This window comes from Sceloporus occidentalis, unplaced genomic scaffold (genome assembly GCF_023333645.1).
Source record: "Sceloporus occidentalis isolate IW3139 unplaced genomic scaffold, rSceOcc1.0.p SCAF_85, whole genome shotgun sequence".
In the NCBI taxonomy this organism is placed as follows: domain Eukaryota; kingdom Metazoa; phylum Chordata; class Lepidosauria; order Squamata; family Phrynosomatidae; genus Sceloporus; species Sceloporus occidentalis.
The window spans coordinates 4088380-4160468 of record NW_028317065.1 but is presented as its reverse complement, the minus strand read 5'-3'; positions in this window follow the sequence as shown (position 1 = coordinate 4160468).

Here is a 72089-nt window from a genome sequence, read left to right as displayed (position 1 = left end):
AGTCATTTTCCAACAGAAATTGTGATACAATTGTTAAAATGCGTTAAAGGAATCTTTCACTCCACTTCCAGAAAGGTATGCAGAGCTGATTTTGTGCAATGATAACATCATGCATTAAACTATCATTAAATATGCTTAAAGTCTTAAAATACCATAAGCTACATTTCGGTATGTTCCAGTTGGTTGCTGATTTGTAACTATTTTGGGTTGTAATGAAGGGGTTTTCCATCTGCACATCTTAAAATTGAAGGCTAAATACAAAGTTTTTAAAAAATCCGATGCTTCCTACTTTTAAAACATATGTCTAGCAAATTAGTGGAATGGGAACATCCTAATTGTCATTGTGAATAATAATTAAAATAGGTAAAATATTTCCAAGCATCAGTGAATGAAACTGTAAAACGTTAAGTTTTCCAGCAGCTGCTTCCATCTACTGCGCTAATGTTCCAATGACCTGAAAGGGCTGTGGCAAGTACCCATTGTACCTTATTAAGGTTTGTTTGCTTAGTTGAAGAACTACTCACGTCTGCATCTACTGTTGTAGAATTTGTGAAATGCATTTTTATAATTTTACAGTACGATGGATGTATTTCATCTGTTCATGACCCATTGCACTCTAAAGCAAACCATCTCTGTTTCTAAACAACTGTAAACCAACACATAATATCAAACTTAAGTGAAGCTGGATACTGCAGTGATAGTAGTAAAAATGGGATGTCCCCTTTGTCAGTGTCTCCCCTGTCCAGTTCATTATGAGAGTCTAGAACATCAGTGGTCCTTATAGGGTCAGTTTATCAATGTCTTGGTCCTTAAAGTCTTGGTTTCTCTAGAAACACCAGGGATGGAATGCCAGACAAGATTACTCCCTGGTTTCACATTCCTTTTTTTTATATTAACTATATGCAGGAACATGTTGCATTTAAAAACATTTATTTTCCACCATGAATGATGTCCTTTATACACATATGTCGTGTATTACGCATATGGTTTCAGAGGAAGGCACTACTTGTCCTAGAAGAACAATGCAATTTGGGTGTGTACAGTAATCATGGGAACAGGCAAATGGGATTGAACCCATAGCACTCACAGCTCACAGCACTCGAGGAACTGCTAGGTAATCTCACAAGAACATAGAGCCCATAGAACTCACTGCCCTCACAGACATACTGGTACAGGAGGGAAGAGGGTCTTGTACAAGCTTACATTCTATTTATTGAAATCTAAAGCAACAAAAAGATCACCTTAAAGTGTGCATAAGTATCCATATAATTTGAGAAAAAATAAACCATTGTCAAAGCTGCACAATGTATATTGAGGTATACATGTTGGTTCATCGCTCCTGACTTCCCTTGCCTCTTGTACTGCGGATGTGGCACTTTGTGTATTAAATGGGTATTAAAACTCATTGCACCCCAAAATAATACAGTATACAGAGTTAAGTATTAAGCATTTTGTATTGTTATTATTGACAATACCAAAACTGCATTGTCCATAGTTCTTTTGCAGCTGTTTTAACCTCCTACAAGCAGGTGGCGATCGCTATGTTCTCAGCCTCAGTAACTGTAATTGGTACCATGGGAACACCTCAGTGGTTCAGTACTACAGAGGCCAGCACTGAATGCAGTTAAGAGAGATAGCAACAGAGCGCCCAGAGTAAAGCAGAGTCATTTATCTGTTTTCAGATGAGAATCACAAAATAAATGGGTTGCACCTGAACAAGCTCCATCTTTTTGTTCTAAAAATGCAACACGGACATTTAGGATTGAGCCCCTCTAAGATCCCTAAAATGCCCAAGCTTGCTGTAAAAAGTAATTAACATATAAACTAGCAGACATCGATGTCTTAGTCTTCAACAATAGTTCATTATATAAATCATGAATGGAAAACTCAATGCAGGAGCTGTGGTTCATCGTGTTAAAAGTTCATAGAAAAAGAAAGCGATCAGAAACTTCCGGTGCAAAATGTCTCTATAGTCCAACCTTGCACAATAATCTGTGCTTAGTTGTTAGGCTTCATCACTGATTGCATGGAGTTCATTTGGATTCAAAAATGTTGTCTTAGGCTATAATTTAGTATTTACAGTAACCACAAGAACAAGTGGACATTTGGTAACTATATGTCTGAACATTCTTTATGGGACATTTAATTTGTATATAACATCCATTTTGTTTACTTGAGACCTACAATAAAACATGCTTATTTTGTTATGAAATGCCAAAAACTTTGGACAATGGATTCTTGCTGTTTCAGACAAGAACAAACAATAAATCATAAATTCTGAGAGTAAAAGCCTTCTGAACCTCCTTAAAACCAGGTTTACTTTAACCTTTTCCATACTAATTATTTCTAGTACCTTATGTACCGTAGGCTTTTTTCCATTTTTACCAAATGTTGGTTTAATCAAGATTTCCCTTTTCTATGTTTGATTTACCCACACAAATTATACAGTGAAGGAAAAAAATATTTGAACCCCTGCTGATTTTGTACGTTTGCCCACTGACATGATCAGTCTATAATTTTAATGGTAGGTTTATTCCAACAGTGAGAGACAGAATAACAACCAAAAAAATCCAGAATAACGCATTTCAAATGAGGTATAAATTGATTTGCATTTTTCTCAGTGAAATTAGTATTTGATCCCCTATCAATCAGCAAGATGTCTGGCTCCCAGGTGTCTTTTATACAGGTAAGGAGCTGAGATTAGGAGCACTCTCTTAAAGGGAGTAAAATGCAAATCAAGTTATAATATATTTGAAATGCGTTATTCTGGAGTTTTTGTTGTTATTCTGTCTCTCACTGTTCAAATAAAATGAATTAAAATTATAGACTGATCATGTCTTTGTCAGGGGGCAAACGTACAAAATCAGCAGGGGATCAAATAATGTTTCCTTCACTGTACGTTTTTTTTTCAGAATCAAATAGGGCTTTCATTAGAAGCCAAAGGAACATGCAAAAAAATGTGAATGCTAGTATGTCAATACTAAAATATACTAACATTTTAGTTAGAATTTCTTCTACAAAGTAGGTGCCACTGATAAACAATGACCAAATGTATGTTCTGCAACACCCCATTGTTACAGACACATATTTTTATTTTTAAGAGTGCCACATTCATCCTTTACATCATGGGCATCCAACATGCGGCCTGCCAGACATCAAGGTATGGCCCGCATGAGATCGCCACACCTGGGCACTCTCAATATCAGGTGCACAGTGAGAGGGAGGGAGTCTGTGCCGGCTGAGTCTCCCCACCTTCTCCGCCTACTGCTTCCATGTTCCTGTCTCCTCTCCCGCAGCTCCACTTCTTCTCTCTCTCTCTATTTTTTAAGACTTTACAAACTCGAGGTTTTGCAGGACAAGAAGGTAGCATTGGTCAGGGCTGCCATCTGTAATATGGTCTCCCCCTGTTTGGCTGCAGGGGTGAGGCTAAGCACTTGCATAACATGACCCCATGGTAGAAGACAGGCAGTGGCGCGGCAGGTCTCTACCACATCAGTGGGAGGGAAGGTAGTGTGTATACTATAGTGTCAGAGTCAGTGTGTATGTGTGTATGTATAGTGGTATATTTAGTGTGTGTATACAGTAGTATCAGTGTATCTGTGTATATGTATAGTGCTAGAGTCAGTGTGTGTATACTTTAGTGCTAGAATCAATATGTGTGTGCAGGGGCGTACCTAGAGTATTTGGCACCTGGGGCGGATCCTGTATGTGGCACCCCCCCCCACTTTAAAACTGCATAGCTTCTACCGTTATATACCGGCGCAGACACTGAAGTTGGTACAGCATAACACTTACTGTTATCATTATATACTGAGGCAGATATTGACGGTGGTACAGCATAACACTTATCACTATATACTGAGGCAGAAATTGATGGTGGTACAGCATAACACCTATCACTATATACTGAGGCAGACATTGACGGTTGTACAGCATAACACCTACCACTATATACTGAGGCAGACAATGAGGGTGGTACAACATAACACCTATCACTATATACTGAGGCACACATTGACGGCGGTACAGCGTAATCCCTATCAATATACATTGAGCCAGACATTGACAATAGTGCAGCATAACTCCTATCACTATATACTAAGCCAAACATTGATGTGGTGTAGGCCTACCACTTTATTAGTAGTAGGGATGCACCGAAACGAATTCTGGACTGAAACCGAAAATGCAGCATTTACCTGGCTGAAACCGAATATGGGCCCCCCCACACCATAAAAAAAAATCTAACACTTTTATTTCAAGTAAGTAACACACCAAAATAGGAAAAAACAATTAAATAACAATATTAATATATATATATATATGATTGTTAACAGCAATCACATTTCTATCATGCCCAGGCATACCTAGATTCCAGGATGTACTCACAGACTTGGCATGATAGGAGTATGATTGCCCTATCTACCCCTTCTGTCCTACCTACCCCTTCTCACTCCCTTCTCCCTATCTACCCCCTATCCCCCCGTCTCACTCCCTTCTCCCTATCTACCCCCTCCTAACTATCTACCCTCTCCCACTTTGAAGTTCACTTACCTTTCAGGAGTCCTGCGGTGGGGGTGCAAGGCCTCTGTCTCCCAGCTCTGCCACTGTATGGAACAGTATAGAGTGATGGGAGTTATGATGTACTAGAGCATAATTATATAATGAAAAATACATTGGAAATGGTACAGCATAACACCCATCACTCTCACACACTTACCAATCCGCACATATACCAATCCACACACACCAATCCACACATACCAATCCACACACACACCAATCCACATATATACCAATCCACATATACCAATCCACACGCATACCAACCCACACGCGTACCAATCCACACACATACCAATCCACACATATACCAATCCAGACATATACCAATCCACACATATACCAATCCACACATATACTAATCCACACACATACACCAATCCATACATATACCAATCCACACATATACCAATCCACACACATACCAATCCACACACATACCAATCCACACACATACCAATCAACTCTCACTCACTGAATGCTCTCCTACCTTTCCTCTTTTCTCCTTACAGCTTGTTTTCCTCCTCTTCGCTCCTCTTCTTCAGTTCTTCTGTCTTCTTTCGGGTCAGAGGTCACGGACAGCAGTGGGCGCGGCTTCAGTGTTGTGCGCCGGGATCTGACAACAAATCCTGGCGCACAGCAGCTGTTGCCGCGCGGATCGCGAAGGAGCGGTATCGGAGGTCTTTAACAGACCTCCGGCTCCCTTGAGTGGTTTTAAGCCGGGTTCAAGGGTTGAACCCGGCTTAAAATCACTCAAGGGAGCCGGAGGTCTGCTAAAGACCTCCGATACCGCTCCCTTGCGAGCCTGCTCCTCCAGCGGCGGACATTGCTCTCCGTCTCTGGAGGGGTGCCGGCAAGTTGGCACCCCCCTGATGAGCGGCACCCGGTGCGGACAGCCCCCCCGCCCCCCGCTAGGTACGCTACTGTGTGTGTGTTTAAATTACAGTACTAGAGTCTATGTGTCTGCTGTATTGTAGTGCCAGATTCAGTGTGTATTCATATATAGTGTGCATATTTTATATAAGTATAGTATGTGTGTGTTGGATAGTGTGTGCATGTGTATAAGTGTGGTGTTAGCATGTGTGTGTGTTACTATATGGCATTAGTGTGAGTTTGTATGTTGGCATATAGTGTGTGTTAGTGTATGGTGTTAGCATACGTGTATATGAGTGTATGGCATTAGCCTGTATGCACTACTGTAAAGTGTTAGTATTTGTGAGCAAATGATGTTAGTGTGTGTCACTGTATAGCATTAGAGTATAGAAGTGACAGGCACAGTGATCTCCATTCCAGGTATATTCATGTTGCTTCATTTATGATTAATAATGTACTAATGCATTTATCAACTTTATTTAATGAACGTTGAATTGAGTTTTCTCCAATTTAATATATTTATCAATTTATTTACCAATGTAATATTTATCAATTATTAACCTGAGTTACCAATAATTTGATGTATTAGTTTATCAGCTTATTAAATGGATTCATATTTTCACCTATTCATTTAGCATTTCGTTATCAAGGAACCAAATTTGTCAATCTCTCGCTCTCTCTTTCTCTCTCTAAATAGACTGTAAGACTGTAAGCTTGCGAGCAGGGCCTCCCTAGCTAATGTATCAGTTTGTCTTAGTCTGCCAGTTCTAGTCTGCTAGTTTTGTCATACCTTTTGAATGTATGTATTGTAAGAGGTGCTAAGTTAATTGTTGGAGCTATTTAAGTAAAAGTTTATAATAATAATAATAACAAATATAAAAACAGTGGAGGCCCATATAATACATTGTTGACCAAAACAAGATCACCTCTTATAGCCACTTAGATAGACTAGGATTAGTTTAACACTTTCCTGAAGTAGTTAACTATACACAACACACCACTTTTGAGTGCAAATTATATTGTGCACATTTGCCATTATTCTGGAATGACAGTTGAACAGATATGTCAGCAGAGATTATTTTATGACTGTCTTTAATATTGTTCAAAGTTACTTGGAGAACATTTTAGCTAAGGTAATGAGTTGAAATGTCCTGGAAGTAATTGCTGGAAGCGCTGGAGAGATGAGAATTTAACTACAGCTGACAGTGGGAATTCTCTGTGGACTGAACTTGTCAATTGCTTTCTAAAATAAAATAAAAAGAAAAAAACTGAAAACATTTTGGGAAATGATGATGGTCTCCTGCAGGAGAATGAAAATCTTTGTATACTCTCTCACTTAGCCTGTTGCCTTTCTTCTGTCAGTTGTCCCTGGGGCAGATCTTTTGTTCCTTGCCTTTACACATCGTGGATTTATTCTGTAGCATTGATTAATGAATATTCATGTTGACGGAATTGTGATGACTGCAATGAATGCCTGCAAGGAGTGGAATAGTAGATTCATTTGTATTTCCAGTTTCAATAGAAAATTCATTTAATTAGCTAGAATTAATACAGTCACACTCATATGTATGAGATGAATCCACCCATGTACTCCAATTGTCTTGTTTGACTTTGATGCAGTTCTGTGTGAAATCAAACAAAACTACATGGATGAATATCCTGTTTGAAAGAAAACATAATAAGGAAAAATTAAATTGTCTTATACATAATAGAAAATGGATGCAATTGTAAGGGGAAAGACATATTAATTTAAAGGGGACACTTAGCTATGATGTGCATTAAAGTGATATTATATTGGAGTTTATTGCACAGGAAAATTGGTGAGAACTGCTGGGTTATTATATGACACTAGCATAAAAATATATATTTTTTATCAAAATCTTTAAAAATAATGTAACATAAAGAGCATCTGTCATTAAAGAATGACAGTGTTACTTTATAGAGGGTAACAATGAAATAGGACTCGCCAAATGTGGGGTACTTTGGCATAGTGGTGGGTTAAGCAATATATGGTGATGTAGTGTGATGGAATCCCCAATACTTATGCCATAGATAGGTCTTTTGAATGGTATTCACTAGGCATGTGCTGAATTTCTTGCTTTGCTTTGTGTACTTATTGGTCATTTTTATTCTACCAGTGACCCAGGAATGCCTTTTTATGCTTTTACGGTTGTGCACTCCTCTATTTTTGATTTCCAGAGAATGCTTTAAATTGCATGAAAGCCTTATTGGGTGAAAATAAGCAGCCTTTCAAAAAAAAGGGTGGATACCTTTCTAGGTTTTCAGGGTTCTAATTATTTAATTGTGTTTGTCATGTTGATCAAGATATGAAACACTGGCGTAACTACAGGTGTGACATGACCTTCCAGTGCTCCGTCAAAGCCCCGGCAGCAGCGGAGACTGTCTTAGCTCATCGTGCAGAAGTTCACCGACTGCCAGTGCCAGTGCCTGCTGCTGGCGGGGCTTTGACGGAGCATTGGAAGGTTATGTCAAGCCTGTAGTTACACCAGTGTGGGATACGCGCAGATAACCGCCGCTGCTGCAGGCAGAGAAGCAGCAGAAGTTGTCTACGCGCAGATGTTCACCGGCTGCCCCGCAAGACACCATGGAGTCTGAGGATGCATTGGTAAGTCTGGGGGAGGGAGGCAGAGAGGCATATCAGGGTGGTATTAAGCATATCTGGAGGGCAGAGTGGCATATCAGGGGTTATAAAGCATATCTGGGGGCAGAGGGGCATATCTGGGGAGCAGAGGGGCACATCTATAAGTAAGGTGCATTATGAATTAAGGGGGAGGACCTTAAAATGGCTATTGGCTTTCCAAATTTCTGTTTGTATAACCAATGCTGACTAACTGTATAATAGATACCAAAAATTTTAAAATACATGTATTCCAGTTCATTAGATAAAATGCTGCTTTACCATTCCACTCATTCTCTCAAAATTTTTCTCTAGTTATGCCCCTGGTATGAATGGTAATTTTTTTTTTTACTAAAACATGACGTAAAGTCATGATTTTATGAAAGACACGGAGGCGAATATTGTGCATTAACCCTTTCTTTACTCCAAACAGCAGCAAAGAAAAAATAACATTGATAGGAAAAAACCAATAAACAAGAGAGGATACATAACCCCTCCCACATAATAATCATAACCATAACAATATATAAAGAGCAGTACAGCCCACAATCTTCCTCTTTCTTTGTCCGTTACACGACTCGATCCACAAAGCAGGAAAAGGCGACTGAACAAAATCTGGAAAAGTTCAACACAACTGTAGAAACGCAAACTCTTGAAGAAAGAGAAAACTTCCTCAAACCAGAATCCAAGACCAAGAGGAGGTCAGAAAACTCAACCTGGAAGAACAAAAAAGGGGGGACAGAGAATGTGGAATTGATTAGTCCAAGAAATTGACACTGAAAACATTCCATATCCACACACATATGAAAAAGGCGATGCAATGAACCAGAGACGCTCGAAATGGCAAGTCAAACAAAGTACATCCTGCAAAAGGAATAACATCATACAATGGACACATCCAAGAAAAGAAAAACAATTAAACATCAAACCTGTCAACTATGGGCCCACAGAGCCTGTTGAAGAAGACAGTAAAACACCAAAGAGTAACCAAAGGGAGGGACAAAAATAATTTAGAAGTAGGAGAGGGAAGAAATAGTTGTAAGTGGAGGGACAATATTCGCCTCCGTGTCTTTCATAAAATCATGACTTTACGTCATGTTTTAGTAAAATCTAATAATTTTATTTCAAGACACGGAGGCTCATATTGTGCAAGTTTAAAGCTGAGAGATAACAGAAGAAAACACATGTTCGATGGGTTTAAAGTAAAACTCTTTAAAAGTGGATTCCCGAGACCAATCCGCTGAACGCAGGAGATCTTCCAGGCGGCCCCCCAACGCCATAGATTTGGATGCTGCCTTGCTCCTGGTGGAATGAGCACCAAATTTGGAGACGTTGATGCCAGCTAGAATCATAACCCATTTAATCCAGCGAGATAACGTAGGCGATGAAATAGGAAGGTGAGGATGCCTGAAAGACAAAAATAATTGCGGGGAATCCACGGTCCTGAACTGAGAGGTACGGTCCTCATACTCCCTAAGACACTGAACCGGACACAAAGCAGCATTAGCCGTGAACGCCTGGTAAATGACAGATTTAATTACAGTCTTAGTGCGGCGTGAAATGTCAAACCTAACCCCCTCCGGAACAAAAGATCTGGCGTTCCAGTCCAGAGCCCGGACATCAGAAACCCGCTTATACGAGATGAGACAAAATAACATGGCCAATTTTGCCGACAGCTGTCTTAGAGAAAGATCAGAATTTGGAGGCCACGATAAGAACAGGTTCAACACCACGTCCACGTCCCAGGTGGAAGAATATTTAGGTTTAGGAGGTCTGTATTCCTTTAAGGAGGCGACAGATTACCGCGTGCCTACCAACCGGGACACCGTCAAAACCCAAATGTGTCGCGGAGATGGCTGAGCGGTAGAGATTAATAGTCCTGTAAGCTCTCCCCTCGTCGAAAAGGGATGAAAGAAAATGAATAACCCAGGTTACAGGGGCTGAAAAGGGATCCAAACCCCGTTCCAAGCACCAAGCAGCCCAAGTTTGCCAGGCTGCACGGTAAGATCTGTGAGTGCCTGGTGCCCAAGCTCTTGCCAATAGCTGCTGAGCTGATTGCGAAATGCCAGGGAGCTGCCAGGAACTCCGGAAACCAAACACGCCTGAAGTGAAAGGCTGCCCTCCTGAACCAGAGGGTGAGGGGATCCGTAAGGATCCTGAAGCAGTGGGAATGGCGAGTGCAACACCCGAGGTGCCACCACAATCAGGTCCAGGAGACTGGGAAACCATGGCTGCAACGTCCAGAATGGTACCACGATCACCACTGTCACCTGTTGCCGACGGATCTGGAGAAGCGCTCTGGAAATCATTGCAAAGGGGGGAAAGGCGTAATGACGACTTCCGGACCAGTCCTGAAGGAAAGCGTCTACAGCGAGAGCTTCTGGGTCTGGTCGCCAGCTGTAGAAAACTGGGAGCCGTGAATTCAGCCAAGAAGCGAACAAGTCTATGTGGACCGGACCCCACAGATCCATAATAGATGAGAAAACTGGTTCCGACAGGGTTCCTCCGCATCTCGCACCCCAACCGTGAAGGCTGGCATCCGACTCTATGGACAGCTCTGGTTGGAGACCAAATATCGCTTTGCTATTCCACACCGTCATGTTGGCTAACCACCAACGAAGTTCGTCCATAGTCTGAGAGTCCAGGTCGATGAAATCCGCATAGGAAGCACCCTGGCAGAGATGACAGATCTTGAGGGGCTGTAACACCCTCTAATGGAGTGGGGCAGGAAAGATCGCTTGGATGGAAGCCGACAATAATCCAATTATCCGGGCCAGATGACGTATGGAGATGGTACATAGGCGTAGGACCCTGCGGATCTCCTTCTTGATGGAATGCATCTTGGAGGTTGGAAGGCTGAGGAAGCCCTTCGTGGAATCTATGACGAATCCTAGAAACTCCAACCGTCTGGTAGGAACGAGATGGGATTTCTCCTTGTTGATAAGGAATCTGAGGTTCTGTAGTAACTCCATCGTCCATCGTCCATTGGACATGCAATCTCAACACTTTTATATCCTGCGCCATAATGAGCATGTCATCTAGATATATAATCAGACGAACCCCCCGGGAACGAAGAAGGGCTATGACTGGCTTGAGCAACTTGGTGAAACACCAAGGAGCCGAAGAGAGCCCGAAAAGCAGGCAAGTAAAACGCCAAGACACCTCGCGCCAAGTGAAGTGGAGGAGATTTCTGGACTCCTCTGTCACCGGAACCGTGAGGTAAGCGTCCATGAGGTCTATCTTGACCATCCAATCGTTTATGGAAAGGAGGTCTCTCAACAGGTGGGTACCCTCCATTTTGAAATGTCGGTAGCGTACGTGGCAATTGAGACGACGGAGGTTGATAACGGGTCTTAGACCACCACCCTTTTTGCGGACCAGGAAGATATTGCTGATGAAACCTGGGGTGTTTGAAGGGACACGTTCTATCGCCCATTTTTCCGCCAGGTTGGAAATTTCCTCATCTACCAATTTGGCGTCTTGTTGAGAGAAACGGAAAGGCTGCGGAGGGGGATTTAGAGGTGGTAACCCAACTAACTCGATGACATAACCCTGCACTGTGTGCAGGATGCAGGCGTCGGACATTATTGACTGCCAGACCTGTAAAAAATGGGTGGGTCTGCCCCCTACAGGACATAGGAAAGAACGGGGAACATAAATACAACTTACCTGTTGGTCGGCGCGTGAATTGCGATCCACGTTGACCTCTTGCCCTCCAAGGACGTCCGCGTTGCGGGAAGAAGGGGGCCCGGACACTTTAGGAGTCTTGGTAGGCGGGGCGGTGCAAGGAGTAATAGGAATAGGAGCCTCGGTTTGTGCGAGACGAGCCTTGGGAAGAACGGCCGGACAGACGGCCCCTGCCTCTGCCAGCCCTGGGAGAAACCTGCTGGTTAAACACTTTGCGCATGGATGTCTGTGCCTTATCCAGAGCGGTAAAAGCTCCCACATAACGGCCTAGGTCCTTAATAAAGGAATCTCCGAAAAGCATGCCCTGAGTTTCACTGCCCATCTCTGTTAAAGCCAGGTTGGCCAATTTAGGTTCAATCTTAAATAGAATGGCCTTGCGCGTTCTATAGAGAGGGAGGTGTTCGTGTTTCCAGCTATGCAGATAGCCCTCTGCATCCATCCTCTAAGCACCATAGGGTCAGGAGGAGAGCCGGACTCAACCCAATCCTCAATAATTTGAAACATCTTGGTAAGAGGCCCAAAGACGTCTAGGTGTTTATCTTGCGTGGCCCTTAGGGCGGACTCTAGCCCTTTACGGGGATTCCAGCCTGATTTTGATAGGAATTGGATCACTTTGGGATCCACCACTGGTGTCTCGCACACTTTTCCCCGGAAAATTTGCTGCGAGAATTCTTACTTAGCGGTTTACGGACTCTGGCCTGTAAATAACGGGACACATGCTCAGACGGTAGGCATTCGGCGGACCGGGGGTGATGTAACCCCTCAGGCTCGAAAAAGGGCTCCCCAAATTGGTCCAGAACCAAAGATTCAGAGGACTTAGAAGGGGGGATAGGCTGAACACCATCCGTATGTGCGCTCTGCCATATTGGAATCAGAGTCAGACGTATTCCAAGCCTCCTCTATAGATCTCACATCTGAATCAGAGGTACTGGAAGATTGTGTCCTAGCACACTTCCATTTCCTCGCCCGTTCTGCCCGGCGAGTGAGCTCTTTTGCCTTTTGCTTTAACGCTTTCATGGATGGGTTTATCACCATCAGTCATGTTGGTTCTGGAGGTTGTCACACGTGTATGGCGTGATTTAAATGCCGCCTTCCTACCCCCGGAAGTCTTAGTGACAGAGCCGGTAGGATGTTCTGCAGCAGGTAGGGCATGAGGCATAGACTTCTGGAAGGCTTGGGCTAAAGATACAGATAAAGCTGATGTCATGGAGTCCATGGCTGAGGCAATAGCCTGAGACACAGAATTATTCTTTAATAGGGTCAAAACCAGGGCATCCAAAATTTTTATCCACTCTGACAGAGGGATCATGGTCAGATAGTTCCAAAGGAGGGGAATTATGCCCAGCCATAACAAACTAAAATAAGAAAGGAGTGCAAAATAGGGATATACCCCTGTTATTGCACTTGGACTAGAAGAAAATATAAATAGAGAAAAATAACTGGGATGAAGCAGTAGCAGTTACAAAAATAACTGGCACCACTAAGAGGAAAAGGGCCCAATAGAGGAAGAAAAAATATCAATATTAGAAGAGGTGGGGATGTAAATCCTATTCAGTAACTATGAATGTGTTTGACATTGTAGTTTGCCTGCAAGCTGCAGTAGTGAAGGACAACTGAATAATCTCACCAGCAGGCACAGATTTTTCCCAAGGCTCCGGCTCGCTCGCGTAACAAAGAAAATGGCGTTTGCAAACGCGAGCGGGAGGAGCCTGGGCAGGAAGCGCGCGAACACACTGACGTCAGCGTCCCATGATATGTGAGGCGCGGTGACGGCAGGAGTAGAGGAAGGAGGGCTGGAATGCCGACTTAGGCGTCTCACAGAGTGAGACGCAGTCACGGAGGAAAAATCAGAGCGGTGCCGTAAGAGGACGCAGACGCGAGGGAAGAAAGAGATCGAACAGGGCGGTCGCGTACCACCGTAACCAAATGAGAAGAATAAAGTAAATCTCGGCGGACACCTAGATGTCCCGAAAGATACATAAGGGGAACGGTAAAAAGCAAGTGCAGGCACCTGATAACATCAAAATTTGAAAGAAAACTTCTTACTGACTAGAATAAAACAATAATGCAACAATTGAGATGGTGACAAAATGAGTATACTTCTGCTGTCTGAAGCAGCAAAGAAAGAGGAAGATTGTGGGCTGTTCTGCTCTTTATATATTGTTATGGTTATGATTATTATGTGGGAGGGGTTATGTATCCTCTCTTGTTTATTGGTTTTTTCCTATCAATGTTATTTTTTCTTTGCTGCTGTTTGGAGTAAAGAAAGGGTTAATGCACAATATGAGCCTCCGTGTCTTGAAATAAAATCTGGAACTGACGTGGAGTGGGGTTCTACTTTCAGTTGAGTCAAGTGGTTATGAGAGATTGCTATTGAGGCATGACGACCCAAAGCTTATGGGTGCCAGTGTAACAGAGTTGGAATGCACATGGGCTGTGGAACATGTATGCAGTGTCATATCTACAGGGGTAGTCCTAAAGTGGTGTGACTATTAGATTAGAAACACTAAGGTCAACATACCTTTTCCTAAACTTTTCACAACTGTCTTAACATGTTCCATAATATATTTTGATGAGCCTTTGTATTGTGTCTACCCAGGCTTCTTGATACCACATTATTCTACTGTTCTCATAGTCTTTCCTTTTTCATCTACCATTGTCCTTTCCCCTCCTATCCATGTATCCCTTATCCTCCCCTTTGACTTCTCATGTCATTCATTGAGAATTAACTATCAATTCACTAACACACACTCAATCTCACCCCATTGTATGAAATATCTAGTTCTTTAACTGTTACAGGAATGTCAATACATGTACTATATGAAGTACACTTACATTGTAAGTTTTTCCTAAAGGAAAATACACTGTACCACTGCCCATGTAGTAATTAAAGATAATTACAAGATACTGTGATAAACTAAAATTAAAACCCATTGTACAGATCTGCGGAATATGATGCCACTATATCAAACAATATATAATAATAATTTAAACTTCCTACAAAGCAGTCACACTTTTCTATTGTTTAGAAGCTCATATTTCCATTCCATTCAAATATTATGTTTTCTTGCATTATTAATTCAATGTATGGTAAACCTGTTGAAGGGGTTGTTTATCCATAATTCCTGTACGCATATTAATTTGCTCATTACAGCATGCTTTAGAAATTTGTTTTCCTTACCTTGGCTGTTGATCTAATGTATACTCATCAAATGTGTTTTAGTGGTTGTGATGAGAGCCTGAGTGACATCACAGGAGGTGGAGCTGGGAGAGGGGGAGTGCTCTGGGGGGGAGAGAGCTCAAGTTGGATGCAGGGGATGTGTACCCTGGAGTTAAGCTCTGCAATAAAGAAGTGTTGAAAGCAGCCCAGTGTTGTGTGCCTTTCATGACATGGTGTCAGAAGTACTCACCTGCGCACCTATTGTTTTGTGAGGATGGCTAAGTTCACTCCACCTGAGCCATTTGACTTCTCCCAGCCTGCAGCATGGCCTACCTGGAGACAGAGGTTTTCACGCTTCAGGATTGCATCCAAGCTGGACAAGGAGAGTGGTGAAGTACAAGTTAATTCCCTTTTATATGCTATGGGGAAAGATGTGGAGCCAGTGTATAATACTTTTACATTCCGAGAGGGGGAAGAATATGACTTTGAGATAGTCATGAATAAGCTCAGCGCCCATTTTGTGCCCAGGAGGAATGTGATTCATGAGAGGGCATGTTTTCACAAGCGTACTCAGCATGTGGGTGAATCTGTGGAATCATTTGTGCGCAGCCTTTATGAATTGGCAGAGTTCTGTGAGTTTGGAGCTGCCAAGGAGGAGCAGATTAGAGACAGAATTGTCATAGGACTTGCAGACTCAGAAGTCTCCTTAAAGTTGCAGCTGGAGGCTGAATTGACACTTGATGAGGCTATACGGATGGCCCGCCAAAACGAACTGGTAAAGAAGCAGAGTGCTGATATGAGATCTGAAAGCATGGTAGAAGAAGTGCTGCAGTCCAGGAGAGTTACAAATGACAGACAGGGTGTGGGTAGCAGACCGCAGGCAGCAGACAGGCTCAGAAGCAGTGGGGTACATCAAACTCGTTGTATGCGCTGTAATCGAACTCATGGAACAAGAATGCTATGTCCTGCTAAAGACAAGAGATGTAGGAAGTGCAACCGTGTTGGCCATTTTGAGATAGTTTGCAAATCAGAGTGTGTTAAGGAAATGCACCTGGACAGTGACCAGGAGACACAGGAGGTGTCCTTTGTAGGGTCAGTGATTGAACAGTCTCGCTTTGACGATGATTGGCGAATTACACTTACAGTGATGGGTGCAAGGATTGCCTTCAAGATTGATACGGGAGCGGACATTACCGTTATTTCTCTGGCAACGTTCAAGCAACTGCCACAAAGACCACAGCTTGAGAAGGTTGTGACAAAAGTTTATAGCCCTGGAGGCTGCATTGATTGTGTCGGGCGATTTCTTGCCCGCAGTGAATACAAGAAAAGAAGATTTACCCTGTGGGTGTACGTAATCAGAGGTCAATGTGTTAATAACCTTTTGAGCCGGAATGCAGCCTGCAGTCTGGGCCTTGTTGCGAGGGTGCAAGAGGTCACAGAAGACATCTTTGGAGATCTTGGCCTGTTGAACTGTGAGCCAGTCCGAATACAGCTTAAGTCTGACGCAGTCCCATACAGTGTCGCTACACCTCGTAGAATTCCATTCCCACTTCTGCCACAGGTTGAAGCAGAACTTATGAGAATGAAAAGTATGGGTGTTATTGAGGAGGTCACAGAAGCGACTGACTGGTGTGCTCCTATAGTGCCTGTTGCTAAGAATAACGGGAAAGTTCGTATTTGTGTGGATTTAAAACGGCTAAATGAGGCTGTGAAGAGGGAAAGATACGTGATGCCGACTTTGGAAGATATAGCTCCAAGATTGTCAGGAGCTAAGTTCTTTTCCACGCTCGATGCTTCCAGCGGATTCTGGCAGATACCCCTTGACCCAGGGAGTCGCAAGCTGACTACCTTTATCACACCAGTAGGTCGGTTTTGTTTCCGCAGACTCCCCTTCGGTATATCATCAGCACCAGAGATTTTCCAAAGGGAGATGAGCTCCCTCCTGAGAGACCATGAGGGCACAGTGGTGGTCATGGATGACATCCTTGTGTATGGGTCCACTCAAGAAGAGCATGATCAGCGGCTGCATCGTGTACTACAGACGGTAAGAGAGTCTGGGCTGAAGCTGAATAAAGACAAATGTCACTTTGGGAAAACAGAACTGTGTTATTTTGGTCACATTATTAGCGGAGACGGTATTAAGCCAGATGCCAGTAAAGTCCTCGCTATCGAGAAGATGAAAAGCCCTTCTGATGTAACTGAACTAAGACAAATACTTGGCCTTGTGAATTATTTGGGCAAGTTTCTACCAGAATTATCCTCAGTGTTGCATCCTATTAATGAATTGTTGAAGAAGGATGTTGCTTAGACCTGGGGACCTTCACAGGAGGAGGCCCTTGCTCTGGTCAAGTCAATGTTGGGATCAGCCCCTGTGCTGGGGTTCTATGACCCCTCTAGAAAGACAGTGGTTAGCGCAGTTGCTAGCAGTTATGGCCTAGGAGCAGCCCTTCTGCAACTGAACGAGGGCAAGTTACAGCCCATTGCCTATTGCTCTCGTACATTAACAGCAGCAGAGACAAGATATGCCCAAATTGAAAAGGAATGTCTGGCGGGAGTTTGGGCCTGTGAGCGCTTCCAACGCTATTTGGTGGGCTTGGAAGGATTTAGTCTGGAAACCGATCACAAACCACTGGTTCCATTGATAAATACTTATGACATTGACAAAGCTCCCCTGAGATGTCAAAGACTACTAATGAGACTACTAAGATTCAATGTTCGGGCAGTGCATGTGCCGGGGAAGCAACTGGTGGTGGCAGATACACTCTCCAGGCTCCCGCTGGCTGCTGCTGAAGAATCATCAACAGAATCGGGATGTTAAGGCATATGTGGATTCAATATTGTCATCTAACTCCATCTCTTCTGGGAGATTGGAACAGATCAAGAGGGAGACACGTCTGGATACTGATCTCCAAGAAGTTATAAGTTACATAAAGGGTGGCTGGCCAGAGAGTCGCACAGTGTGGATGGCACTGAATGCTTTCCAGTTGGAGAGAGCGCATCTCACCGAACTGGATGGTTTAGTGCTCTTTCAGGACCGTATTGTCATACCTGCCAGTATGCGTCAAGAAATGTTAGGGCGAATTCATGATGGCCATTTAGGGATTTCCAAATGTAGGGAAAGAGCAGCCACAGCGGTGTGGTGGCCGGGAATAAGTACTGACATTGCAGAATATGTATCAAAATGTGCCTTTTGCCGTGAACGTCAGCCTACACAGAGGAGAGAGCCTCTAATATCTACACCGCTGCCTGAGGGTCCCTGGCAGAAGATAGCTGCAGATTTGTGTGAACTTAATGGGAAAAAATATCTGGTTGTTGTAGATTATTATTCTAGGTACATCGAAATTGCACCATTAGGGGAGGCCACCAGTGTGGCTGTAATCACCCGCCTCAAAAGTATGTTCGCCAGGTGGGGAATACCTTTGGAGCTAGTGAGTGACAATGGGATGCAGTTTGCTTCCATGGAATTTAAATCCTTCAGTAGAGGGTATGATTTTGTTCACTCAACTTCCAGTCCACACTACCCGCAAGCCAACGGGATGGCTGAAAGAGCAGTTCAAACTGCCAAGTTCGTTTTGAAGCAACAAGAACCATATTTGGCCCTCTTAGCATACAGGGCAACCCCAATTCATGCCACAGGATGTAGCCCTGCACAGCTGATGTTGGGGCGACAGATTCGTACCACGTTGCCTTCTGTGCGTGAACTCCAACCTGCCCACCCCGTCCTTCCAGAGGACGTTCGGAGGAGGGATGAGGAGGCAAAGCGGAGCTACAGATTCTTCTATGACAGAAGACACTCTGCGCGTCCATTGCCGGAGCTGCACACAGGCCAGAGTGTAAGAGTCAAGCTGGATGAAGAAAAGAGGTGGAATACGCCGGCAACTGTAGTAGGGCGTTCCCTTGAGCCAAGGTCTTATGTGGTCCGCACAGAAGGAGGGACTGTTGCCCGCCGTAACAGAAGACATCTTCAGCCGGTTCCCGAGGAGTTAGATGTCGAGAATCGGGAACCACAGCCAGTGGAGACCTCGGTCTTCAGAAGCATACCTGCCTCACAATGAGATTCTAGTGGGGATACATCGGTGCCACCATTGGAGTCACAACCACTTTCACCAGGACTTGGGGAAAGTCCTTGTAAAATGACTTCAAGTGGTAGAGTTGTGAAGCTTCCAGTGCGATACAGAGATTAACACTGTAGTTAGAACAGTGGCTTGAAGAATGGGCAGAATAATCCCAAAGCTACTGTGGACTAGGGTAGTCTACCCCGATATGTTCCTGTAGTTCGTTACTCTTTGTTCATGTGTTTATTGTTGGTTGAAAAACAAACAAAATGTTTTGCATTAAAAGGGGGGAGATGTGATGAGAGCCTGAGTGACATCACAGGAGGTGGAGCTGGGAGAGGGGGAGTGCTCTGGGGGGGAGAGAGCTCAAGTTGGATGCAGGGGATGTGTACCCTGGAGTTAAGCTCTGCAATAAAGAAGTGTTGAAAGCAGCCCAGTGTTGTGTGCCTTTCATGACAGTGGTAATTAATTTTGGCCTGAATATTTTAGCAAAATGTCACATTCCGTTTGACATCACTCAGATGTGTCAAACTAGGTAGCACGGGTTTGATTCGTAATGTATTTTTCATTAGTCTAGAAAGGTGATGACAATAATGAACAAGAAAATGATCTTTTAACAAACAGGCAAAGAAAAAGAATCTTGGCTTTCTACTTGATGCTAGTAATATGATCGTGGATGGACTCATAGGGCATAGTGAGATTTGCATCAGCCTAAATTATAAGCTTCACAAGAATTTACAAAGCTGACAGATTGTTCAGCACTGAAACAGCAGAACAGATAAACGTTTCAGGGTAAATACAGTGAATTTATGAACACCTTAGCTAGTGTCCCCAGGCTTAAGTACTAGTGATAACTTAGAACACCTTAACCCTTTGAATGGCTGTTATGTATGACTTCCCAAAGTGAAAATGTGTTGCAACCCTGAGCACTAAAAGGATTATAAATAGGGAAAAAAATTTAAGTAATTAACAAAGTACCTATTTTTTTTAAAAAAATATAATTACTATTATTATTATTACAACAAAACCAATGTAAAATAGAAAATGTTCTAAAAATATTAGATGGATAGAATACGAAGACAAATCGAGTGACAAAGAGAATGAAGCAAACTTCAAACATCACTGCTCCCTGGAACAAAATTGGGGATGACTACTTTTTTTTAGTTGTGATGATATATATATATATATATATATATATATATATATATATATATATATATATATATATAAGAATATCCATATAATAAAGCCAGATTTCTGTCAGGCTTGGCACTGAACATTCATCCTGCAATGGTGTGTGCTAACCTAGTCACATGCTGTTGGCAGAACTCATGATAATTTAATAATATTTGTTTTTCAACTATTTCCTTACCTCAGCTAAACCCGGATGGAATAGTGTGTCACTTCTTTTTTTGTAAAATGTCTAAACAATAAGCACTTTATTGGGTATTATTTCCTGAGAATCAGTCATCTTTCATGCTTAATGTTTGAAATAGTTTCCTTTTATGCGCTAATCACAAAAAGTCATACCTACCAGCGGTCCTGGATTTCCCAGGAGAGTCCCTTTTTTAGGATCCTGTCTCGTCACATTTGGGTCGGTCCTGGCATGAAAATACTGCTTATGCACAGTGCGCAGGCAACATGGCGTTTTAACTGTGTATGCCTACGACACACACACAGCTTAAATGCTGTATATGAGCTCCAAACTACCCAGTATCTGTACTGGGTAGCCTAGAGCTCAAAGCTGTGGGGTCAAGCAGAGTACATGGCCCTGCCCCTTTTAGGCCCCACCTCTAGGCTCCACCCAATTTGCCACCGGAGATTCAGGAAGAAGATGAATTAAGACCAGTGGATATTGTTCTCATATACTTACTGATTACTTTTCACATGTTTCCATTTCTTGTTGCATAAAGTACCTATACATACTGTATATAGCATATATATGCTGTAGTAGGGAAACCAAACCACTACATGAAACCACTGTACATTACAGTACAGACAAGAAATAAATGCGTATAAAAGTTCTATAGGGAATTTGAGACCGATGGATGGAAGAAAGTGGGTCAAAAATAGCTTAGGGTTATAGGGTTAAGGTTAAGGATAGTAGTGGACTGGTTATATAACCTACTAGTTAAAGAACTAGTAGGCTGAGGCTCACCAAGTCTCACACAGAAGATTCTCACTCTGTAAAATGCTTAGACGTAGCACAGCAGTGTCATAAAAGTAGTCACAGTGAAATGAATGGATCCCCTGCCTGCTCTGCTCTTATATACTGTATGCTCTCTTCACTACTAGTCTACTTTTTATTCTTTGAAAGATGCAGCACACCCATTGGACAAACCCTCGGGATGATGAACGTAGATTTATTGCGCACATTCAGTTTTTGTTTATTTCATCCAATGTTGCATTTATTCGTTATTTGGACGAATGGGCAGTTAGGGGTGTATTTGGATACGAGGGTAGAGGTATAAGGGGGTGCAGAGTTGTTGAAGGCTCTGTAGGTCAGGGGCAAGAGTTTGAATTTAACTCTGAAGGAAATGGGGAGCCAGTGGAGTGATTGGCACAGAGGAGGAACAGGGACAGAGCAATGGATTGTAAAGAATGTAAAAATCAGTAATCCCATTTGATGATTTTTTAATTAATTAAAATTAAAAATGGTTAATGCATACTTTTTACAGACAAATAGTCAAGCGAAATGTTACAGGCAAAATGTGCTAGCAGCTTAATTGTTTTTGTTTTGTAGTACAAACAGATATTTTTTTAAACTCAACTAAGCAGAAACAATATTGAAAGAATTAAATAAATAACATTAGTCAAAATAATGATAAATGTTTTCAATTTGCAAAATGCCAGTTGCCTTTTCGTTTGTCATATCTCCCAAGCAGAAAAGTTGCACAGTATTTTCCTTTACTAATATATTGTGCAAAATTAATTCTTGAATCAGAAGTTAATTCAGAAAATTAGAAATGATATTACCTACCCAGAATGCATGTTCTATTTGCTAATGGGCCATTAGGGTTTTTTTTGCTTACATAGAAAGAGATTCATTTTATGTGAAATTGTAATAATAAAAAGGCATTGCAAATAACAGTTTAGTGTAGAGCTATTAAAAATCTAATTGCACTTAGTGCTGCCTGTCAGCTTTTTTAGAACTACGCACTCTGGTACATACTCATAACTGAAATGCATGCAAATTGGTGGGGGCATGATGATGGCGGGGGATTTATTAATGTAGGCTGAGCATAAAACCATTTATGGGGCCAAGACCCCAGAAATATAAGCCACCGCGTAATGGCGCTATGACATTTGAGGCCGGTGATCATTTTTTTTCCAGCCTGGCTCTGCTGATAGGTTGTTCCCATAGAAACCAAACAAGTGTTTTAAAAGTTTCTGTTACTTTTATGTGATTTAAACATCAGGAGACAAATTAATATGACAGATCTGCTAAGGTTTCCTGCTTACCATACTAGAAAATGCAGCTGATGTTTATTTGCTCATTTGTGGCTGCAGTGCTTCTTGGAAAAAAACATGAAAAAGTTAAAATGAACAAGAATGCACACTGTGTATGGTATTAGAACACATTTGACACTGTGATACACTGCTCAAATTTTACTAGTTATAAACTATAAATGGAGCCTTTAGTTTGGTCCATTTATTTCTGCCAGTATCACATGGCCAGAAAAAAAGGTTCGGTATATTTGACTGGGATGCAAAACATACTAGGATACAAAAACTACTAAGAAAAACTCCTATTAAATTTGAGCGGTCATGCTAAAGTTGTCTTTGATTTTCAGAGAGTGCAAAGTCACTTCCACAGGTACGCTAAGGCATCAGCAGTGTAGCAGCTTGCAAATTAAGAGGGGGAAGGAGTTGAAGATGTATGGATGGAACAAGACAAGGAGAGAGAGAGAGTATGTGTGTATGTGTATATAAAGTGCATGATGTTTGTGTGTATGTATATGTAAATGTATTATGTTAGAGTGATTGTGTGAGTGTATGTATAAGTGATTGATGTGTGCTACTCTATATGTTACTGTATGACTGTAAAATGTGTGTTTTAGTATAAAGTGCTAGCATGTGTATGTTGGCATGTGAGTTTGCATGTACGTGGGTGGGTGTTAGTGTGTGGTGTAGGTGTTAACATGAGTATGTGCTTTAGCATGAGTGTGTGTTAGTATTTGGTGTCAGGGGTAAGCCTAGGGTTGTTAGAGTGAGGTTGCATGTTAGTATGTACATGTGTTTTAGTTACATGGGCTGAACAAGTAACAAGTATGCTGAAGAATCACTGCAGCCTAATGCCACTAACCCTAGGCTGACCACTGGTGTTTTTTTAATCATAGAATGCATAAAAAAGTTGGATATTTTTATCTTTTGTAACTGTAACAGTTTACTTCATAACCATATGACAGCTATTTGCAGTAATTAATGTCTCATAAAAATAGATTGACCTACTAAATGCAGTCAAAAACGTTCTCACTATAACAAAATCGTGTATGTCTATGATAGGTGAGTACCTTGTGCATGCTTGCTGCTGAGTATGAGATGTATTCCTCCAAGCACTTCTGCAGCAAAGCTAAGAAGCTGAGGGTGGGGAAGCAGACCGAATGCAGCCTGCTATGCATTTGGATTATAAATATTGGCTATAAAGTAATATTCAACCATCATATGCATTCATATGTAGTTGGTCCAATTTGAACCCATTGATGAACAATGTTAATGTTTTTTTGGCCAAATCTGTTGATATGAAAAATATTTCTATATCTATTTTCTGTATTTTTTCATTAAAATTCTGGGAGTACAGAATAACACTTGAGCTGACTAGTTAGAAGGAACACATGAGTAACATGAAAGAAGCAAGAATCCCTGTGTTGGTGGAGCTAAAGGTTGTCATCTAAAATAGCAGGAGTAATTTAGATGTGACCCATGTTTTACATGGAAGTGAGTTTTGTGGGTCAAGCTGCACAGTTCCTATGGAGGATCTACATGCATAAACAGGTATCAATTCAGGAAAGATTTAAGTGTATGGAGCCAATGTCCAGGAGTTTGCAACGAAAGCTAGTATACACCCAGGGAGGAGAATAGAATCACAAAGAGACTAATTGAGATCAAATTAATATAAGAGAACAAAGATATCTTATCTTACCCTATGATAAGAAACAGATCAAAACCAAACCTAAGCAACAAAGTAACTTGCATCCAAATTATATAAATTCATAACTATTGACAGGGCCGTCCCGACAATGGAGCCGAGTGGGGCAACCGCTCCAGGTGGCACTTTTGAAGGGGCGGCACTTCGGCACCCCAAGCTCCTTTTTTTATTTTTTAAAGTGAAAGAGAGAGAAAGGGGCGCCGAGTGGTTTTCGCTTACCAAGCTGTCAGTACCCGCTCGGCGCCCCTCTCTCTCTCATCTGCTGCGAGTCTCCCTGTTCGGTCTCGGTGCCGGCTTGTAATGCTGAGTGCCGGAAGATTACCTCATAGCCGGCACCGAGACTGAACAGGGAGACTCACTGCAGGACTGGTGAAAGGTAAGTACAAGGGGGGGGGTAAGGGTAGATAATTGGGAGGGAGGGAGAGGAAGGGTAGATAATGGGGGGGCGTCAGGGACGGAGGGAGAGGAAGGGTAGATAGGGGGGGCGGCATTTTAAAATCCGCCCCAGGCGGCATTTTGCCTTGGGCCGGCCTTGACTATTGATTTTACTGAGCATATATCAGTTGAGGGAGGGATCCTGCTTTAACTTTCAACTATATAAGGGTTTAGAATTTCTATAAATAATAATTTTATTTTCTATTTATAATTATGATTATCATGATAAATATATAATTTAATCATTTTAGCATTTGTAGTGAATGCTATACCAAAACATATTTACAAAACTTGTAAGCAGGTATAGTAACAGTCTACATTAGTGTTTCGATATACTTTTTCCTTTAAAAAAGCACATTGAATTCAGAATTCAGTCCTTTTGATTTAATATATAATTATATTTAGGCTGTCTGATCAGTTTAAACAAGATGCTGTACTATGTGTCACCCTAGGATGGTGATCTTATTTTCCTTTTCCCAGCTAATTCCCTGAACTCTCTTGTCTTTGGGATTGGTAGTAGCGTAAACAAGGGGCCCACCAATCATTATATTTATCTAAATTACCTAATTAGACGGCCATACCTTTCTCCATATTATGTTTTTTTTTTTTCAATTCCGTTTATTGCAAGGAGAACCACAACGGCACACAGTCACAAAGTGAATGAGCATACGAGGAACATAGGTACAATCATACAGAGGTGAACGATACATGACTTGAAACAAAATCAAAAGACAATAGGCAAAAAGGCATACATGACAAATTACCCATATCCATAGCAACAGAGTGTCACCAGGTAAGTAGCACAGTATGTGGTCCGATGGAGAAAACAAAAGTAGTGTATGCAAAGGTTTGTGAGGATCGAATAAGCACTGGCAGTAATCGTGTGCATACCGCCTCAGCGTGTGGAATCACAAAAAGTGAGGTGAAAAATAAAACAAACGAAAATGACCCAGAAACAAAATAATAAGAAAACATAACACCATCAAACGTCAAACGTCAAATGTGAGCCGCATCGACAGCAATATCAAAAATGAAAGAAAAAGTTGAAAGCAATAAGTAAGTAAGTAACCAAGAGTATAGGGGAGTGTGTGTGTGCGAGGTAGGGAGAGCTGAGCTCTCAGAGAGACGGTGGAGCATCTACACCCACTATGGTAGGGAACTGCGGAGACAGGAGGAAGGTCTTCCAATGAAACCAACGCAGTTCGTGTTTATGCGACAAGCCCTTAGAAGCCATAACCATTCTGTAGCCAGAGCCTAATCGGAGGTGTGGAATGGGATTTCCAGAGCTGAGGAATTAGGGCCATGGCTGCGTTCAAAAAGTGTACGGTCAGGGAACGCTTATACCAACCAATCGGAATAGGAGGGGCCTGTAGCAGAACCAGCTGAGGCGTCAACTGGTAGTCAGGGTCACAAACCTCTTTGATAACCGCAAACACAATAGACCAGAATGGACGTACCAAGGGACAATCCCACCAAATGTGAACATAGGAACCTGTACCATCTGGTGAGTATCTTAAACGCCAGTTCTTGCGTTTTACTAGAAATGGACCCCTTGTGAGTAAGGTACACAATGTTACTCCACTCCTGGTCCGAGAATTGGCCCCCCAGCTCGTTCTCCCAGAAACTTTAATAATACGGTTTGGTCTTACAAGTGGTGTCCAGCAGGGCTGAATATAAGAGAGACAGGAGGTGAGGGGTCTCCTTGCCAACATCACATAGGGATTCAAAGGCCGTGAGAGGACGCAGCACCCGTGGATCTCTGAGCAAGCCTGAAACAAAATGTCTAAGTTGGATATAAAAGAAATTAAAGTGTTTGGGAACAGGACGGAGTTTGCAAAGATCAAGAAGTGGGCGCAAAGAGGAACCCGCGAGGACATGATGTAGCCGGAGCACACAGGTCCCGGCTGGCAACAATGCCCTCAGGTATGCAAGAGACAGACCTGGGACAAAAGCCAGATTATGTGAGATGGGCGTGAGGGGGCCAGGATGTGTAAGGAGATGACCCCTGGAGAGGACTCTCTTAAGAACCCTCAAGGTAGGTGAAATGGTAGGGTGACGTGGGATGAGCGGGAGGCGTAGTGGCTCAGGGACCCAAGGTATAACGGAGATATCTTGGTCAAAAATCGAATGTTCCATACTGATCCAGAGTTTAGGCGCAAAGATGGACCACTCGACAAGCCGCCGAAGATGGGAGGCCATCCAATAAAGCTCAATATTAGGGAGCCCCATACCACCTGACAATTTGGGTCTAGTCAAATGAGAATAAGAGAGCCTAGGGGCCCTACCTCTCCAAACATAACCAGTAAAAATCCTATGACAGGCCCTAAAGAACGACCTCGGTAAGAAAATGGGGAGGGTCTGAATGGGATAAAGCAATCTAGGGAGGACATTCATTTTAAGGACACCCATTCTACCAAACCAGGAGAGATGGGGGAACGACCATCTCTTCAAGTCGGAGTCAATGGAGCGGAGAAGTCTGGTGAAATTAAGAGAGGCGAGGTCGGAAAGGTCAGGGGAAATAAAAAGACCAAGGTATTTAATGTTATCGGCACGCCAATGAAAGGGAAAGGAAGTAATACAGCGGGCGCGGAGCGATTCGTCTACATTAAGCCCAAGGACGTCGGATTTTTGGAGGTTTATCTTATAATTAGAAAGGGTCTGGAATGCATGCAATTCAGCGACCAGATGGGAGATGGATGTAGGTGGATCTTGAAAGAAGCAGAGCACATCATCTGCATAGGCCATAACTTTATGATCCACGCCCCCTATCCGTAAGCCCTAGATGTTGGGATTCAGACGAATAGCAGTAAGCAATGGCTCCATGGACAAGATGAACAATAAAGGGGAGAGGGGGCACCCCTGGCGAGTGCCATTCGACAGGGCGACCCGGCCCGACAGGACACCATTCACCCTGACCTGGGCCGACGGAGTGGTGTACAGAGACCTAATTAGGGACAAATAAACGGGTCCAAGACCCGATTTAGCCAACACCGCAAATAAGAAGGGCCAGGCCACCCTGTCAAAGGCCTTCTCCGCATCCATAGACAGTAAGACAGAGGGAGTTTTGTGGTATTGAGAGTGCGCAATGAGATTAAGTAGACGAATCGTATTATCCCGTGCCTCCCTACCAGGAACAAAGCCCACCTGGTCAAGGTGGACAAGGGAGGGAATCAGGGGCTGAAGCCTAAGCGCCAGTATCTTAGCCAACAATTTCAGATCGGTATTTATGAGCGAAATTGGCCGGTAACTGCCACAGCATTCATTATCCCTGCCGGGCTTGGGGACCACAGTGATTACAGCAGTATTAGAAGAAGGGTGTAAGGGTGAGCCATCAGAAAGGACTCCAAAGAGCTTCAACAAATGAGGGCCCAGCACAGGGAAGAATTTCCTATAATATACCGGGGTGAAACCATCCGGCCCCGGGCATTTGCCCCGCGGCAGCAGCTTCAGGGCCTGATCCAGCTCCTCCAAGGTAATAGGGGCATCCAGTGCCGCGTATCGTCCCTGGAGATACGAATTTTCTGATAGTTGGATAGATATGCGCCTATGGCAGCCTGTATGGAGCCATCCGAAGAGGATGGCAGATTGTACAACTTTTGGTAAAAGGACTGAAAGCGTTGCGCGATTTTCTCAGAGTGATAGTGGAGGGTCCCTTGCATGTCACGTATTTTAGGTATGTATGTGGTCGAACGTTTATGTCGGAGTTCCCTGGCCAGAGACTTTCCGGGCTTATCCCCCAGCTCATAAAAGTGTTTCCTCAGAAGCAGGAAGTTGCGCTTAACTTTATCATTTAAAAGGGAAGCCAGGTGATCACATAATGTCTGCAATTGGAGAAGGAGAGCCCCATCACCAGTGCGCTTATGGCGCATTTCCAATTGAGCAATGCGTTGGTTAAGACTTAAAATAGCTAATTCCAATTTTTTGTTTCGAGAACCCAATTTAATCAGGTGGCCCCGGATGACCGATTTATGGGCCTCCCAGACAGTAGGGAAGGGGGTGTCAGGAGAGATGTTCTCCTGGAAGTAATTGCGAAGGTGACTGCACAGGTCAGCAACATCCTGAGGATTCCCCAGAAGGTTGTCATTTAGGCTTCAAGACCATAGTCTCGTAGGCAGGCTGGGGAGGGAGAGGGACAGACAGACAGGGGCATGATCACTTAAAGATTGAATCCCAATATCTGTCTTAAAAAGAAGAGACAGGTGGTGGTGGGAGAGAAAAAACATATCAATTCTGGTGAAACGTTTATGGAGAGCCGAAAAGTAAGTATAGTCACGATCCCTAGGGTGCTGCGCCCTCCACACATCAACCAACTGGTTGAGGTGCAAGTGCCTCTTAACCTTGTTAATGCTAGAAAAGGAAATGTGAGAAGTCGAGGCCGAGCAGTCCAAGGCAGGATTCAGGACCATATTAAAGTCTCCACCAAGGACGGTGAGGCCCTCTTGAAAGGTAGACAACTTATTTAAGACTTGCACTATAAACGCAGTTTGATTCTTATTTGGGGCATACAGGTTAGTCATAGTGACCTTTTGTTGACCAATAAAACATTTAATAAAGAGACAGCGTCCCTCAGGGTCCCGCCAAACCTCCAGCTCCTTAAAGGGAATGTCTTTGTGAATCAAGATGGCGACCTCTTTGGTTTTGGAGTCCGGACTACTGGCATAGTAGACCGAATGGAAATATCTATCAGACAACTTAAACTGTTTGGAGGCCAGAAAATGTGTTTCTTGAATGTAAGCGACCTTAGTTTTCAGGGAGCGTAAGACATATAACAATTTGGAGCGCTGCTGTGGCTTATTAAGCCCCCTAACATTGAGAGAGGTAAAACGTATAAACTCAGGAGACATGGAGAGATCAGCAGGGACCCTTCAGTAGTGACGTCGACACCGCTCAACAAAAAAAGAAAAAGAGTAAACCAAAACAATATAACAAATAACCAAACCAAGACGAAGCAATCGTCAAATGCAATAGCATTGAAGAATGAGCCAGTAGATCGAAAATACGATCTAAGACCAGGACCGCCAGTCAGGGCGCCTGGGGATGGTGGGCTCCGGCAGGGCAACAGAGGCCAACAAGCATACCCCCCAAAAAAACCCAGAAACAAATTCAGAGCAGATACCCTCATTGGTATGTAATAGAGGTGATGAAGACCACCGAACAGGAGAAATAAGGAGAAACAAGAAATAAAAAACGTCAGAACTGTCAAACCCCCCCCAGCATATAAGTGTAGTGTGTGCAGCAGGGGGTAGCTGCAGACCTGACATGTGTGATGTAGGCGTGAAGGGCCACAAATAGGGCCTGGGGGCACTATAGTGGAGAATGAGACGACATGACGCAATCACGGAAAGAAACCAAAAGAAAAAAAATAATAAAAAATTAAATAAAAGGAAAAAAAAGGCAACGTAAAGGGTGAGGACAAAAAGACCTCCACAGCGACATAAACCATAACTTGCCCTCTCAGGGGTGGACAGTCGGGACCTGGTCGATGCACCCGGACGAAACTGAAGATGGACGAAACGGAAAAGCAAAACGTCTAAATAAGGTAAGTCCGTAGAAACGTAGAAACAGCGGGGACAGTCCAGATCCAGACACTGGGCACAAAGAGTCAGGCGAGAGGAGGAGACGAGCAACGCCGGTGTCAACGAGGTAGGAGCTTGTGGAGACATCTTGATGCTTCACCGATGGGATGATGGGAGCGTGGACATTCAGGCAGGTGACGGAGCCTTCGAATGGCACTGACGATTACGGCACTGTGGACCTGGAGTCCAGGCCCAGGCAGGATCAGACAAGCGTGGTGGTGCTGCAAAGCTGTACTCCCAATCCTCCACACGTACCTGAGGGAGGTCCAAGAAAGTCCGGTACATCGGACGCCTGCCGAATTGAGAAAGTACGGCCATCCCTCCTGACCAACAATCCTAACCCGGGTGCCGGGGATACAAGACAAGGCACCCCCCTGCCGGGGAGACAAGACAAGGCACACCGCTGCCGGGGATACAAGACAAGGCGCCCCGCTGCCGGGGATACAAGACAGGACACCCCGCTGCCGGGGATACAAGACAGGACACCCCGCTGCCGGGGATCCAAGACAGGACACCCCGCTGCCGGGGATACAGGTTACATCAGACTGACACGCATACATACGGGAACTAGCCTAGGACTATTTGATAACTATTGGAGATTCCGTCACATCTTATGGCCATAGTATGCTTAGCCCACCACTACGCCAAAGTACTCCAATGACGGTGGGTCCTAACACTAAAATCTGCTTACAGAGGTACGAAAAAAACCAAACATGAAACCCAAACACATAGCAATAAGAGACATACCTGTAGACTGAGACAAACAGAACACACAGGTGGGACACACCTTATAAAGGAAACAGAGCTAAAGCAAAGAGCAAGCCTGGAATCAAGGAAACAGAGTTACAGGACAGAGCATAGGGAAATCCAGGAATGGATTACTGCAAAGGGGGGAAAACTGTAGCAAGGCAAGGGAAACTGTAGCAAGGCAAGGGAAATTAAAGACAGCTCCGCAACCCGGATGGGGCCTGACACAGACTTACTAAAGGGGAGTTCTAATTCTTCCATCTGGGTCTCTGAGAGTCATGGGAGATCTATGCCATCTAAGTAAAGTTTTATTAAATCTGTAGAAAAGTCCCCTTGAGGTAAATTATATAAATTAGAGTAGAAATTATTGAAGGCTTTTCCTATGTCTTTCTGATTTAAATATGTCTGGTCATTTATAATATATTTTTTTTATTTTAGAGTTAGCTTTGATTTTTTAATCTCTTAGTCAACATTTTTTCAGCCCTATTCCCTTTACAGTACCAAGTTTGTTTAATTTTCTAATAATTGGCTTTCGCAACTAGATGAGAGTTAATCTCCGCTGCAAATTCCGTAATTCTGCTAGTTCTTTAGAGGGCATCAATTTATTATTCCGTTGGAATGTGTAGTAATCCATATATAAGTGATTTAGGGGATGACCTTTTATTTTTATTCAGAGACCAATTTAAAAGGATGACCTCTAAGAACACTTTTTTAAGCACACCAGAGTGTGACCATTGAAGATTTTCCAGGAAATATAATCGTGTTATGTCTGCTAAGTATGTTTTATTATCCTTATTTAATATCAAATCATTATTAAGCCTCCAAGAAGAACGAGGGTTACTAAAATTAGATATGTTTAACTCCAATGACACTGCCGAGTGATCAGACCAGACTATCTCTATAATATTGACTGCAAAACAAAATTGAACTGTATAAGAGTATACTAAAAAATAATCCAACCGGGGGTAGGATAAATTACGTTTAGAAAAAAAATGTATACTCCTTATGTGTTGGGTATCCGCCAGATATCATATAAATTATTCTGAGCTAGCAAATTACAGGATTGATCTGCTGTTTGGTATAGCTCTCAATTTTTTATTTTTCCTTTGACTGTTGTTTTGTCTAATTCACCATCCATAACTAAATTTAAATCTCCTCCAATGAGAAATATTCCCTGTGTTAGATGTTCAAATTTATTTAGTACTTATGAACCTTAATGTATGCATAAGGATTTAATAAGGAATATACATTTCCCTCTATTTCACAAATATATTTCTTTATGTTACATTTTTTGAATTAAGGATAGCTTAATTTTGCTTTTTTTGCTCTTGTAAAATCGGAAAATATGAACTCTTAAATAATGGACAGTGTATCTTCCAGTGTGCTTCTTGTATAAATCCTACACCCACTCTATAATCTATCAGAAATTTCAGCAGAATTTTCTTTTTTGAGGGGAATTAAGTCCATGGGAATTAATTCTCATAAACTTAACCATTTAAAGGAATTACCTTCACTCTTAAACTTCTTGATCAGACAGCCTTTACAGTACATTTAACATTTAATAAATTACATAAAAACAAGGAATGACAACACCAGGCCCCTACCTGGCAGAGCCATTCTCCCTCCTTCAGTGTTCATCCTTCCTAACTAAACACTTACAGGGCTCTTTATTATAAGAGCAAGTATGGAGGAGGTAGAGAGAACAAGTTCTATTATTGTTACAAGAAAAAAGGAGTGGGCTATTAAAAAAAGGTTGTAGAGGGATCGCTCATAGTGTAAATACCTAGAACAGGGGTTCTCAAACTGCGGCCCTCCAGCTGCTGCAGGACTACATCTCCCATACTCCTCAGCCAGCCCCTTAGCTGAAGGAGCATTATGGGAGATGTAGTCCTGCAGCAGCTGGAGGGCCGCAGTTTGAGAACCCCTGACCTAGAATGTGTAACAAACATGTAGATTCAATGTTCAATGCCCTATTTTATAGGATCCCATATGAGGGAACCAGTGTATACAGTTATGTAAATTAAATTATACAAATTATGTGAATATTATACAAGTTCTAAAAGCATTGTGAAAAACTTAATGACCCCACCCAAAAGAGGGGGAAGAGGGAAAAAAAAACAATAAAAAGATACTAAAAATAAATAACATACATGTAAATTCAGTTGTCTATTTTATAGGATTTTAAAGAATCAGTGTTTAAAATTGTGAAATAAATTATGAAAATTATGTGCACATTTTACAAGTTTACAAATTCTAATTATGTCTGGAGAAAAAAAAAATCCCATCCCCTAAAACCACCATTAAAATCTTCTTAACCCATACCCAAATTATTTAAGAACCGTACATTTTTTCCTTGCAACCACTAACTAGCCATTTCAGGGGAAACAAAGATCAATTTTGAATTCTAATAAGAGATAATTATTTTTGAGGGATAACCCCAGTTATACTTTCCCTTCTTAATATTACTGTGACTTTAGAGAAGGATCTTCTAAACATCCTAGTTTTTTTGATAAATCAGGAAAACAGATCAGGTGTGCATAGTTCTTAAGTAGAGATTTCTTACCCTTAAAAGATTTAACCAGCAGATCTCTGTATTTATATGCATGAAACCTTATTATTACATCTCTAGGTAATTCTGGTGAGATCTCCTTAGGCTTTGGGATCCGGTGGACCCGCTCAAATAAAACTTCATGCTTTTGTTGCATTATTTTTAAAGAGTCACAAAGTTCTTCCAAATAGTTATTAAGTAGGTTTGATGAAATATCTTCTGGGATACCACGAATCCTGACGTTAATTCTTCTATCCCGATCTTCTGAGGACAATATTGTTGACTCTAATTCTTCTATCTTATTTTGTAATTTATTGATCTTTTCTTCAGCTTGCGCTAATCTTGATCAGATTTCTTTCCCATATTTTCCAGATCAACAAATAAATCCTTAAAATTGGAATAAATTTCCTTTTTAAACAATTCAAATTGGGATTCAAAAGATTTTTCATAAGATCAACTGTCAAAATTTGGTCATCTGAAGACCCAGAGATATCCACTTGTAGTTTGGAGGAGTCTATATTACCAGGAGTCAGAGATAAATCTAAATTCCTGTTCGACTGATCCAATATTGCTGTTTTAGCACTTGAGGGAGAGAAAATAGATGGAATTTTCTTTTCTTTATCTCTTTTAACTCCTGTAACATTTGTTCCTTTTTTCTGAGTTTTTGTTTCTTTCAAATCAGCTTCCTTTTCTTTTCCCCTTCTTCCCTCCTCCCCTCCTTTTCTTTCTCTCCTTTTTATGTAATTATATTTCTTCTTTTTATCCTGCTCTTTTCTTCCCCTTCACTTCCCCTTTTCCTTCCCTTCACCCTTTAGTTTCCTATTTGCCCTCTTTTTTTACGTCTTTAACACATTTTGTCACGGACCGGGTGAACAGGTCTGATAGGAGCCCAGGTGCAGGGGATACGAGGGGCTCTGTCTGTACCCCACGCTGCATGATGGCTTGGGGTTGTTACAGACAGGCGCAGGAAATAAATCACAGACAGAAGATGCCGATAAGAATTGTATTGCAGATGATGGTACAACAACATATAATGATAGAAAGTCTCTTGGATGGAAGCCCTCTGGATGGGGCACACACGGCCGAAAGCCCTCTGGATGGGGCACACACGACAGGAAGCCCTCTGGATGGGGCACACACGACAGGAAGCCCTCTGGATGGGGCACACACGACAGGAAGCCCTCTGGATGGGGCACACACGACAGGAAGCCCTCTGGATGGGGCACACGACAGGAAGCCCTCTGGATGGGGCACACACGGCTGGAGGCCCTCTGGATGGGGCACACACGGCTGGAGGCCCTCTGGATGGGGCACACACGGCTGGAAGCCCTCTGGAAGGGGCACACACGGCTGGAAGCCCTCTGGATGGGGCACACACGGCTGGAGGCCCTCTGGATGGGGCACACATGGCTGGAGGCCCTCTGGATGGGGCACACATGGCTGGAAGCCCTCTGGATGGGGCACACACGGCTGGAAGCCCTCTGGATGGGGCACACACGGCTGGAGGCCCTCTGGATGGGGCACACACGGCTGGAGGCCCTCTGGATGGGGCACACACGGCTGGAGGCCCTCTGGATGGGGCACACACGGCTGGAAGCCCTCTGGATGGGGCACACACGGCTGGAAGCCCTCTGGATGGGAGTCCGTATGCAGGGCACTCGGCTTGGGAGTCCGTATGCAGGGCTCTCGGCTTTGGAGTCCGCTTGTGGGGCGCTGGCCGCAACTGAGGAACAGATCAGGTACAGGATCAAAAACAGGTAGTCCAGAAACGTTAATGTCAAGGCCCAGACTGAAGGGCTGGGCAGGTTTATAAAGGTTGTGATAGCCAGGAAACAAGGTGCACCTGGACATGGTAATCAGGTCTGAGTGCAGCTGGACATGATAATCAGGTCTGAGTGCTTCAGAGTGGCAATGGCGGCCACTAGTGGTTGGTAACAGAAAATGAGCAGCATAGAGTAAAAACAATTCCAGACAACGAAGGGTGGAACGTTACACATTTATTGTGAAATTATTTTTAAATTCTTAAATTCAGAGCAATTGAATCCAGCGAATATAACAAGAAAATTACACTTAGCTAAAAGGGTTAAGGGATCGTAGATTGGTTCTGCTAGTCCCAGGGGAGAGAGGAAAGAGAAACTCTTAGTTAAAGGTGATGGACTGGCCAAGCATGTCTCCAGACCTAAACCCTATTGAGCATCTATGGGGCATCCTCAGACAGAAGGTGGGGGAGTGCAAGGTCTCTAACATCCAGCAGTTCCATGATGTCATCATGGAGGAGACACTTTGGGCCCAATTTGGACATTTCCACTTAGGGGTGACATTAATGGTGTGTGTTGAGTTATTTTGAGGGGGCAGCAAATTTACACTGTTATACAGGCTATAGACTCACTACTTTACATTGTAGCAGAGTATCATTTCTTCAGTGTTGTCACATAAAAAGATATAATAAAATATTTACAAAAATGTGAGGGGTGTACTCACTTTTGTGATATACTGTATATAATGTACTGTCACCTGACATGTTCCAAAGGGCATTATACAGTGTTTAGCATGTTCCTAGGGTAGTAACATTATATATTTGTTTGATCATTAAGTGAAAAAGACTTTTTATTAACCCATTTAGTGTCTATTGTTCTAATTACATCTGCACATCTATCAGAGGTGTCAACTATCCCCACATCACCTCTGAGGTCACACCAGGGGACAACCCCACTCAGTCCAGACCAGGGCCAGAGTAGTGACACTGAGTGGCCCCTCAGGGTCTCAATGAAAACTTACCGTTATCATGTTACTTGGCTGTTATATAGACCTGCTGGATATTTAAATAAATACCTCCTAGTATATTCCAGTGCATGCCGTCATAATTGACATATATTCCTCAATTGGTGACTGTCAATAGGTCATTACATTAGCACTTTTTTATATGATATAAGCTGTACTACATTGTCAGCTATGGTATATTTGTTTTCAAGTGCATTACACATATGTTTTATATGGTGTTTTCAGAGGTTTAATCTTCACCGAGGAGGATTTCTCAGTGGGTGGGATGACTCTATGAGTATTTATTGGGCGTGAATACCCTTGTGGGTCTCTTGAAAAAAGTCTCAACCTGAGACTGAAACAGTGAACTTATTTGCCACCTGCATTGAAATCCTGTGAGTGCTTATCTTGATATGTATAGATTTATACTAAACGTCCAAAGTACCTGGGTGCAATACTCAGTGGGAGTCTGACGAGTGCAGATTCAATAGTGCTTACTATATACTATATACTATATGTGTGTGTATATAATGTAATAAATACAATTCATATATAATAATATAAAGGGACAGACAGGATTGATACAACAGTGCTGTCTATTTCTGAAGCTGAATAACTACCCACAAAACAATAAAATATTGCCACAGTCAAATCAGAATGCTAATTTTTAAGATTATAGATCACATTAGATTTGGCTTTGCCCTTCATGTGCCAGTTTTCATCTATATTAGAAGGTGATTCATTTCTCTCAGGCTGTTTTATCCTCTGGATCTAACTTGTTCATAAAAAATAAAAGGTTAACATCGCATTTAAAGGCTATTTTATCACCTGCCTGAAGTACCTTTTTTAAACCCTTTTGATAAATGTCACATTGTCAAGTCTTTACTGGAAAACCCTTAAATTATGCTGGAATATTGTGACCTTAACACTTTTAACTATGGAATTTGCGGCAGATATATTTTTAAAAAAGTAATGTAAATGTAATATGTAAACATAAAAGTATTTGCAATATTAATTTGGTATATATGATATACTGTATGTAGATCGATCGTTGTGTGGCCTTTTTAGATTTTCCTTTTGTTCCTTCTGCAAATTATTATCTCAACTTCAACATCCATTGAGGAGTAGTTACCCAGCTTTCTCAATAGTTTATTTTCCTTTATTTATACTGTGACTCCAGGGCCAGCTGGCCCCAAAAATCTAAACAGTGTCACCTTTGTTCCCAAACAGCTTTCCAGGCAACTTTGTCCCCATCTTTTCACCTTGGTGTTGGTTACAGGTTTCGTGCCCCTACCTACCCAAAAGAAAAATGAGCCCATTCGCTCAATAACTTTCATGTGTGGTGCTGCTTAATAATCTTTGGGGGCAGTGCTGGCCACGACAATTATTGAGCAGGCAGGCTCAATTCTTCAGGTGGTAGGGACGTCCGGTTAAGAGGAAGCAATCAACTTTTCATTAAATACATGACTTTCCTATTTAACGGATGTAACGGATATTAGACCCTCAATTTATGAAAATTATTGGGTGTACAATTTTAACTTGCTTTACAGGGGTTAAATTGTATTTGTTGTATACTCACCATTGTATGTGTGATGAGATTAGTCTGTTACCTATGTTGCCTATTACTTGCCATTGAAATATATATTAATAATGGTAATCATTTCCTGTTTCTGGCTATGCCCAGTCCCAATAAAATGTGTTCTTTTGCATCCTGGCTGGTATGTCGTGATTGGTGGTACATTTCTTTGGAAGACCACTTTTCCCCAGAGGAGCACAATTACTCTGATGACAGATTGGCTACCCATCTTGTAGCCTGCTTCCACCATGAGTAAGGCAGAAGCAATGGCCATGGGTGTTACTGCATGAATAGGATTGGATAGGCATATGGCTGTCCTATAAGGCACATACCTCACAACCCGGTCCCCATATGTCACACTGATGGGGGAATGGGGTGCGATGCAAGGTGCTGGTTCTTCTGTGTCTGACTTCCATCGGCATCTCCTCCATCAAGTTCTTTACTCCACACGTCATCACAAGGGGGTCAGAGCAGGAGTGATGGGCTAAAGCCCACTATACTGCACTGCCCCATGACAACAGGGTCCAGCATGATGTTCAAGGGGGTAGAATCTGGAGCACTGTAAGCCTCCTGCACATGGCTCAGATATTCTAAACCTCACAGTGTGTCCTTAGCTCTGTGTTCCTGTTCCTTTGTTTCCCCTGCTACTGATTGGATTGCCTTTGGATTAACCCTTTGCCTACTGCCTGGCATACTGACCCTGGACTGCCTTTTGTATTAAGCCTTTGCCTGCTACCTCTTCTTGTTCTTCTGTCTTTTTTCTTCATCTGCTTCTCCCCGGTATCAGCTCCGTTAACCAGGTCTGCCGGAGCAAAAAGGGCAGAGCCTCCATGCACACCCTCTCTCCCTGGAGAGGAACAGGGGAAAGGCTGTCTCTGTGGGTCTGCCCTTTTGTGAAAATACTCGGCCAGAATAATGCATTATTCTGACCTCTTGAAGTACTTCCCCAAAAATGCGGGGCCACTGCTTGCACCACATGGACAGCCTTCCCCCCGTTCCTCCAATAGGGGGAGAGGGTTGAGTGGAGGCTCTGTCCCTTTGTAGAAATGTTCTGGGAGGCCTGGTTAATGGACCTGATACCAGCAGAAAAGTGGGCGAAGAAAAGCGGGAAAGGAGACTGGGCCACGAAACAGTGGGAGGAGAAGGTAGGAAGACATTACGAAAGAACATGTGGGAGAGGGAATCGTACAACTATAGGACAATAGCTGGAGCACGTAAAGCGAGCTTTCCCTTTTATACACAACGTGAATAGAAAGAAAATGTTGTAACGGACTGACATAACCAATGGCATATGGGATTGACATAACTAATTTCAATAAAAGCCAACCAATCATTAAAATAAATAAAAGATGAGTGAGAGGTGAGAGGGAAATAAAAGAGAAGAGAGAAAGTAGAGGGGAGGGATGAGAGAAAAGAGGGAGATGAGAGAAATGAGGAATAATAATAGTTGGAAGAGATAAAAGAAAGGAAAGATGAAGAGCAAAGAATAAAAACATAGAGAGGAGAAGGGGAAAGCATAGAAACGGAGAAAGACTGAAATAGAGTGAGGCACACAGTTATATATTGTCACGAAGCCCAGGTGCAGGGGATACAAGGGGTTCCGTCTGTACCCCACGATGCATAATGACTTGGGGGTTGTTACAGACAGGCATAAAGAAACAAACCACAGACAGAATACGTTGATATGATCTGTATTGAATATGTTGGCATTAAAAACAGGCACAGGTGGTAAGTCTCTTGGCAGGAAGCCCTCTGGATAGGGCGCATGGCAGGTAGCCCTCTGGATGGGGTGCACGGCAGGTAGTCCTCTGGATGGGGCGCACGGCAGGTAGCCCTCTGGGTGGGGCGCATGGCAGGTAGCCCTCTGGGTGGGGCGCATGGCAGGTAGCCCTCTGGGTGGGGCGCACGGCAGGTAGTCCTCTGGGTGGGGCACACAGCAGGTAGCCCTCTGGGTGCGGCGCATGGCTTGGGAGCCCACTGGCAGGGCGCTCGGCTTGGGAGCCCCCTGGCAGGGCGCTCAGCTTGGGAGCCCACAGGCAGGGCACTCGGCTTGGGAGCCCACTGGCAGGGCACTCGCTGGAAGCCAGGAAAAACTCAGGATGAGGTACAAAAGAAGCAAGGAAGTCAGAAAGCCAGGAACAAGTCAGGATCAGGTACAGAGCCAGAGCAAAACGGTCCACTAACTTCAACGCAAAATCCCTGACTGAAGGACTGGGCAGGTTTAAATAGGCAAGCTTGATCCAGGTAACAGGGTTCAGCGGAACATGATGATTACAGGAGGAAATGAGCAGCACAAAGTTTTGAGTATTCCAGGCTGCGAAGGGTGGAACATGACATATATAAACACACACTCACTATAACATCTGAACAAACACCCACAGACATGCTAATACCCACCTAGACACACATCCACCTAGACAGTCACACTAACACATACCAAGACATTCACATTGACACACCGAGTCACACTAACATACACTCAGACACTAACACATTTGTGAAGCCTCAGCCCACCTTCATAGTACACAATAGGGTCACATAAGGCAGCGTTATGTGACTCCCTTAACCCCACCTCTGCCTCTGTTTGAAAATTGTCAACAGCCTGACGGTTTCCTGAACATAAAGAGGTAGGTCCTGGATACAAGGATCAACTTTCTGTACACCACAATTAGCATTTGTACCAATGGTGTAATCACTACCAGACTTTTGGACAAGTTTTCATTTAATTTTTGGGCCATTCATTTTTGTTTCCTGCCCATTCGGTTCAGATGAAATAAGGAGTTTTCCCCCTGTGTTATTGGGTATATTTTATGGTCTTATTCCCCATATAATATTTTTTAGATATTGTTGTGAATGGGACAGTATATACCAGGATTTAGGTGCCACTGTTCTGTCCAGTCTCCCAAATGATTGTATAATTTCTCACTGGCTGCACATGCGCAGTGCATATTTTATAGTTAAACTTGATCTGCACATGTGCAATGGGTAGGTGGGTTATGTGATGCCATTGGTGCCATTAACAGGGTATGGCACCAATGTTCCCTCTAATTTTTCTTGGGTGGTGTGCGCAGAAACTTTCTGTTGTTCCCAGAGCTAAAATTTTGTGCGCACAATATGCTTCTACAGTCCATATAAAGCGAAGTTGGTGGAGCTGAAAAAAAATCACATTGCAAGGGGGGTGGAGCTATATATTTCCAACCCTTTTGACTCCATGGTCTATTTTAAAGGTGAAATTCTCACTGCAAAAGTTAATTTTTTGAGCGAATCACGAGCGGGGGCTCCGGGCTGCATAAAGGATCAATATATATATGTGTGTGTGTGTGTGTGTGTATATATATATATAATTATTTTTTTTATTGGGAAAAACTGCATAGCTTCTGTCGTACCCATTGACAGGGGTACAGCATAACACCTATCACTATATACTTAGGCACACATTGACTGGGGTACAGCATAACACCTATCACTATATACTGAGGCAGATATTGACGGTGTTGCAGCATAACTGCTATCATTATATACTGAGGCAAATATTGACAGTGGTTTAGCATAACTGTTATTATGTACTGAGGCACTCATTGGCGGTGGTACAGCATAACTGCTATCATTATATACTGAGGCAAACATTGACGGTGGGGCAGCATGACACCTATCACTATATACTGAGGCACGCACTGACGGTAGTACAGCATAACACCTATCACTATATACTGAGGCACAGCACAACACCTATCACTATACATTGAGCCAGATATTGCCAAAAATGTAGCATAACCCCTATCACTATATACTAAGCCAAACATTGATGTGGTGTAGGCCTACCGCTTCAGTGTCTGGCTTAGTATATAGAGAAATATATACCGAAATAAAAATTCTGCATTCAAATGACCCCCCACTTTATTAAAAATAACACACCAAAATTGGACAAAAAAAACAACAACAACAATATTATATATATATATATATATATATACATAATTGCTAACAGCAATCACACTCCTATCATGCCCAGGCAGCCAGTACATGCTGGAACCTGGGCATCATATTAATGTGATTACAGCCTCCCTATGCCATGCTGTCCTCCCCCTTACACATCCATGCCATCACACACACACTCATTCAGAAACATTCAGCATAAACTACAGCATAACACCCACCACTCTCACACACTTACTAATCCACTCTCACTTAATATTTTCCTACCTTTCCTCTGTTAGTTACTTTTCCTCCTCCTTTTCGTTCTTCCTCTTGCCTCTTCTTCTTCTGTGTCCTGTCCTTCCGGTGCAGTAAAGACGGTGGGCGTGGCTTCAGTGCTATGTGCCCGGATATGATTTCAAATCCCGACGCACAGCATCAGTTGCCGCACGCATCGCAAGGGAGAAGGATCGGAGGTCTGCATTAACAGACCTCCCGCTCCCTTGGTTGATTTTAAGCCAGTTGGAGGGAGATCCTTGATCTCCCCAACCGAGCTTGCTCCTCCAGCGGCGGACATTACTGTGCTCCTGTGCCTCAATATCCTTAATCAGGCCATAGCTGTCAACAGGAGGAGATGTGCAGCCTGCCAATACATCTCAAATCAAACCACTCTCAAAGATATGCACCACAGAACTGTTCATGGATTGTTCACTTGCAAATTCACATGGTATGTTTCATTGCAAGAAATATCCCACTATCATTGGCGAATCATGGGGGGGATCAGTATGTTGTAGGCATAAAAATGTAAGTCCCAAGTAAGTCCGAACTTACCCCTTCATTCCTCTAATTTCAGTGAGGAGATGGGGTCTTGTAACATCAAATTGCGCTTTCTCGCAGTAGTGCTATAAGGACACCTTAATGCTTCACCATGGTAAGTGTCAGGAACTACCGTATTTGCTCGATTATAAGACGAGGTTTTTTCCAGAGCAAATGCTCTGAAAAATACCACTCGTCTTATAATCAAGGTCGTCTCTAATCAGACCTCTTTCTGCTGGGGCCATGCTGCTTACCGGGCTTTGGTCGCGAGCAGCGTCTCTGCTTCTAGCAGCAGGAGAACAGGAAGCTAGCGGCGTCCTCACATAACTCTACCTCCCCCCTCCTTCCTCTGGGGGCGGGGCCAGAGAAGTTGCTCGCACAGCCGGGCCCCTGCAGAAGTCTTCAAGTGAGAGATCTGCAGTTCAGGTAAGGGGGTGGGGGAGGGTTTTTGTGATTAATGTGTGAAGTATGTGTGATTAATGGAATGAATGAGTATTTAAATGTTTGTGAATGAGTGTGTGTGTGATAGCATGGATGTGTAAGGGGGGTGGTTGTGGTAGCATGGCATAGGGAGGCTGTAATCCCACTACTATCATCCTCAGGTTCCAGCATGTACTGGCTGCCTTGGCTTGATAGGAGTGTGATTGCTGTTAGCAGTTATATATATACCTCCAGAAATGCATTTTAACCCCCTATATGCCACTCAGTCCCAGAGTGGCATATAGGGGTATAAGGTATATCATGGGGCAGAGGGGCATATAGGGGGTTAAAAGGCATATCATGGGGCACAGTGGCATATAGGAGGGTATACGACATTTCTGGAGGCAGAGTGGCATATAGAGGGTTAAAAGGCACATCATGGGACAGAGTGGCAAATAGGGGGGTATAAGGCATTTCTGGGGGCAGAGTGGCAAGCCTGAGGGCAGATGTGAATAACTGGGGGGGCAGGTTGGCAAATAAAAAAATATATTTTTTTCTCAATCATAGCTTTTATTAAATATGAAAAAATAGTTTACATGAATTAATATTTACTAGTAAAACTTTTCCTGTAGGGTAGTCTTATATTCAGGCTTTTTGTTTTTTTCCTAAATTAATATTTTGATTTTGGGGGGTCGTCTTATAATCAGGGTCGTCTTATAATCGAGCAAATACGGTACTTTTTCGCTGCCTGAACCATGGCTTTTTTATACCTGTGGCATTTAAATTTGCTACCACTAGTGGCCACCCTCCGCCCTCTGGAGCACTTAGAACTCAATTACTGGGATCAGGTGTGCCTTGTTACCTGGGTTGAGCCCTAGTCAATACATCCAGCTGGGCCTTGTTACCTTGAGTACCCTGTATTTATGAACCTGCCCTGCCCTTCAGTCAGGGCCTTTGTATTGAAGTCTGCGGACCTTTCTGCTGTGGCTCTGCACCTGTACCGTTCCTGGTTACCTGCTTTGTGTCCTGATCAAGTGGATTCCCTGCTTTGTGTCCTGATCAAGTGGGCTCCGTGCCTTTCGTACCCTTCCAATTGGGCTCCGTGCCTTTCGTACCCTTCCAAGTGGGCTCCGTGCCTTTCGTACCCTTCCAAGTGGGCTCCGTGCCTTTCGTGCCCTTCCAAGTGGGCTCCGTGCCTTTCGTGCCCTTCCAAGTGGGTTCTGTGCCTTTCATGCCCTTCCAAGCGGGCTCTGTGCCTTTCGTGCCCTCCCAAGCGGGCTCTCTGCCTTTCGTGCCCTTCCAAGCAGGCTGTCTGCCTTTCGTGCCCTTCCAAGCAGGCTCTCTGCCTTTCGTGCCTTTCCAAGTGGGCTCTCTGCCTTTCGTGCCCTTCCAAGCGGGCTCCCTGACAAAAGACTTATTACCGGTATTTATTTTGCCATACGTCCGGTTTCTTGCTTAGACTGTATTACACTTATTTGCTGGTCCTGTTATATACATAAAATACATTGCATTACCTGGATTTCTGCTTGTGGTGTCTTTGTTTGCATAATCATACACTGTGGGTTACAGACCGAACCCCAAGTATCCCCTGCACATGGGCTCCTACCCGACCTGATCACCCGAGTCCTGACAGTAAGTGAGTTGTGCGTGACTGTGTGTTTGACTGGTTATGTTAGTTTGGGCATTGGTGACTGTGTTTGTTCATGTGGGTGTCTGTGTGTCTGTATATGTTACTGTGTCTGTTGGTGTCTGAGTGAGTGTTAGATATCAGGCTCTGGATCTACCCCTGCATGTATAAAGTACAAACAAAGTGTAACCCAGCAACCCCTGCATGAAGGCTTAACGACCCTAGACTCTATATACAGTATATACCCAGAGGGGAAAATACAAGATGGACAATATTTTGCAACACCTGGGCAAAATATATCAGATATTACTGTATTAATATAAAGCGAAAACCTCTTTAACACACCGTAAAGCTTGAGAATGTAAATACATTCTATACAACTTTGAGTATGATAGATCAAAAAAAGTTTGTTGCTTTATAGTACACCATTACATTATATTTTATTTATAGAGCGCCATGCGATTACATAGCAATGTTAAAAAAAACTAAAAAAAAACTATCCATAACACTGACTCCCTCCACTCTGGGACCGCCACAACAGCAGCAGCCGCGCTGCTAAAAAAAAAATATTTTTGACAACTAGTCACCACAGGGTATTTGAAATGCTAGTATTTTAACTCTTTCCATGCATTAATTCGATTAACAGACCTTGTTCAGCAACATCTCCTGAGTGATACCTACCCATGCATAGTTTTGCCTGGCTATTTAGAGGCCAAATGGTATTTTTCAATGTTAAACTTTGATATTTTGGTGATCCTGTGTCCATGCCCTATTTGGGACATCTTTGAACCCGATCAATTCAATTTATCCCATCAAACCATATATTTTTCAAAACTAGACACTTCAGGGTATTTCAAATGCCGGTATTTAGACAATTTCCATGCACTAATTTTACCACTAGCATTTTTCAAAGTTTGTAGTAGTAATTTTGGTAATTGGAGGTTTTTTTTACACACATAGTACTTCAGGTATTAATTTATAGTTCCTAGTATATGTCACGGCTAAACAAAACCCAACATGTGTTCAGCAACATCCCCCGAGTACAGTGATACCACCCATGGTTTGTTTGGGGGCTAAAAGGTCACATTTGGGACATGCACATTTTTTAAAAAACAATTTGACATCTGGTCAATTTGTACCTATGCCCTTTTGAAGACATCTTTGACACCAGTCAATTCAATTTACCCCATCAAACCATTTATTTTTGAAAACCAGACATCCCAGAGTATTTCAAATGCTGGTATTTTAACTCTTTTCATGCCAGGGTTTTTGGAAGATACAGCACCAATTTTAGGACTTTTTTTTGCATTTTTGGACATATTTTCTTTGAACTGGATGAATCCCTTATGATGTCATGGGGTCTTTTTATTTTTAAATTGTTTGTTTGTTTATGTTTTATGTTAATTTTATCTCACTGATCACATAGTGATCGTGAGCTGGGCTCACTGGGCATTCTGGAGAGACCCTCTGGGAATGCTTTTATTTTGAGTGAGTAACGCCGTCTAGGCATTGCAGCAACATGAGCTGAGCAAAGAAAGCAATTGTTAATTGCTTTCTATGCTTGTTTAACCCCATGATGTGCCAGGGGATCCATTTCTTCAATTGTCGTCAAGGGGTTAAACCCATTGTTTCTTTTGCTTTTTACTTAGGTTCACCAAGCCTATGTCCCTATCTGTTTTAAGGGTTTACACTTCCTGTGGATTAAAAAGTTGTTATTCCTCAACAACAATGTCCCTTTGTATTGATGTGTGTATTCAAGACTCCCCACATCTTTGTCTGCCATTTTATCTGGAAAAGCGACATCTAAGGTCTAATGCTTATGTAGCTTTGTATAATTTTCTCTGTTGGTCCAATAAAACACAGGTGATTGCGTGTTGAGCCTGTAAAATTGCTCCTGTAGAGCGATCAAAGGCTCTGAGGGGGGCTCGGGTCGTTGTGCTGGTCCTAGACACCTGGGCAGAGCACGTGATTACCACGATTGTGGCAAAATGGGGGCATTTTTTTGCATGACTTATCAGGTATGTCACCGGACGTGAAGGGGTTAATGGAAAGAAATTATTCACTGTTACAAATTATGTCTAAAAACAATTTGTATATGGACATGGTTACCACCAATTTGGTTTCAAATTCAACATCAAAAGTCATGTAAATAAGTAGTAACATCTAATAATAGTTAAGAACACTCTTAAAGCCCATTCATTGTGGTGTATATGATCCCAAAGGAGCAGATTAAAAGATTGTAAAAGAACCCTGTGTTTACTCATTCCTCACTATTGTCTCTTGTGGTCTAGGGATTAATTAAGTAATTTCACTTGATATAGAACATTGTATGAAACCAGGAAGCAGGACATGTGGATAATCTGAATTATGATTATTTTTCTAGAATCTGAATTATCAAGGGAGGTCATTAAAATCTAATGTCTGATGCTTCAAGTAGAGATAAACATCCTATAATCCCCCATGAGATATTTAATGATTATTTCTCTAAAGTCTAAATACCACTAAAAAGGAAGCATAAGTAAGGGTCACTGGCAACATTTTATGTTTTTTAATTGTTTTTGGAACACCCAGTAAATATTTTGTACACTGTTATAGTGTCTTTCTTTACTTTGAACCCCTTAACGCCCGTATAGATGTACATATGTCAAAAACAGGGTCAATAATACCCTTAGGACACATATTCCACTCCAAGGCTAAGGGTTGTCAATTATAATGCAATAAAGACTATATGGTAGACAAACTGATTTAAGGCAGAAAAAAGGAGCACATGGCTGGCCTGTCACATCCCCTTTCCCTATCAACCTTGAACTGGACTAGATTAGAGGACGGGACTGAGTATTCAAGGGTAGCTGTAGGAAAACACCATTAAGAAGCCCCCCTGTAATGATAGCTCGCTCTCCCTACTTTGTTTCCTGGGTGTGTTGAGCTTGATCATGTAGCATCATGCAAAGATGGTACTTATAAACTGATATAAACTAGACAAAAGTATCAGGACACCGACAGGGACTTTTATGACATTGCATTCTCAATACATAGACATTATTATGTAGTTGGTCCCTCTTTTGCAGCTATAACATCTTCCACTCTTCTGGAGAAGGATTTCCACAAGATTTTGGAATGTTTCTGTGGGAATTTTAGACCGTTCATCCAGTAGAGCATTTGTGAGGTCAGGCACTGATGTTGGACAAAAAATCCTGACACTCTGAGTTATAGTACATCCCAAAGGTGTTCGATGGAGTTGAGATCAGGGCTCTGTGGGGGCCAGGTTCTTCCACACCAAACTTATCAAACTATGTCTTTATGGACATTGCTGTGTGTACTGGGGCACAGTCATGTGATCTGACCCATTTGGAAGCATAGCATTGTCCAAAAAGTCTTGGTATGCTGAAGCATTAAGGTTTCCCTTCACTGAAAGTAAGTAGCCTAGCCCAACCCCTGAGAAACAGCCCTGTCCTATTATTCCTCCTCCACCAAAATTTACAGAGTGCCAAACAGAGAAGAGTGATCCATCACTCCAGAGAACCCGTTTCCACTGCTCCGGATTCCAGTGGCTGCGTGTTTTATGCCACTTTATCCAATACTTGGCATTGTACTTGGTGATGGGAGGCTTGCATGCAGCTACTCCGCCAAGGAAACCTATTCCATGAAGTTCCTGTCGCACAGTTGTTGATATTAAAGCCAGTTTAGTTTGGAACTTAGTTAGGAAGTTTGGAACTCTTCAGCTATGGAATTAGCAGAGCGTTGGCGACTTTTATGCACCATGCACCTCAGCGCTCGGTGACCCCACTCTGTGACTCTAGTTGCTCCTGGTCCTACACACTTCCACTTTGCAAAAATACCAATTACAATTGACTGTGGAATATCTAGCAGGGATGAAATTTTACAAACTGACTTATTGCAAAGGTGGCATCCTATCACAGTACCATGCTTGAATTCACCGAGCTCTTCGAAACGACCCATTTTTATTTTTAAATGTTTGTAAATGCAGACTGCATGGCTAGGTGCTTGATCTTAAACATCTGTGACAATGGGTCTGATTGAAACATCTAAATTCAATAATTAAGAGATGTATCCCAATATTTTCATACATACAGTGTATGGTACTATGCATTTCTGCTTGTATGTAGGTAGTGTGTACCGTGCACCACAAACCAACTACCACCTAAACCCCACCAATTAACGACACGGGACTGAAATTGAATAAAACAGGCCACAGCATATTTTAGTAACAATAACCACAAACACTGTATTGGCCTAAACACCATAAACCAATAAACATAAATACACAATAAACCACACAATAAATACTAAATAGAAATATACAAATATACATAACACATAATCCATAATACATTCAAACATAACCAACACAGGAACTGAATTAACCCCGTCCTTGCCGGACGCTCACCACTGTACAATCCAGACCACAGGTACACATAACTAACATACACACTTACATGCACACACATTCTTTCTCTTGCTCCCTATCTCCATCTCCCAGGGGCCACTAACCATACCCCTGACACTCTAACACACTGAGGCACACACTCATGATAACACCATACACTAGCATTTCTGTCACTTCTGCTAGGTAGCAACACAGAAAGGATGGTAAGCCTGGTTGTCATAAGACACTAACCAGCAATGTTCCCTCTAATTTTTCTTAGGTGGTGTGTGCAGAAAATTTCTCTTGTGCAAAAATTTTCCCAGAGCCACAATTTTGTTTGCACAATATGCTTCTGCAAATGTTAAATTTAAATTGTTACTCTATATTTTTGGTATAGCTCGCTCATGGTTAATAACACTACATTATAGTGTGATAATGTAGTATTAGTTACACAACAGTATTACTTACTGTAATGTTTTTTTAAAGGTGAAATTCTCACTGCATAAGTAAATTATGAGCGAATCACGAGCAGAGGCTCCAGGCCGCATAAAGGATAAAAAAAATGGGGAAAAAACTGTTGTCCGCAGGGGCGTACCTAGAGTATTTGGCACCTGGGGCGGATCCTGTATGTGGGACCCCCACACACACTTTAAAACTCCATAGCTTCTATCATTAGGCAAACATTGACAGGGGTACAGCATAACTGTTATTATTTACTAAGGCAGACATTGACGGTGGTACAACATAACACCTATCACTATATACTGAGGCAGACATTGACGGTGTTACAGCATAACTGCTATTATTATATACTGAGGCAAACATTGACGGTGGTACAGCATAACTGCTTTCATTATATACTGAGGCAAACATTGACGGTAGTACAGCATAACTGCTAACATAATATAGTGAGGCAAACATTGACAGTGGTACAGCATAACTGCTATCACTATATACTGAGGCAAAAATTGACGGTGGTACAGCATAACTGCTATCATTATATACTGAGGCAAACACTGACAGTGGTACAGCAGAACATCTATCACTATATACTGAGGCACGCACTGATGGTGGTACAGCATAACACCTATCACTATATACAGAGGCACACATTGACCGTGGTACAACATAACACCTATCACTATATACTGAGGCAGACATTGACGGTGTTACAGCATAACTGCTATCATTATATACTGAGGCAAACATTGACGGTGGTACAGCATAACTGCTTTCATTATATACTGAGGCAAACATTGACGGTAGTACAGCATAACTGCTAACATTATATAGTGAGGCAAACATTGACAGTGGTACAGCATAACTGCTATCACTATATACTGAGGCAAAAATTGACGGTGGTACAGCATAACTGCTATCATTATATACTGAGGCAAACACTGACAGGGGTACAGCAGAACATCTATCACTATATACTGAGGCACGCACTGATGGTGGTACAGCATAACACCTATCACTATATACAGAGGCACACATTGACCGTGGTACAACATAACACCTATCACTATACATTGAGCCAGACATTGACAATAATGCAGCATAACCCCAATCACTAAATACTAAGCCAAACATTGATGTGGTGTAGGCCTACCACTTTAGTGTCTGGCCTAGTATATATATATATATATATATATATATATATATATATATATATATATATATATATATAGGGGTGCACCGAAATAAAAATTCTGGACCTGAAAATTTAGCATTCACTTGACTGAAACCGAAAATGACCCCCCCAAAACAAAACACTTTTTTAAAAGTAACGCACCAAAATTAGACAAAAAAAATTCAATAACAATATATATATATATATATATATATATATGATTAACAGCAATCACACTCCAAACAGCAAAAACACTCCTATCATGCCCAGGTTCTAGCATGTACTGGTTGCTTGGGCATGATAAGAGTGGGATTGCTGTTAGCAATCATATATATATATTAATATTGTTATCAAATTTTTCTGTCCAATTTTGGTGTGTTACTTACTTTTAATAAAGGTGTGGTTAACACACCAAAATTGAACAAAAAAATATATAATTGCTAACAGCAATCCCATCATGCTCAGGCAGCCAGTACATGCTGGAACCTGAGCATGATAGGAATATGATTACAGCCTCCCTATGCCATGCTATCCCCCCCACACACTTACACATCCATGCTATCACACACACTCATTCACAAACATTCAGTTTAAACTACAGCATAACACCCATCACTCTCACACACTAATTCACTCTCACAGAATGTTTTCCTACCTGTCACTTTTTCTCCTCTTCGTTCTTCCTCTTCTGTGTCCTCTCCTTCCTTTGCAGTAGAGGTGGTGGGCGTGGCTTCAGTGCTGTGCTCCAGGATATGATATCAAATCCCGACGCACAGCATCAGTTGCCGCGCGCATCGAAATGGAGCAGGATCGGAGGTCTGCATTAACAGACCTCCAGCTCCCTTGATTTTTTTAAAATTGGTTAGAGGGAGATCCTTGATCTCCCCAACCGAGCTTGCTCCTCTAGCGGGGGGCATTACTGTCCGTTTCTGGAGGGGTGCCGTGCACACAACCAGTAGCGGACCGCCCCCCTTCGGTACGCTACTGGTTGTGCGCACAGCTTAGAGGGAACTGAACTGAATCACTAGACAGGAAAGTAGTCATGTAAGCCAAGGGTCAATAACAGCAATACATAAATCCAACACAACAAACACAATAAGTAGGGCCACGATAAGGTGTCTCAGCTAGCGGTTCTGGATTTTTAAATCCGACACCTGATCTGCTCCACCCCTTGCTGCGCATCACAACTTGTTTTTTACCTATGTTCTCAAGAATCATATTTTAGGATGTCTCTAGTTAATGGAAAATTATTGCCTAAACATTGGGAGGAAGCAACATAACCTTCAATATTACTAGTGTAATAGACTCCACATCATGTAAATACTAGGCCTACTTCTAAAGGATAACGTTATCAGTTGTTATATGAGATTTGTATATAAGTTGCTTAGAAATCTGGTGAAATAATATGAACAGTTATTGCTTGTAATACACATAGATCACATATCACGTACAAATGTTTCAGAATTTTGTAAACAGATTCTAGTATTTTTCAGTTTTCTTAGTCTATTGAATTTTTTTATCAAAATGTGTAAGGTTGGAAATGATTTGTTATTTAAAATAGAAATATATATATTTATATTTAAAGATAACTCATTGTACTATTTACAAAGTTGTTTTGGTAAGGACTTAAAGCTTTATATTACAAGTGATTGTGAAGAAGAAAATACAAAAAGTGAGTACATTTAATTAAGTAGCAGATGGATAAATAGAGGGATTCAAGCTTCTTCACTGTGTGTTCCACCTATTTCTATAAAAAAAGGTAATAAAAAATATGTTTTGTACCTTCTGCTTCTCTTTTCAGACAAGAAAACTCTCATCCATTGTCTGAAAAGACAAGTCTTGTTCCATCTGTTAGCTGTGATGTGAGCTGTAATTAAGGTATTTACAAAACTGGCTTTGGCAGCTCTGCTGAGGCAAATGAGGTTCTGACAGCGAAAAAACAAACCAAATATGAATGTGCATGAGACGGAGACACAGGCTTAATTGTGCTTTGCTAATGAATTTATAATTTTTTTAATAGCGCTGAGTAGTGGGCATGGATTCAGAAGCATGGTGTCTAGTAGAACAAATTTTGTGTTGTGTGCCTTTCTAGGGGACTGTTTAGAACAAGCAGTCAGAACGTGTTTTCTTTCAGTCAGGTTAATTGAATAAAAATGTCACTACATATTCCCTTTTTTCTTTGTTTTCCCTTTTCTAGTTACACCAACTTTTATAATGAAGGGTATTGAGTAGGGTATTGATTTGTATAATGTTTCAAGCACTGTGGTACTAGACAAGTACCTTGTCTGCCACAAGCCAGTCTAGCTGGTGCACATCAAATCTAGTGAGTACAATCTAAAATATTTTTATAAAAAGGTCTAACCGATTTCTTGTGTTTCATCCAAGTTTTGATAGGATTTCCAACATATGTTCTACGGCTGTTTTCCAATTTGTTGTGAACTGTAAACCATTTCTTTTTGGTGGTTTTAGTTATCTTTGCTATGGTGCACCATCTTGTAAACTTTTATAATATTATAATAATTTAAGTGTAATATAAAAATTGTATAATATGTTATAAAGGAATGGAACAGTTTGTCATAGATGTATTTTTATGAAGTCTATCCAGTTTTATGATGTCTGCCCATAGCTTCAGAAGCTTTGCCTAAACCATATTTATGAGATTCTTGTTCTGAAGATACAAAGCATCCAGCTAGGGTTCACTGCTACACCATCCCTCACATAGTTTATTAAATCTAACCCCCACCAAAGGTATATTTATTACCACTTGCCCCATTTGGCTTTTTGAGTTTACTCATTTATCTTATTAATATTTCACATACACTATATGGAAAAAGTATTGAGACACACCTCTTAATTATTGAATTCGGGTGTTCCACAGGTATATACAATCAAGCACCTACTATAGCCATGTAGCCTGCACTTACAGACATTTTTGGAAGAATGGGTCGTTCTGAAGCCCAGTGGATTCAAGTGTGGTACTGTGATAGGATACCACTTTTTGCCATAAGTCAGTTTGTGAAATTTCACCCTGCTAGATATTCCACGATCAACCATACGTATTATTGGAAAGTGGAAGCGTTTTGGAACAGCAGCAACTCAGCCACGAAGCAGAAGACAACATAAAGTCACACGTCATTCGTTTTTGCACTACAGGTTTAGATATGCAGGAACCAAATGAGCGGGGGGAATCTTGCATCTACAAGTTTACAGTCCAGATGGAGAATTTTCAACATTATGTGATATGTGATGATTACTACATAGCTAGCTACAGTATAGTCCTGATTTTAAACATGGGGTTGCGGGTCACCCATAGGTTCCCCAAGTCCTCCTCTTGGATCCAGTATATTTTAATTTCCATCTATTTTGAGTCCAGTTTGATTTTCCCTTGCTCTGTTTTAGTTGGGATCATGGGACTGGGGGGCTAATGCCCCTTTACTCTTAAAGACAGAGGGATCCTCCTGATTTATAGAAAATCAATGCAACAAAATTAAGAATTTGCTCTGAATATTTAGCAACAAAAATTAATAGAGCTACATTTGCTACATTACCGTATATTTTAGGTAGAAAAAAAAGCAATGCAACTTAAAGTTAAAGGGAAAATACGTGCTCAGAAATTCTAGTTTATAAAATCACAAAACAAAGTGTATGGAAATAATGTAGCCAGACATAATAATGTCTCTCTCTTAATTGGTGGACATTTTAAGTGTCAATGCTAGGTGCTCCCAATTTAAATGTGACACCTTATTCTTTGTAATAGATTCATCTTTGAGAAACAGGTGCTATCTGCAAAGTGTTATTGTTCTGGATGAGCTTCCTGTCAGCCAGGCTTTCAGGAAGGTGCTAATTACCCAGCATGAACCAGTTGCACGCAGCTATCTGCGCTGCTGAGAAATGACACAGCCTGTGCAGTGATGCAAGAGAACTGCTGACTTACCCAAATCTGTCTGGCATCAGAATTATACATAACTAATTCAAGTCACACCTCAATCTTTAATTGCATACAATTACAAAGGAATCGGTAAATTCTAAATAAAATCAGCACCTGTCACATTAGACCCTGTTCAGTTTGTGGGGGTTGATTAAAAATGCAGCAATGTAGGAAGACATGTAATTGTTTTATTATAGTAAATGATGTAGTATGACTCATAGTATGGAAATGAATGCAACTTCTACTGTACGCGTGTGTAGAGTAAAGTGTTAGGAATAAGAATATGTCAATGACATACCGTATTTGCTCGATTATAAGACGACCCTGATTATAAGACGACCCCCCAAAATCTGAATATTAACTTAGGAAAAAAAGAAAAAGCCTGAATATAAGACGACCCTAAAGGAAAAAAGTTTTACCAGTAAATGTTAATTCATGTAAACTATTTTTTTAAATAAAAGCTATGATTGAGAAAAATATTTTTTTTGTTTTTATTTCCTTGTATTTTCCAACCTGTCCCCCAGTTACGCACATCTGCCCCCAGGCTTGCCACACCAATATGGCACTGTGGCCCATGATATGCCTTTTAACCCTCTATATGCCACTGTGCCCCATGGTATGCCTTTTGACCCCCTATGTGCCACTCTGCCTCCAGAAATGCCTTATACCCCTATATCCCATTCTGGCATTTAGGGGGTTAAAATGCATATTATGGGGCAGAGTGGCATATAGGGAGGTATAAGGCATTCCAGGAGGCAGTGGCATTAAGGGAGTTAAAAGGCATTGTATAGAGCACTCTATAAGGCATTTCAGGAGGCAGAGTGCTCTATTAAATGCCCCCTTAACGCCACTCTGCTTCCTGAAATGCCTTATAACTCCCTATATGCCACTCTGCCCCATAATATGCCTTTTAACCCCCTAAGTGCCAGAGTGGCATATAGGGGTATAAGGCATTCCAGAAATGCCCTATGTCCCCCATTTAACACACACACGCACACACACTTACCGGTGCTTCCAAATTCCTGCTGTATTGCCGGGGCAGCGGGTTGACGTCTCCTTCCGCTGCAGCCGGAAGGAGGTGGAGTTGGCAGCGGGGGGTTGTCTGCGTCCGTCGCGGATACCTTTCCCGGCTGTCAGAGATCAGAGTTCCGGCACCTGTGCGGGGAACTCTGATTTCTGACAGTCGGGGAAGGTATCCGCGACGGACGCAGACAACCCCCGCTGCTAGCCACACCTCCTTCCGGCTGCAGCGGACGTTGTCTACGCGGATCGCGTAGACGTCAACCCGCTGCCCCGGCAATACAGCAGGAAGCACCGGTAAGTAAGTGTGGGGGGGGGAGACAGGAGGATCCAGGTCCCCTGCAGCGGTGCGGGGGATCTGGATCTTAGTCTCATAATCAGACCTCTATTTGAGGTCTGATTAGAAGACGACCCCGATTAGAAGACGAGGGGTATTTTTCAGAGCATTTGCTCTGAAAAAAACCTCGTCTTATAATCGAGCAAATACGGTATTTTTTAAGCAGTTACTTAATGGAGTGGAGTAAATAAAGTTGAATTGAATTTGCAAGAGAATATTTGGTCATATACAGTGAGATGCACAAGGCAGTAAAAAAGATTAAGTACAAGAGAGGGTAAAGAGACAAAGGGAGAGATCATAAAAGAGAATCATATAGACAAAGGCACAGGGGAAAAAAACAGTGAGCAAGAAAGACACAGAGGTAAAAAGTAAGACACATGTAAAGGCTGTTTTCAGCCTGTATTTGTGGGAGGGGTATTTATACCCCACTCAGGACCCTCTTCTTCAGGGCTTTTGTTAGTTCCCCCAGTTCACTCTTTCTGCTCCCCTCAGTCTCTATTCTCTATATTCTTTCTTTCCTATCCCTATTTCTTCTCCTTTCCAAGAGGTAGGCCCTCTATCCTATCCTACCTACTAAGTAGGGCATTTTCGGGGGTCTAGGTACATTTTAGACCCACTGGATGTTCGCTGTTATTTTACCCCTACCACAAATAATAAGTAAAGACAGAAGGGAAGAGGTGCGTCCCCACTCCCACTGCGTTTTACCACCTTCCTCTCTTTATTTGTCCCTTGTCAGTTAACCCATTCTGTTCTATCTATTCTGTCAGCATCCACATAAGCTATATGAAAACTTGTATTGCCTTTATCAGCCGCATATAACTATACATCAGTGCTGCCTTGGGCTGTATGTGGCCTGACCTCTAGGTTTTGACATCATATCTTTTTGATGATTATGCTGTTTTTCTAACTGGAGGTAATATTGGAGGTAATTTGGCCCTGCCCTTCACACTCTGCATTGAGGTGTAGGCAAATTTGCTACTGGTAAAAAAAATAAATCATGTAGTACTTATGTACACTCACTGGCCACTTTACTAGGTACACCTTGCTAGTGCCGGGTTGGACCCTCTTTTGCCTTCAGAACCGCCTTCATTCTTCATGGCATACTTTCTACAAGGTGCTGAAAACATTCCTCAGAGATTTTGGTCCATATGGACATGATGGCATCACGCAGTTGCTGCAGATTTGTTGGCTGCACATCATGCAAATCTCCCGTTCCACCACATCCCAAAGGTGCGCTATCGGATTGAGATCTGGTGACTGTAGAGGCCATTGGAGTACAGTGAACTCAATGTCATGTTCAAGAAACCAATTTGAGATGATGTGAGCTTTGTGACATGGTGCATTATCCTACTGGAAGTAGCCATCATAACATGGGTGGACTGTGGTCATAAAGGGATGGACATGGTCAGCAACAATACTCAGGTAGGCTGTCGAGTTTAAAGATGCTCAGTTGGTACTAATGGGCCCAAAGTGTGCAAAGAAAATGTCCCCCCACATCATTACACCACCACCACTCCCAGCCTGAACCATTGATACAAGGCAGGATGGATCCATGCTTTTATGTTGTTAATGCCAAAGTCTGACCCTGCCATCTGAATGTCGCAGCTGGAATCGAGACGCATCAGACCAGGCAATGTTCTTCCAGTCTTCCATTGTCCAATTTTGGTCAGCCTGTGCGAATTGTAGCCTCAGTTTCCTGTACTTAGCTGACAGGAGTGGCACCCGGTGTGGTCTTTTCCTGCTGTATCCCATCTGCCTCAAGGTTTGACGTGTTGTGCTTTCATAGATGGTATTCTGCATACCTTGGTTGTAACGAGTGGTTATTTGAGTTACTGTTGCCTTTCTGTCATCTGGAACCAGTCGGCCCATTCTCCTCTGACATCAACATTTTCGTCCACACAACTGCCGCTCACTGGATATTTTCTCTTTTCCGGACCATTCTCTGTAAACTCTAGAGATGGTTGTGCATGAAAATCCCAGTAGATCAGTAGTTTCTGAAATACTCAGACCAGCCCGTCTAGCACCAACAAACCATGCCACGTTCAAAGGCACTTACATCCCGTTACTTCCCGATTCTGATGCTCGGTTTGAAGTTCAGCAAGTTGTTTTGACCACATCTACATGCCTAAATGCATTTTACTGCCATTGGCGGATTAGCTATTTGTGTTAACAAGCAAGTGAACAAGTGTATCTAATAAAGTGGCCAGTGAATGTATATATTATAAAAAACGAATTGAACTACCGTATTTGCTCGAGTATAAGACAAGATTTTTTTCAGAGCAAATGCTCAGCAAAATACCCCTCGTCTTATAATCAGACCTCAAATAAAGGTCTGACTATAAAACTAAGATCCAGACTCCCCGCAGCGCTGCAGGGGACCTGGATCCTCCCCTCTGGCAGTCTGCGATTCGGACAGACAACCTCCGCTTCTGCCGGGGCTTGTATGATGGAGCGCCGGCATGACATGACCTTCCAGTGCTCCACCATAGAAGCCCCGGCAGAAGTATTGTCCAGCAGCAGCGGTGGTTGTCACCTGCTGCCAGAGAGTCAGAAAGCTCTGCAGGGGACTTGGATTGTTGGTATAAGGCATATCTAGGGGCAGAGTAGCAAGTCGTGGGGCAGATGTGCATAAGTGGGGGGGGGCGGCAAATGAAAGGAAATATAAACAAAAAATGCATTACCGGTAATAAAACTTTTTTTTCCTATAGGGTAGTCTTATATTCAGGCTTTCTCATTTTTCTAAATTAATATTCAAATTTTGGGGGCTGTCTTATAATCGAGCAAAAAAAAAAAAGAATGGCAAATGACAAAATACGTCCCTGTGACCAGACTGAAAAGCATAGACCTCTCTCATGTCTACCTATTCTATAGGCTGCTGTAGGATGTGGAACAATGGTATGATGTCACTTCCTGGAGCTTCTGGTAGTGTACAGGAAGTTCAATGAAAAGTTTTGTGTTGGTATTGTGTTCAATTTTTCATCAAGATAGAGTGAATGGCAATAATTTGAATAATGAATAGATGTTTATAATGATTGTACATGAAAGTTAAATCAATAATTTGGCATTTAATTTATCCCTCCAGGAACATCAACCCTGTCATCAGCAAAAAAATCACAAATTAAAATATTAAAGAGAATGTGTCCAAGTACAGATCCCTGAGGTACCCCACTTGTAATAAGACCTTGCTCCGAATATACTCCATTGACTACAACCCTCTGTTCAGGGGCGTAAACCACAGGGCCCTGGTGCAAAAATTGCCCCAACTTCACAGCTGGTCTGTGCCATCATTGCCCCCAAACAAATTGTCTGTGCCTTCTTTGCTCCTTGCCTCCTTCCAACATACACTCTGGCACACATATGTAAACACACTTACACGAATTACATATGCTTACTCATACTCACTAACACATAGGTACACATTCGTTCTAACACACACTCCATCTCTCCCACCTACATATCAATGCTCACACACAAATACCTACACATCCATGGTCACACACAAAAAGCTACACATCCATGGTCACACACAAACACCTACACACCCATGGTCACACACACAATTACACATCCATAATCACACACACAAGTACACATTCATCCTCACACACACGCACACCCGTGCTCACACATACAGAAAATTGGACATACATGATCACACACAAGTATACACTAACACATCCCATACACACAATAACACATCCATGATCACACACACACATACAATTACACATTCATGATCATATACATACATACATGTATTCAAACACTGGTACAGATTGGAAGAGCCCTTTCTAAACAATTTTGAACTGGTACGAGGAGACAGGAACAAGGGGTGGCATGGGCCCCATCGTAGCTGTCATCGCTGCGACCCCTGTAGTTACAACAACTCTGCTGTCTGTTATTTAGCCACTGCCTAACCCATTAAACAATATTGGGATCAAACTCAGAGATTGCAGTTTATTAAAAAGTCTTCTATGTGGGACAGTGTCATAAGTCTGAAGTCTAGATACGCAATGTCTACTGCACCACCTTTGTCAATTATTTTAGTCATCCAATCAAAAAAATCTATAAGATTAGTTTGGCATGATCTTCCTGAAGTAAACCCATGTTGCTTTTGCTCTTGAAACACATATGACTTTAGATGCTCAACAATCCTATAATTTAACATAGTTTCCATTAATTTCGCCACAACTGATGTAAGACTTAGAGGCCTGTAGTTCCCGTACTCCTCCCTGCTTCCTTTCTTGTAAATGGGCACACATTTGCTATTTTTAAGTCTTCTGGCACTACTCCTGTTAACAATGATTGGTTAAATAAATCCACTTATGATTTTGGTAGTATACAACTTTTTTATGCCATCAGTCCCTATTGACTTATTTGTCTGTACCTTAGACATCTGAAGTAGAGCATCTTCCTTGTCTTTTTTCCTGACTGAGGTCCATTTCCTTCATTTTCATCTGTAAAAACTGAACAAAAATATTAATTGAGGCAGTCAGCTGGTCTTTTTTCCCTTTTTTCTTTTCTCATTTACGTATGTAAAATTACTGACTGCTATTTTGTCTCTTTGTGTGCTTTGGTAGCTCTTATAACGTGCTTCTATGGGGTACCACAGTAGTTTTTTTTAAAACATTTGATCTTACTGACGAGCCTTATAGGATTTTCTGTTGCCTTCAATAATTCAACTTTTAAAAAACCCATTTCTCCTGGACTCCATTGAAATGGCCCCAGTCTGATGTTGACTCACAGACTGATGATCACAAACTTTCACCTACAGTAATATTTGATACCAAATCTCCATTTGTGAACAAATCTAATATGGCCTTTTTACAAGTTGGCTCCTCAACTACATGTTTGAAAGATAATCCCAGTATGGAATTTATAATATTTGTACTCCTGACACAACCAGCTACTTTGGTTTTCCAGTTTACATCAGTTAAATTAAAGTCGCTCATAATTATAACTTTCCCCTTCAATGTCATTTTAACTATTTCCTCATTCGGTAGACTATCTGACTCTTCTACTTCTACAGGGGGTCTATAAAGCGCACCTACATGAGTTACTGTACTTTTACCACTGTGTAATGTAACCCAAACTGACTCTATGTCCTCCTCACTAATTGTGTTAGGTTAGGTTTTATGTTATCTTTCACATATAGGGCCACTCCTTCCCCTTTCTTACCTTCCTTGTCTTTTCTACCCAGACACATACACACTAACATACCCAGCCACACAAACATACTTGACTCATGTATACACACTAACATACCCACTAACATACCCAGACACACACACTTATATTAGCATACCCAGACACACAGACATACCCAGACACACACATTCACACACTAACATTCCTAACACAGAAAAGAATCCCAGCACTCCAAACAGCTTCCAATGGTGACTTTCATATAAATCACAGTGTGATCAGTGCAGGGGGAACGCAGGGAGGAATGCTGAAACACAAATCAACACAAAAAAATAAAAAATAAAAAAATGTTAGTGATTTTTTTTACCAACAACAAAAAAATCACTAAAATAATACAATAAATCACTTACCTTTCTTTTTTTTTTTTAAGGGTATCATTTGTTGAGACATAAAAATTGTTTAATAGCTTATCACTTATCACATTTCACTTCCATATATTCTATACCAATGGTGGGGTTTTTTTTGTTTTTTTTTTACGATCCGGCCAATATAACATCATATAGCCCCCAAAGTACTCCTCTTTTTTTTGTTCAATTAGAACTTAAGGATGTACTCCGATATTTTTGACAATATCTTAGCGATACATATGTTGGTATTATTTATGTTGAGAAAACCTATTTTTTTAGTTTTACTCAAATGTTTATATGTAATGTTAGTCATGTCCAAAAAATTCTTTTTTTTAGATTTTATTTTTATGTTTTTTTGTAACGTATCAGGTTGGAGATGTAATCGTGGAGTTAGGTAGAGGAGGTGAGGTAGTCTATGGGAAAAAAGAGGGGAGATCGGCCTACGAGGCTAGCCGGATCAAAATCCGAGATAAATTTTGATATATTGATGGTAATCAAATGTATATCGGCTAATACCCAAGGGCTGAATTCCCCCCTAAAACGTAACAGAGTATATGCCTGTCTCCAGAGAGAGAAGATCGATATAGCCTTTTTTCAGGAAACCCATTGGCGTTCCAAAGACAAATTAAGATGGGGAGGCAGTTTTTACCCACATATCTTTCACGCATCGATGAGAGAAAATAAAAAAAGAGGTGTTGCGATTATTTTTTCTAATAAAATGAATATATATACAAATCATGTAGATCAAGATACAGAAGGCCGATATTTAATTTGGGTGGGTAAAATAAACGAGGTTAATTATACTTTGGTAAACATTTATTTTCCAAATGGGTCACCTCTGGTTCACTTGCAAAATATTATAGATAGAATAGATAAAGTAAGGACAGGGATACTCATTATAGCAGGAGACTTTAATTGCATTATCGACGACCAGATGGATAAAGAAATGGGTGTATACAAAAAAATTAATAGAAGTCTTATAAAAAGAGCAAAAGCTTTTTGCGGCATAATACAGAGAGCAAACCTATTTGACCTCTGGAGAGTCAATAATCCAACATTAAGGGACTATACACATTTTTCAAAAGTCCACAATACGTTTTCTAGGATTGACTACATCTTTGGGGATCAAAAATCATTTAATGTATTAACAAATATTTCGTTAAGGGAGAATTGTTGGTCGGATCATAGTATTATCCTCTTTGAGTTAAAGGAAAAATGGAATTTTCCTCCGTGTACCACCTGGCGTCTGGATGACGCCATCTTGTATTCGGAGGATAATAGACGCTATATCTCAAAGATGACAAATATTTTCTTTATTGAAAATAAAATAGATCAAACCTCTCAGACTATGAGATGGTGTGCCTATAAGGCATATGTGAGAGGTCTTATGATTAAAATTAAAAAACAAATGAGAACATTAAATAATTTACCTTTGAATGAGTTATATTTGGCCTATTATAAGGTAGCGAAAAAATTCAAACTAGACCCTACAGAAGAACATAAAAAGGAATTTCAGTCTTTAAGGGAAAGGATAAATCAAAAAGAAGTAGAGAAAACAAAATACTATATGGAAAAACTAAGAGTGAAATATTATCAGAAAAGCAATAGAGCAAATAAACTAATGAGTAAATTATTGAAAAAGAAAAGGGCCAAAGAAAGAATAACAAAGATTGCGACAGAGAACGGTGTGCATATGATCCCAGACGATATAGCAGAAAGCTTTAGAGCTTTTTATGGAAAACTATACAGTATCCCTAAGAGAGCGAGGGAGGAGGATATTGTTAAATACTTAAAATTGGCAGACTTACCAGTTATATCAGAGACAGCAAAAGATTTGCTAAACAAACCTATAGAGAAAATAGAACTAAGTAATGTATTAGATAAACTAGTGAAACAGAAGGCACCCGGCCCAGACGGATTTACCAATCTATTCTATAAAACCTTTAAGGCAGACATAATAAATGAACTTATGGGTGTCTACGAAGAAATAGCAATGACAGGATTATGCCCAAAATAATTATTACAAGCTAATATTTTACCAATACCAAAAAAAGATAAAAACCCGGAACAATTAAAAAGCTATCGCCCTATTTCTTTAATTAATGTCGACATTAAACTGTTCTCCGCAATTTTGGCGGAAAGACTAAAACCAATTTTAAATACTTTGATACATCCTGATCAGGTGGGCTTTGTGCCCGCTCGAGATTCTACTAACAATGTTAGAAGACTAATAGACACTTTGGACTTTGCAGAGAAGACAAGGTGTCCCCTCCTGACCCTCTCACTAGACGCTGAGAAGGCGTTTGACAGGGTCAGGTGGGAGTATCTAAATGCTTCCTTGAGATTATTTGGTCTAACGGGATGGATATATAAAGCTATCACAGCCCTTTATACCAACCCTAGCGCCCGAGTAGTCGGGTCAGGGCTGTGTTCTAATTGGTTTGATCTTCAGAACGGCACCCGCCAGGGCTGTCCTCTGTCACCTATACTTTATATTCTCTCCCTGGAGCCATTTGCCAATAGAGTCCGAAATAATCGCCATATTTCAGGCTTTAAGATTAACGAACAGGATTATAAGATTATGTTATACGCAGATGATGTTGTTGTTTCCTTATCCAACCCCATAAATTCTATGAGGTATTTTCTTCAAGAAGTGGATACATTTAGTAAAGTTTCAAATTATAAGTTAAACCTGGATAAAACGATCCTTCAGGCCAAGAACTTAGACGAGGTAACTATAAAGACTTTTTATGAAAGTTTCTCTATAACAAGCAGAATTAACGAATTTGAATATCTAGGGATCTGCATACCAGAGAAAATAGAAGAAATAGTTGAAAAGAACTTCCTCCGTCTTTTAAGACTCTCAAATCAATTATTAAAAGATTGGAAGAAAGTGGAACTATCATGATGGGGTAGAGTTAATGCTATTAGATCTTATTTATTGCCAAAGTGGATATATTTATTTCGCATGCTCCCCCTAAAATTTCCACAAAGTTGGCTTTCAATGATCCACTCTAGTTTTATTTACTTCGCGTGGAGAGGTAAAATCCCGAGAGTTAAGGCTAGTCTTTTGGGTCTTTGTACTAGAGATGGCGGGATGGGATTTCCCATGATAAAATTATATCACGAAGCTAGTATTTTATTCCACATATGTAGAACATACCAAAATCACTCCAAAGAGGAAATTTGGTATAAAATAGAACAGAGAGTTTCAGAGAGTAATAGGTTAAATAATTTAATTTGGTCTACGAAAGACAGAACAACTATACATCAAATCAAAGGTAAAAACAGTATTCTGGATAACATCTTAACAGAGTGGATGAATATTAAAAAGAGATTGGGAATAAAAGATAAATTGTTAGACCCACTAGATATTTACCTATTTGCGAGTTAAAAATTTTATTAATAAACATGTCCTGTCTACTCAGAGAGAGGATCTCCTTAAATTGGCATCGTTATTTAACCTTAAACACTCGTCAAAATTATACTCTAAATGTGTGGAATTAATGAGAACTAGAGAAGGACATAATTCTATAAAATCATATACAGTCAGATGGGAAAAAGATCTAAATTGCGCACTCCCAACAAAGGACGGGTTAAGTGCTTTCAGAAGATTGCCACCTATGGTGCATGATATATCCTTATTGGAGACACATTTTAAGGTTGTATATAGGTGGTATATGGTCCCGACTAGAGTTGCGGATATTTACCACACTACCTCGAGACTGTGTTGGAGATGTGGACTGTTGGAAGGATCTTACCTCCATATTTGGTGGTCCTGCTCAAAGGTTTCCAAACTTTGGGGAAAAACCCTCGATTGTCTTAAAAGAGTGTCTAATATAGAGGTACCTAATTCCCCAGCATCACTTCTGCTACACATAGGTTGGCCGACTCTGTCTTCTGTGCAGTTAAACTTAACAACGCACCTATGCTTAGCAGTCAAAAGAATAATAGCGAAACAATGGAAACAAGATAAAGAATGTAACTGGGCTCTGGTGGAAAACCAACTGAAATACCAACTTACGATGGAAAGAGAAGTTTCACGACTCCACTCTTCTAACGTTAAGAAAACTATAATTTGGGATAAATGTCTCCAAATAATGTTTCCATTGATTGCTGACATCAGCTGATAACCAAATAGACTTACCTCTTAATTAAATGTCAGTTTACTAACATCAGTTTTTTCCATATAGAATGTTTTTACTGAATTCAGGCATCAGACGATTAGTAAATAGACTTACCTCTTATTAAAATGTCAGTTTACCTATATCAGCTTTTTCCACGTACTCATCTCCAATCTGGATTGTATAAAATTATTATTTTCTTTTTTTTTTTTTTTTTTAGTTTGTTGTTTTTGCAGTGAACTAATAATATGTACTGTACCAGTTTTATCGGTCATTATTTGCCCGATTTAGTGCATTCATACTGATGTTATTTGTATTTTAGTTTGTTGTTGTTTGTTTTTTTGTTAATTATAAAAGAAATAAAAAGTATAAAAAAAAAAATAAAAAAAAAATAATACAATAAATAATAATAAAAAACAATAAAGTGATCTAAGTGAAGTCATTGTGACATCACTGGGATTAATAACAAATTCAAGAGGTCCCTAAGAGGATCTCTAACCATACTGCACTGATGACATACAAAAACATAAAAACATTTTTTTAAAATAAAAAAAGATAATAATAAAAATCCCATTGCCCTAACACAATATTTAAAAGGTATAACCCTCCTGCCCCTGTTCACAACACCCAAACCCGTTAAGCCATAAGTATAAAAAATACTACCCTAGGGTACTATATGTAAGGGATGGATATGGCCCTCTAGAAAGAAAAAAAACACATACCCTTGTCAAAAAAATCCAAGCAACACAGAAGTGTCGGTGAATAAAAGCACAGGAAATAATTTCTGCGGCCACCTTTGACACTGAATGGTGGCCACATAGCTGCATGAGGAGTGCCCAAATACCCCTGATACGATAGTCTGGGTTGTCTGCTTTACAGAAATATATAATTTTCAAGGTTTTTTTTTTGTTTGTTTAAAATTAGAGTTGCAATCCTATCATACCTAATGTAAAAAATCTGAATTGATAAACTTGGAGGGAATTTTCCATTACGTTACCTAAATTTTTTATAATTTTCGCTAGTTTTTACTAAATTTATCATCCTAAATTTTTAGCTAATTATCTAACTATGGTATCAAAAGAAAAACCTCCCTCTCCTTGAAAAAACAACATATAGTTTACATGGGCACACTATTCGCAGGAAAGGAATAATCATTGAACCGGCATACCGCAAAAATGGCAAAATTGTTCTGGGACTTGAGGTACCAAAAACCCCTGGGACTGAAGGGGTTAAGTGGGAACTAATAGATAAATAATTGGCCGTCATATCTGTCATGCAGAAGTGTCGGATCATCATGGAGGTGGAGTAGACCTGGTCTCTATCTAGATAATATCAAGACAATGCAACCAGGAGCTTGTAAGCAAAAGCTATTTTATAGTAACATCCATTTACATAAAAAAGTAGAAACATCCACCATTTCTTCCCTGGCTTGAGTTTATCATAATTGTTTTGGAAGAAAAATAGTGTGCCAACAGAAACAATGAACATTGTTTGTGAATGTCATCTTTGTTACACAAGTTTAATTTGTATTTTTGAGACCCAAGTCCTTAGATAAGGAAAAATGGGCAGACTAGATGGGCCGAATGGTTCTCATCTACCTTTAAATTCTAAAAATTCTAAGAAAATTCTAAGAAATAATAGCTAATGCTAAGGTATGCAACAGCTTGCTGTTGGCTACCTACTTACAATAACACTTTTTTCCAAAAATCTATTTGTATTAATTTTATAATAATATTGGTACAAAACAAGAGTATACAATGCAAATAGGTAGAGGTGAAAAAAGAGGGATAAGAGAAAACATAAGTAACCCGTATACAAGGTTTTAACATGTTAACCCATAAAATAGAACAATACTCCGGGTGAAGGGGTGAATGAATAGGGAGGGTAATGAAAGCGATGGAGATAGAAAAGGTTAAGAGGAAAGAAATATTTGATTGGGGGTTGTTGAGCAACCAGCTTAATCAGGCCATGCTAGTTTACTGAGTTCAGGGGGAAAGCAAATTTCTGAAACCGTTGCTATGTGGAAGCTCGAGCCAATAGAACCATGTGCCTCTGTATTTCTCAAACATGTGTGAGAGCTTCTAGAAGGAGCGGATTTCCTCAACTTTAGACACCCAGCCCTTAAATAAAGGAGGTACCTTACGGCAGTAAACTGTGGTGGATCATTTGTGTGTTTATTGGCAGTATCTCTGCGGCTCCACCATATGTGTACCGTTGTGCCTTGCTCGGCTCCAAAGCACAAGCACATGTCCTGATAGTTCTGGGTTAAGTCTGTTAAGAAGTGATCGGTAATCAGAAAGACTATGTCCCGCTGTTGCGGAGTAAATTGTTCGCCTAGAGCCTCTTCACATTTAGCCATACGTTTTAAAGGAGTAGCATGTGCAGGTGAGAGTAGCCTAGAGTAGGGCTCCACAAATCCCAGGCGCCTAGGTGTTTGTGAGCCAAACCTATAATTGGGCCCAGATCCAGATCCCCGTGGCGCTGCAGGGGACTTGGATCCTGTGAGGCGTGAGCTGCCCGGAACGGAGAGAGTATAGGTGAGAACCCGGTATGCAGGTAACAACTTGGAGCACACCACGAAAAAACAGGAACGAAAGGAATAGCCGGGGCCTGGTACACGGGGTAGCACGTCAGGAATAGCCGGGTCTGGTACACGGGATAGCACGTCAGGAATAGCCGGGGTCTGGTACACGGGATAGCACGTCAGGAATAGCCGGGGTCTGGTACACAAGATAGCACGTCAGGAATAGCCGGGATCTGGTACACGAGATAGCACTTAGGATCACAGGAAATGAGGTATAAGGCACAATAACTGAGCACTGAATGAGTTTCAGTGCTCAGTTTTTAAACTTCCCGCCAGTGATCGCCACGTCCATAGACTTGACGTCACTCGCGCGTGTTCCCTGCCGGCAACGGCGGGGAACGCATAAAGTTTTGTGAGGGCGCGCGCGCGCTTAGGAACCACCACGCGGCCGGCTGAGGACGGGACAGCCGCGGCGCGGGACCGTCTACCCGGAGCGGGTAAGTGATACCGGCGAGGACCCTGCCGTCGGTCCTGACAGGAGGACGGGGCAGCCGCGGCGCGGGACCGTTTACCCGGAGCGGGTGAGTGCTGCCGGGGAGGACCCCGGCGTGGGTTCTGACAGGTCCCCCCCCCAAGGAGAGGCCTCTGGACTCCCGGAGGACCTGGGCGACTAGGATGGTGACGATGAAAAGAGGACACAAGACGAGGAGCATGGACCTCGCAGGCAAACTCCCAAGAGTCCTCCTCAGGGCCATAACCTTTCCAACGGATGAGATATTGCAAAGGTCTCCGAAAAAGACGGGAATCCAAAATGTCCTTGACCTCGTACTCTGTGTCATTGTTGACAAGGATAGGAGTAGGAGGAGCAGAACAACGACCAGCGTAGGGGTTAGCTGTCCACGGTTTGACCAAAGAGACATGGAATACCGGATGAACGGTCATAGAAGCAGGTAATTTCAATTCCAGAGCAGATGAGGAAATGACACGGACGACAGAGAAAGGCCCGATAAATTTAGGCCCTAATTTTTTCGTAGGGCACGTGAGTTTGATATGACGGGTAGAGAGCCACACTTTATCACCAGGCCTATAGGAAGGAGCAACACGACGATGACGGTCGGCAAACGATTTGTAATGGAGTTGGGCCGTACGTAAGGTATTGCATAAGAGCAGGTAGGTTTTGGTAAGATTCTTGACATGGTCGGTGACTGATGGGACAGAGCTCGGAAGTGGAGATCCAGGCAACATCGATGGGTGAAATCCGTAAGTAGCAAAGAAAGGCGACATCTTAATAGAACGGTGAAAATGGTTATTATAGGCGAATTCCGCCAGAGGTAGATAATGACTCCAGTCGTTTTGTAGGTATGTAGTATAACAACGAAGATATTGTTCTAATGTTTGATTAGTTCGTTCCGTCTGCCCATTACTTTGAGGATGGAAGGCTGTCGACAGAGAACGTTGGAGGCGTAACTGCTTGCAGAAAGCTTTCCAAAAATGTGAAGTGAACTGGGATCCACGGTCAGAAACAATGTCTTCTGGTAACCCATGGAGTCGAAAAATGTCTTTAACAAAGGAATGTGCAGTCTCTGTAGCTGAGGGGAGATGATCAAAAGGAAGGAAATGAGCCATTTTAGTAAATCGATCTATTATGACTAATAGTGTAGTAAAACGATTGGATGGTGGGAGGTCTGTAATAAAGTCCATAGAGATACTGGACCATGGTCTAGTTGGGACCGGTAAAGGTTGTAACAGGCCTGCGGGTTTATGATGCGAGTCCTAGGATCGTGCACATGTAGGACAGGAGGATATAAAGTCTTTGACCCCTTCAGTCATATTAGGCCACCAAAAGGAACGTTGAATCAATTCCAGTGTTTGCTTCACCCCTCCGTGTCCAGCAAGGGGCGAGTCGTGACAAGCTTGCATAACTTGGATACGATTCTCCGGAGGAACAAATATACAATCTCGGTGATAATAAAATCCTTGACGAGCTTGTAATCCTGGAACATTAGGAGGGTTCATGCGACCGGTAGTATTCCGGATAGAGTCCCATAGCGTATGTGTCCCTGCAATGAAGTGTTGGGATGGTAACACAGTGTCGTGATCCACCCTAGATGTAGAGGAGTTTTCGTAAATCCGGGACAAGGTATCCGCTTTAGTATTGCGTGATCCCGGATGGTAAGTGATATGGAGTTGAAATCTTGTGAAAAACAGAGCCCATCTTGCTAACCTTGGTTGAAGTCTTTTGGCGGTACATAAATATTCTAAATTTTTGTGATCAGTATATACCGTAATAGGATACAAGGCCCCCTCAAGTAAATGCCGCCATTCCTTTAAGGCCAACTTTATTGCTAGTAATTTGCGTTCTCCGATGCAATAATTTCTTTCTGCGGAAGATAAAGTCCGTGAAAAATAAGCAACTGGATGTAGGTGACCATCAGTATCTTGCCTTTGGGAAAGAATAGCACCCACAGCGGTGTCGGAAGCATCGACCTCGAGGATGTAAGGTTTGTGGGGAACCGGTAATTTGAGAATCGGTGCAGAAATAAATTATTTTTTTTTAAATTCAAACGCCTTCTGTGCAGCTGTGGACTAACAAAATTTATTTTTAGTTGAAGTAAGGGCAGTGATAGGACGTATGTGCTTAGAAAAATCACGGATGAATTTTCTATAGTAATTAGCGAATCCCACGAATCTTTGTACCCCCTTTCGATCAATGGGTGGAGGCCATAGGAGTATAGTGGAGATCTTACGTGGGTCCATCTGTATACTAGTGGGCGAAAGTATGTATCCCAGGAACTCGACAGTCTGAACTTCAAAGACACATTTCTCCAATTTAGCATATAGTCCATTGGAACGTAGTCTGGATAAAACTTGGCACACATGGTCTCGATGAGCCTCCAAAGAGGAAGAGAAAATTAAGATGTCATCTAGGTAGACAATTACAAAACGATCCAGAAAGTCCCGAAAAATTTCATTGATGAAATGTTGAAAGGTGGCGGGAGCATTACATAACCCGAAAGGCATTACTAAGTACTCAAAGTGACCGTAACGGCATCTAAAAGCTGTCTTCCATTCATCCCCCTTTCTTATTCTGACTAAGTTATAAGCACAACATAAATCGATTTTCGTGAATACAGTGGCTGAACGTACATGTTCTAATAATTCCGATATGAGTGGTAGGGGGTATCTGTTCTTGATAGTCACGTTATTCAGTTCGCGGTAATCAATACAGGGACGAAGACCCCCATCCTTTTTGTTGACAAAAAATATTCCGGCCCCTGCTGGGGAAGTAGAAGGGCGGATAAATCCTTTAGAGAGGTTTTCATCGATGTATTCTTTAAGTGTAGCCAATTCAGGTTCAGCCAGGGGGTATATCCTACCGAAAGGAATAGCAGAACCAGGTAGTAAGTCAATAGGACAGTCATATGGACGAGAAGGAGGAAGTCTATCTGCGCCTTTTTTTTTCAAACACGTCTTTGAACCTCCTGTAAGGTATCAGAATATTGTCCGAAATGGAAGCGTCTTGAGCGAGACCAAGTAAAACAGTCTTTAGACAGATCTGAGTACAATGTGCGGAAGAAAATTTAAAAACACCGGTCTCCCAGTTGATGACGGGATTGTGGATCCTCAACCAGGGGAGTCCGAGAATGATAGGGGATATAGGAGAAGGAACTACATCGAATCGTAGGCTTTCAACACGGCTGGTTCCTATCTTGATTGTGAGGGTAGTAGTCTCTGAGCGGATAGGACCAGATTTCAGGGGACTGCCATCTACCAGCTGAATAGCAACCGGATGTTTCTTGAGACGGGTAGAGATGAATAGTGATTTGACGAGGTCAGCATCCATGAAATTGCCACTGGCTCCGGAGTCCACCATAGCTTGTAGGGGTATGGAGCTCTTATTCCACTGTAATGATACAGAAAGCGAGAGATGAGATGACGAACAAGGTGCTCTCTCAATATGAGTGTATAAATGACCGACAGTCTCCTTACCCTTAGAATACCGGGCACGGGTACGACAGTCCTTGAACTGATGGCCTGCACG